The 69,590-nt window shown below is 42.5% G+C and overlaps 7 protein-coding genes across 8 annotated transcripts; 3 read left to right on the top strand and 4 right to left on the bottom strand.

The window, feature by feature from the left end:
* Positions 1 to 8,970: 8,970 nt before the first annotated feature.
* On the top strand, positions 8,971 to 13,831 carry mul1 (mitochondrial E3 ubiquitin protein ligase 1). Its single transcript, XM_070968535.1, has 5 exons — positions 8,971 to 9,069; positions 10,306 to 10,448; positions 10,544 to 10,631; positions 10,761 to 10,881; positions 11,634 to 13,831. The coding sequence occupies exons 2-5, from the start codon at positions 10,329 to 10,331 to the stop codon at positions 12,361 to 12,363; spliced, it is 1,059 nt and encodes a 352-aa protein (XP_070824636.1). The 5' UTR covers positions 8,971 to 9,069; positions 10,306 to 10,328; the 3' UTR covers positions 12,364 to 13,831.
* A 7,463-nt stretch (positions 13,832 to 21,294) lies between these two features.
* vwa5b1 (von Willebrand factor A domain containing 5B1) lies at positions 21,295 to 44,630 on the bottom strand. Its single transcript, XM_070968856.1, has 22 exons — positions 44,557 to 44,630; positions 41,693 to 41,849; positions 41,347 to 41,508; positions 39,738 to 39,957; positions 39,423 to 39,577; positions 38,322 to 38,453; positions 36,832 to 36,956; positions 35,400 to 35,576; positions 34,193 to 34,303; positions 33,837 to 34,039; positions 32,568 to 32,682; positions 32,162 to 32,347; positions 31,802 to 32,003; positions 31,229 to 31,428; positions 29,841 to 30,087; positions 28,528 to 28,821; positions 27,735 to 27,872; positions 26,829 to 26,963; positions 26,179 to 26,250; positions 25,679 to 25,748; positions 24,833 to 24,956; positions 21,295 to 24,043 (listed from the first exon to the last, which is right to left on the bottom strand). The coding sequence occupies exons 2-22, from the start codon at positions 41,829 to 41,831 to the stop codon at positions 23,387 to 23,389; spliced, it is 3,864 nt and encodes a 1,287-aa protein (XP_070824957.1). The 5' UTR covers positions 41,832 to 41,849; positions 44,557 to 44,630; the 3' UTR covers positions 21,295 to 23,386.
* Positions 44,631 to 47,073: 2,443 nt separating this feature from the next.
* Positions 47,074 to 51,776, top strand: ddx19a (DEAD-box helicase 19a). Of its 2 annotated transcripts, XM_070968463.1 has the most exons (11): positions 47,074 to 47,278; positions 47,452 to 47,515; positions 47,627 to 47,819; positions 47,904 to 47,996; positions 48,603 to 48,705; positions 48,795 to 48,909; positions 49,029 to 49,206; positions 49,305 to 49,542; positions 50,789 to 50,951; positions 51,044 to 51,235; positions 51,325 to 51,776. In XM_070968463.1, exons 1-11 carry the CDS (start codon positions 47,216 to 47,218, stop codon positions 51,384 to 51,386), a joined length of 1,464 nt encoding a protein of 487 aa, XP_070824564.1. In that variant the 5' UTR covers positions 47,074 to 47,215; the 3' UTR covers positions 51,387 to 51,776. The 2 variants fall into 2 exon arrangements, with proteins under 2 accessions (XP_070824564.1, XP_070824563.1); XM_070968462.1 differs by lacking the exon at positions 47,074 to 47,278 and having other exon boundaries at positions 47,310 to 47,515; positions 51,325 to 51,488.
* Positions 51,777 to 52,802: 1,026 nt separating this feature from the next.
* Positions 52,803 to 53,549, bottom strand: ubxn10 (UBX domain protein 10). Its single transcript, XM_070968784.1, has one exon. The coding sequence runs from the start codon at positions 53,544 to 53,546 to the stop codon at positions 52,803 to 52,805; it is 744 nt and encodes a 247-aa protein (XP_070824885.1). The 5' UTR covers positions 53,547 to 53,549.
* Positions 53,550 to 54,787: 1,238 nt separating this feature from the next.
* On the bottom strand, positions 54,788 to 56,675 carry cptp (ceramide-1-phosphate transfer protein). The gene is made up of 3 exons (XM_070968655.1): positions 56,573 to 56,675; positions 56,299 to 56,451; positions 54,788 to 56,171 (listed from the first exon to the last, which is right to left on the bottom strand). The coding sequence occupies exons 2-3, from the start codon at positions 56,430 to 56,432 to the stop codon at positions 55,649 to 55,651; spliced, it is 657 nt and encodes a 218-aa protein (XP_070824756.1). The 5' UTR covers positions 56,433 to 56,451; positions 56,573 to 56,675; the 3' UTR covers positions 54,788 to 55,648.
* Positions 56,676 to 56,811: 136 nt separating this feature from the next.
* On the top strand, positions 56,812 to 66,225 carry ints11 (integrator complex subunit 11). Its single transcript, XM_070968857.1, has 17 exons — positions 56,812 to 57,024; positions 57,296 to 57,393; positions 58,115 to 58,188; positions 58,287 to 58,515; positions 58,618 to 58,716; positions 58,799 to 58,833; positions 58,911 to 59,049; positions 59,154 to 59,218; positions 59,556 to 59,745; positions 59,837 to 59,920; positions 60,003 to 60,092; positions 60,761 to 60,923; positions 61,081 to 61,191; positions 61,675 to 61,736; positions 61,821 to 61,963; positions 62,227 to 62,356; positions 65,876 to 66,225. The coding sequence occupies exons 1-17, from the start codon at positions 56,997 to 56,999 to the stop codon at positions 65,939 to 65,941; spliced, it is 1,806 nt and encodes a 601-aa protein (XP_070824958.1). The 5' UTR covers positions 56,812 to 56,996; the 3' UTR covers positions 65,942 to 66,225.
* LOC139335311 (lysophosphatidic acid receptor 4) lies at positions 66,171 to 67,816 on the bottom strand. Its single transcript, XM_070968858.1, has 2 exons — positions 67,785 to 67,816; positions 66,171 to 67,394 (listed from the first exon to the last, which is right to left on the bottom strand). The coding sequence occupies exon 2, from the start codon at positions 67,289 to 67,291 to the stop codon at positions 66,326 to 66,328; it is 966 nt and encodes a 321-aa protein (XP_070824959.1). The 5' UTR covers positions 67,292 to 67,394; positions 67,785 to 67,816; the 3' UTR covers positions 66,171 to 66,325.
* Positions 67,817 to 69,590: the final 1,774 nt, after the last annotated feature.

Below are 69,590 nucleotides of genomic sequence, written 5' to 3'. Positions count from 1 at the left end.
GTTAACATTGTCTGTGTGAGCACGTTAGCGCGCCGATGTTAGCATTTAGCTCAAAGCACAGCCTCACAGAGCTGCTGACAAGGCTGTTTTGTCTAAGATTAAGCAAATCCAACATTTTTCTCAAAACATTACCCCTGCTGCAAATATGGAAACATAACCATGAAGAAAAGTTAATCAAGCTTGATTTAATTGCAGATATTCTACAAAACAACATGAATACTGTATGGCAATAAATAAAACGCATTGAGTGAACAGTTTGCAGATAATTATCATCATTCATTAAAGGCTTATTATGCACATAAAAAAAAATCAGGGCGGCATTGTTTCCCCAAAAAACATGTCTGCTACTGCAAATTAGCAGCATAAATATTTCATTTCCAGCAGATTGTGTTGAAATTCAGCGCAAAGTAGGAGAGAGCATGGGTGAACATCTGTCCCATATTAATGCTGTGTGTCCAAACAGCTGGCTGACACTGTATAAAGAGGGCAGACACAAGGCGGCTGCTCTCTTAGTGGAGGGATTCTGGTGCAATGAATCACACGAAGAATCATCTGTGTCTGCGCCGGCCAGCGTGGACTGAGCTGTGTGCAGATGGTGGATGAAGTTCTCTGCTGAGAGGTTAGTTACTGTGGCAACACTGCAAAATGAATCTCTTTTTCTAACCCCAGCGTGCTGTGAATGAAATGAAAATGAAAAGAGAAGTAAAATTGCTTAAGAGACACTATCTCACACGTAGATGGGATTTATTCCAATTTTTAAAGGAGAGAGAAAATTTAAGCGCAGAACTGGCTTGAATTTCTTTTCTGTTCTTGTCTATTCACTTCTCTTTAAAACTCCCTGTTATTATCAGTGGCTGAGGATGAAAGCTGTAAAGAGCTTCTTTGTAAACCACACGCGTCGCCAGAGGGCATTTGGCCAAATTTAAAACTGTTTGGAAATGGTGAAAACTGATTTAATGTTTTGAAATACTCCGGGCAGTCTCCAGAAAGAAGCCACTACCCCGTAGGAATGATTAAGGGACTTTTGCTCTCAGTCTACTTGGATGTTTAGTGAATAAAAAGTGGAACTAGGATCTGATCCAGGATGAGCTGGTACAGTATCTTCTTGAGCCTCCAAAGACACTGAGATTGAGAGGCTTTATACAAACAGCTGTGGTCCCATAAATCACCTCTGTGATGCCAGATAGCTCATCTCTAACCACAGAAGATTAACGCAGACCCCAATATGCTAAATTGAAAAAATCCATCATGGTTTGGCCTTTACAGAAATGGATGCAAGTATTCAGTATTGACTTATCTGCCACCCGAGTTAGCATCCTGTATGAGAGCGTTGTTTAGTGAAAACAGGAAATGTCTCCACTCTTTTGTGCGTCGCGTGGCCGGGCTTTTAATCTCCTGGCCGATACTGGTTTGTACGACATGCTGCAAGAGAAAGCAACATAATATAAAGATTCATGCATGAATTCAATTAAACACTGTGAACACTGTGTGCTGAGCAAAGACAAGCTGTGTGAATGGAGTACATTTTAATAAAACCCCAAACTATTTCTTATGTATGCGAATGAGCATGTTTAGAATGTTAGCATGCTAACCTTTGCTAATTAGCTCTGATCAGGAAGTACAGCTGGGGCTGATGTCATTAGTTTTACTGGATGAATTGCAGTTATAGCCTGATGGTGGCGCTAAATGCATCACTCAAGTACGCCACTGTCATCACTGCTAATACATGTTGAGATATTTTACTGTAAGTGAAAACTATGATTGCTGGAGTCACTGGGAAAGGTCATCATCCTCTGGCCGCCATGAATATCTGTATTAAGTTGAATTCTAATACATCCAACAACTGGAGAGATTTCAGTAAAACACAGAAATGTCACCCTCATGGTGGCACTAGAGGAAAAATCAGGGGATTGCCAGAGTCAGTAGGCTTCATCCTCTGGGGAGCATGAACGTCTGCACAAAACATCACAGCATTTAGATATTAACACACTGACATCGCCGTCTGTGGAGCCATGTGGTTATCGTGGCTAAAAACTGCACATTTCAGAGAGAATACAAACCGATGTGCCGCTCGGCCCTTTGCTCCAGAGTCGTCCTCGTTTCCTGTAACTCTTCCTTCATCCCTCTCTCCTCCAGTTGAACACACACATCCTTTATCAACTCACACAAGCGACTCTGGGTGCAGAATGCTATCATCGCGATCCAATTAGTTTTATCGGAGTGACACCCCTGCCTCACCTCCCAGATTCTCCTTTCTTAGCCTTAGTTTCTTCTCATTGCTCTACAAGACCTCCTTTTATCCAGGGCAGTGTATGCTCCATATTTCTGTCTAGCAAGGCAGCCTAATTGAATTGGGCTCTCTCTTCATCACGCTACACTTACCGAGCCGGTGTAATCAATGAGAGGGGCCTTGCGGAGAAGGTCTCGGCTCTTAGATGGTTGATTTATGTCTGTACGTGACGGCGGCGGCGAGGCAGCCCAGCGCACAGAAGGAAAGATGACAGAAAGGACTACTGTGCTCTTCATATATCAGACTGCGACGCCAACACCCAATCAAAAAAACAGATACTGTACACATCTCACAAAAAAATGATAAGAAAATGTCACAAACACTCGACCTGAAGTCATTTCAATGTTGACAAAAAAAGGAGTATGAGCCTCTAGCGATGGAAATCGGAATAATTTCATTCCCCCGCTACAGATTCCCATGAGCTTCACTGAATACATAACGCCGTCCGAGTGACTCATAGTTTAATGAGGAGGGAGAGTACTGGACGTTACATACAGGAGGCTCCTTTAATCAGGAGAACAACACAGCACCAGGAGACCCACAGGTCAACTCCTCCTCATTTACCCCTGGACTATACCTTAGGGAGTAAGTGGTTTGTTAGTTTGCATGTAAGGTCAAGGAAAGAAGAAGAGCCAATTAGCCAAGAGCTAATTAGTGCAAGTTAAGATGAATGATACATGGCTTCAGTTTTTGAGTGTTTAAGGATTAATACCACTCTCGTAGCCGTGTGGTAAATATGAAGATAGAGCCAGCAGGCGGTTCAGTCAGGTATAAAGAATTTTAAACGAATACAAACTCAAATTTTGGGAAATTTGCTTATTTCTCGCCAAGAGTTAAATGAGAAGATTGATGCCACTCTCATATCACTCATATCACTCAGGGTGGAACAGTGGTAACACTGTTGCCTCACAGCTAGAATGTTCCAGGTTCAATTCCCTTCGGTGCCTTTGGCGCCTGCTGCCCTTTATCTCGAGGAAAGGGGCCTTTCTACCCACTAGATCACCACCTGACCGAATGGTGACAAAAAGGAACTGGGTCCCCGGGCGCCGCTGTCGGCTGGCAGCCCACCGCTCCTGGACTGCCACGGTCATGTGCATGTTGTCGTTGTGTTCACCAAAGCATGGTATGTGCATGTTGTGTGCTGTGATTAATTAAGTATGTCTTCTACTTCTGTCTATCAAGCTAGAGCCAGCAGACGCTTAGCTTAGCTTAGCTTAGCTTAGCTTAGCTTAGCTTAGCATGAAGTCTGAAAACACAGGATTCCAGCTAACCCGGCTGATTACAAAACAAATTCCTCAAAATATCAAAGTATTCTTTCTAAAGCTCTACAGTCTCAGTTTCCGCTGTTTAAAAGCACCTTTTGTATCCATACGTAAACGTACAAGATTAAATCTATACTTTCATAGAAATGCAGCAGTTTCTATCATTCCTTATGCACACTGTGATAACTGGACGTGACTGATTTCCCCATTTTGCATATCGTTAACATCGTTAGTGTGTTGCAGGTAAATGCGTTCCCTTTTTAAAGCTTTGGAGGACAGAATATAAAGCACAATAAAGTGTGTGCCAGATAGCTTAATTATACATTCAGTGCTTTTGTTGGGTAATCATCAGAGGCAATCCTCCAGGCACAGAATGCCAGCTGATTTAAATATCTCGACAAACTGGGACTTTTCCAAAGAATGTGCTTTTCAGCAGGAGAATAAACAGATCATGTGCCAGGATAAAGCTACTCCAAACAGGTTTTACTGAGGAGGCTCTGCTTTTGAAGTTTTTGTCCAAACACTTTTTCATCACATCCTTGATATCAAATGTTTGAGTCCATTAAAGGCACCTGAATGAAGTTTAAAAAGACCTGCGATGGATTCCATTAAAATATGTTTCACAATATCTGTCAAGTCAGAATGACATAAAAGTTAAGTGCGCTGAAACTTTGTGCCAGCCTCTGTTCAGCTTGGTATTCAAATCTGACATTTCAAAAGTTCAAAATTGGTTCTTTGGCTGCATAAAAATACAAATATTTTTTGTTTTCTGCACGTAATTACTCTGGCATTTTAAAGGGGATCTCACATTTTGTCATTGTGGCACCTTTCGGACACATTATTGCTGGATGTGTAGGTGAGAGTTTGGGTTTTTTGGAGTTTGTCTGATGTTGCACGAGCAGGAGAGGTGCAGATGCTTTATCTGAACCAATCACAGCTAATTCAACTGTCCTCCTTTCAACACTACAGCACCAAGAGGGCCCATAACAGGATCTTCTCGCCTCTCGTACTCCTCCCATAAAGCTGTTTCCCCCATCTGCTGTCGCTATTTCTGTCTGTCTGAAATCCATGTGAATGCGTGTCAGGCCGGCATTTGATCAGAAGTCGTTGCATGACAGACACAAAGGAAGTTAGGAGGTGGGAGGTTTACGTGGGCAGAGGGGCCACTGGGTCGGGAAGGTAGACTCTGTTCGCAAAACAAGGTGACTAATGCTGAACAGAAGCCTCGAGGACATTTCTGTTCTTTTGCTGTGGTTGAAACAAGGTTGCACCTTTTCCCGTCAGAAGCGAGACGCAAATTCTCGTAGGCTAATCATTCACATGTCAGGTTGATTATGTCAGACTCATTCAGCCAGAGGAGTCTTCTGTGGCAGCGATTCCTGTTACACTACTGGACCCCTGAAGTTTTTAAAAGGTAGTTCAGAGACGAGTCCATCGAAGGAAATGTTACACTAAAATTTCTCTTGGCATAAAAGAGTTTAGTTACCTCAGTGTTTTCCACCTTTTCACACATTAATCTGTGTCATCGCGTTAGCTTGATGTATGCTAACTGTACACTGGCTAAAGCAATGAATATATTGAAAATTTAATCACACCATTGTAAAATCACTAGTAATTAGTTGGGGCATATAACATTCAGTCTACGGGTTTTGGACAGTTCCACAGCAAAATTCAACCAATAGCAGCAGTTCAGATGTGTGTTTCATCTGAAAAATACCGCTAATATTGAGGCACAAGTCCTTTTAACCCAGAGCAGCTCTGCTTGCCATCAGTGACTGAAACTGGCTGCTGGTTATTTGGTCCGGAGTTTACTTTCCAGCTATTCGTGCAGAACATTGTGCACTCACAGTGTTTTAATGGGCTGCAGTGGGGCATTTTTGACAGCTGGAGAACCTGAAGTAAATCAAGAATCACAAGTGGTTCAGGAAATATATATTGCCAAAACAAAAACAAGAAAATCACTGAAGTTCATGTAGTTTCTCCACATCGATATTGCCCTTAACTCAAATGAGCTTTTTCATTTAATGGACCAGTTTGTAGGATTTAGTGGCGTCTAGTGGAGAGGTTGCAGATTGCAACCAACTGAACACACCTCGCCTCACCCTCCTTCTGCAGAAGAAACTATGGGGGACGTTAAACTTGTGAAAAACATGACAGGTGCTTTCTAGAGTCAGGTTTTAGTTTGTCCATTCTGGGCCACTGTAGGGACATGGTGGCCAAGTCTGTGGAGAAGGACCTGCTCCCTCTGTCAAACACAAAGATTCTTAAACTCAGGTGATAATACACTAATGAAATTACATTTATCAATATGATATTCAATATCTGCCAGCCTATCCAGTTAGAAATGACACATTGGAACTTTAAACATTCCTTATGTGTCCCATGAAAATACAGGTGAACTCACCACCTTTGAATGTTATAATGGCAGACTCTCTCAGTATTTTCAAAGGAATTAAAGAAATTAAATATCTTTTCATCTGGCTTTTACTTTGGAGTAATGTTATAACATTAGATTTAAGATTTCATAATTGATTTTTAGGTTATTTTTATCCCTGGTGATTGTTTTATTCTGTTTTGTTTTGGCTTTTTGTTGATCGATTTTTACACATTTTATTTTGTTATTTTCAGTCTTGCTGAACTGTAGTTACTGTTGTTTTTATTTTTCATATCATTGCTACAGTATGTGAGGCGCTTTGGGCTGCATGTTTGTATGACAGGTGGTGTATAAATAAACCTGAGTTATGGTTTTTGTTTCTTTAAAATGTTTTCTTTTGCAGTGATTGCACTGCATGGATTTTGGAGCAGAAGGACATCTTCGTTCAGAGCAGCGTTTCCCTGTTGAGAACTCTGAAGAAGTTCGGCACACACATGATGCAACGAGAATGTGCAAAGAGGCAACATATAAAAAGGCAAATTCACTTATTCTGAAATACGGTTCCTGTCAGAGACGACAGAGACGAGGCGCAATCCCTCAAAGCAAAAGGCTCATGCATTCCACTGAGCTCATTGTTATAAATCTACTGACTCATACTTTGCCTTGTGTTGCCTGACAACATCACATCTATTCCTAGGATTTTTGCTTTTGTTATCAAAATCTAACTGTGTGCATGTGTGCACAATGGTGGGAATTATAAGCAGAGCCAGACTCATGGTTAATTTGGAGTTGAAAGCATCATTTGTATGCAGCCCAGGATGAACCACTAGCTGAGCGGGTCAACTCAGGGCAAGACAGCCTTCATACCCTCCAGGTGGCCTGTGGGTGCACCATCACATTTTTATGGGCTGGAATCTATGTTAATTTCATTGTGGCACAGACTTTATGTCCTCTGCAGTGACACAAGAAGAATGTGGAAATGGTGCAAGAGACAAAGAGAATGTGAGCTGGAAATGAGTGGAAATACACTAACAACTATGAAGGTGCATAACCAGAAGACTGATAATAACAGTACAAATGTGCAAATGCAAATGTGTATGTGCCAAAAGGGTAAATGCAAATGTGCAAATGAGTAAAGTGCAAAAGAGAAAAGATGAAAAACGCAACGATATAGTAAAAATTATTCTTAGACACATTAATGACATTTAATTGTTGAACTGATACACAATTCACCAATTTCTTAATTACTTTCTAAATGGCTTGATGAATTATGTTATCTATTAATTAATAAACAATAATTGGAATATCCAATTATATTTCTTTGGGCACAGAGAGGCAAAGAGGTGAGAGGCCTGGCTTGCACAGGTGTAACTAATAACATTAATAATGAGTGCATGGCTGAATGGCCCTCCTAAAGGCAGCAGAGCGACCATTAAGGTTAGTCGTTTCACCATTTTCCTGCTACAGCGCCTGTAAAAAGCTCAGTGTCCACATGCTCTTCTCTCCTACATCTCTCTGTAGCTGTCAGTGCATGAAAAGGGTGAAATTCAGAGTGAGAAACATCAACCTACACCAAAAACAAGTGGGACATGTTGGCACCATCACCCAGACATATGTTCATCCTGGCACACCTGTGAAGATTTGAGAGTCTGCAGAACGATTATAGATGATTTCCAGCTGTGTAACAGCGCTCAACTAGATGTGCGCTCAGTTACACTGCAGTTAAGCCAGACTGAAGAGTATGTATCACAACTTATACTGCACCATTATGCACAATGTTTGAGACCTAGTCCGACAATTTCCCTGCAGCCAGTGGCAATGCACAGTTAGTCTTTATCCAAGGGGGGCACCAGCTGCATTTAATGTACAATTAACCAGAAAGAGAGGGTGATGATCTTCCTGCTGTGAATCTTTGTGAATCTGCGAGCTTTAGTGTTAGTATTGGTTCGAGACTAAGCATTCAGAAGCACTGCAATGTATGGGGAGGAGACCTCCTGATTAAATGAAGGTTAGAATAATAAGTGCAAATGATTACCACCAAATATCTATCATCAGACCTTCACACAGACTGAGGACGTTAAGCCTCAGTGCATTGCTGAACCTAAGGTTTAGATCGCGTGTGTAAATGTAAATTTTGTGGACAGCTGTGCAATCACCATTGTTTAGTTTTTTTTGTCTTTCACACATCACTGATTTCTACACAAAGCCCACAAAGGTGACATTACCCTCGTCTCACTGCCGCTTGCATTTTGTTATTATGTATTTACAGCTGTGGGTCATTCCTCCATTCCCTTTGTGAACTGCACTGAGAAACATCAGTGTACAAAAACAGTACACACAAAAATGTAGCATTTTTTGGTGTGTACACTGGCTTTGTGAGTAACTTTGTTCCTTTTCACACAGCTCAAAACCTTCATTGAATCACTGTATATGTGGTACAGTCAGTACATTTACTCAAGTTATGTACTTCAGTACAATTCTGGGCTACTTTGAGTGTTTTTTATGCTACTTTATAGTTCAACCTACATTTGAAAGAGATATATTGTACTTTTTTCTCCACTACATTTATTAGGTAGGCCACTTGTTATTTTGAAGATAGAAAAAAAAAACCATAATAAGCATCTAAAATACAAATGCATTGTTTTATAGTAAACTAAACCATCAAACAGGACAATTACAATAGTATAATAGTATAATACATAACCTAACAAGCACATTTTCTTGATACTACTTAAAAACTTTTACTTCAGTGAAATTTTGAATGCAGGAGTTTTACTTTATGGAGTATTTTACATTATTAGATTTTGAATACATTATATATAAATTGTCATTATTAAATTATAGCAGAGGATCTTAATATTTCTTGCACCACTGGTAGGACACACTGTGTTCAGGATGGGGGGGTCATCCATAGACTTTTATCACAGCAGAGAATTTCACGTGCCATAGTGGGAAGAGCACAGGTGTTACTGATAACACTCATGATGCCTCTGTTAATGAAGTCTCTCTGTACCATAAATGACTGTATGGCGCCATCTGCTGGCAGGGAGGAAAACGACATGTGAGGACCATCATTGACATTTGAACGGAGTCCCGCAGCTGATGCTAAAGCCCTGCTGCTAGTGGTACCACTTGAAATACAGGTTTGTCAGCAAACCCCTTTACAGCTGTTTATAGACATTATTACAGAATCCAATGCTTCGTAACATGACGTCTACAATATAAACGGGTCGCTCAAGCATGTTAACAGAAGCGACGCTAGCTAGCAAACTGCTACTTTAGCTAGCTAGCAAACTGCTAATTTAGCTAGCTAGCTAGTAAGCCCAATGAAGAAAGTGTGTGACACTGTCGATGTTAATGTTACGTTTAAGGGGTTTGAATAACAGGATAAAAACAACAAAAACATATTGTAATAAAGAGGAATGTCATCATCAAGGCTGTGATTTAAGTAGCGTTCGCATTAAGTCATCTTCTGTTAACTTTAGCTGTTAGCGTCCAATAGAGACACTTCCTGGACTCAATTAATCAGTGCTTGTCAATATAGAATCGAAGGGGGGCATAGAGAAGACATAGCCAGCGACATGATGGATGCTTTAGCTCAGTGTTAATGTCCTCTAACTGCAGTCTCTGAAGACTATAATCAAGACAGTCAGGTCAGAGTTTCCTCTTAATGTAACAGACAGCTCAGTCCCCCTGGGCTTATTTACAGTCTGTCCACAGTCTTCTTGTGTTGTCATGAATTATAGTCATACACTTTATTTAACTGAAAGTACAAATACCACAAAGAAAAAACACCATGATTCAATATGACACTTCAAAGCAGAGAAATTTAGCAAAATGTACTTAAGTATTGAAAGCCAAAGTAATCATCATGCAGAACTGCCAATTTGAGAGCACTATATGATCTATGATAGGATTATTATTATTATTATTATTATTTATTGCAGCTTTGAGAGAGTGGTAATTTTAAGGGGTTTTATCTTCAACAGTGCATCATATTTTACAAAATAACTAGCTGTCAGATTAATAGTACAATGTACAATTTTTCCCTCTGAAAACATTTGTTTCAGTCATTTTCTGCAAAAGAAAATGTGAAAGAAATGCCAAATATTTTCTGCTTCCAGCTTCTCAAATGTGAGAATTTGTTCATTTTATCAGTTTTAAATCATTGTAAACTGATTACCTTTTGTGTTTTGAACTTTTTGGACATTTAAAGATGTCGTCCTGGGCTGTGGGAGGTTATGATAGACATTTCATAAAAACATTACCTGCAGATCTATGTTCAATGATAATATTTCAGCTTTGTGAAACGACAACAGACATGTATTTGACACACTTTTAAATGAAAGACCGCTTCTTCTTAACGTCTGTCTGAACAGCGCTGAATGCTGCAGCTCACAGGATGGACTCCAGTGGGAAACCCTCAACGGCACAGATGGTGGTTTTAGCCACCAGCTCTGCCCTGACGGCTCTCTTCTACTCCATTTACAAGAGCAGAGCCACAACAGTTGCCAGATTAAAGGTCAGCCACATTTCTTTGTCACGTGAATGCCAGTAACGTGTGAATTTATTGCCTGTTATGTTCCATTTGTTAATCTGACATGTTTGTTTCCACAGGAAGCCAAGAAAGTCTCCATTGACCAGGATTTGAAGAACATGCTGTCTGAAACTCCTGGAAGATGCGTCCCATATGCTGTCATAGAAGGTGTGTCTGGCTACCGTGAAAGTCTCTGTTTTCACTTACCCTTAATTAAATTCTAATTCATACTATTTAACTCAAGTTTCCATTCATAATTCTGAGAATGGTTTTACTCTCTTTTATCGCACGCTGCAGGTGTAGTGAGATCCGTGAAGGAAACTCTGAACAGCCAGTTTGTTGACAACTGCAAAGGCGTGATTGAAAGACTGACCCTGAAGGAGGAAAAGATGGTGTGGAATCGCACCACTCATCTCTGGTGAGTCACTGAATAAAATATAAACAGTCAGAAGGCCTCAAGAAGCATCTGTACCTGCTCTGTAAATCATCGCTCCACCACACAAGAGCTTTGGACAAACACCCACATTAGCTGTCCTGCTTCATATCTAATTTACTGACGTCTCGTCCTCCACCTTTAGCGTGTTGAAGGAGCACCAAACAAACGTCCACTGTCCAAAGTGCACTGCTACAGTAGCTTCATCCCTTGGTGGGCTAGATAGCGAACTAGCTGCTGAGCTGCAGCACATTAAACAGCATATAAACGTACTTGCAAATGTCACTTTGGTTCAGTTAAACAGACACACCTCCAGCAGCTGAGAGGATGCTGTATTTCCCCTCTTGTTTTCCTTTTGATAATAAAAAAGACCCCTAACAAAACATTTAAAGATATGTTTACATTATTTTTTAAAGCAAAAAGGGATTATTTCAGAAAGACTTAAAGGTGATAGAGCTAAAACTCTAAGTTGATTTAAAAGAATGCCAAAAATGTGCAGGATTTTCAGTTTTCTGCATTTTTTTTCAATTGCATACTGAATATAATAATATTTTGGACCGTCTATCGGACAAAAAAAGATATTTGAAGATGCTGTCTTCTACTCTTGGAGACTGTGATCGCCATTTTGCAGACCAAGCAACTGACAGAAGTAGAAAATAATTGGCAGATTTATGAATAATGTAAATAATTATTTGCAGCCCTACACAAAACGCTAAAACTGTGATGTTTCTAAACAGGAACAACACGGAGAAAGTCATCCACCAGCGCACCAACACAGTCCCATTTGCTCTCGGGTCTCTTGATGACGATATAGCTGCCACAGTTCGGGTCATACGTCCACTAGACGCTGCGGAGTTGGACCTGGAGACCACCTACGAGAACTTCCACCCCACAGTCCAGTCCTTGTCCAACGTTATTGGCCACTTCATCAGCGGGGAACGACCCAAAGGCATCCACGAAGCTGAGGAGATGCTGCGGCTGGGAGACAGCGTCACAGGCGTGGGAGAGCTGGTCCTCGATAACAACCTGATCAAGCTCCAGCCCCCAAAACAGGGCTTCCGTTACTTCCTCACTCGGCTGGACTACGAGTCTCTTCTCAAGAAGCAGGGGAACAGCGTCAGACTGTGGCGGATTCTGACCGTGGTCTTCGGCGTCGCCGCTTGCTCTGTGCTCCTCTTCATCCTGTGGAAGCAATACGTGCACCGGCGGCAAATACAGAAGGACAGGAGCGTGCTGGAGGAGTTCAAGGAGCAGCAGAAGAAACGCATGCGTGAACTGAACCTGGAGGAGGGCAGCGTGTCGCCCACCAGCTGCACCGTCTGCCTGAGTCGCGAGCGCTCGTGCGTGTTTCTAGAGTGTGGTCACGTGTGTGCCTGTGCTCAGTGCTACGACGCCCTGCCAGCGCCAAAGAAATGCCCCATCTGCAGGGCGACCATAGACAGGGTGGTGCCTCTTTACAACAGCTAACGAGGGTATCACACAGGACGCCTACTGAACATTTTACTGCCGCAGTCACACTGGAAATATGACAAACCGCTGCCTCTTCGTTGCACTTTCTTGCTCTCACTCACTCTCATACATGAATAGCAGGTATCAGTGCTCAGGCATGGTGCAGCATAATTTCCTATCAAATGTTCAAATCAAATTTGGACCTTGTAAAAACAGAGAAAATGAAATTCCTTCTTTCAGCTCTGCAGAGAACATTAGATTTGTTCTAACTTAAACAAGGACAAATATTGGTCCTGTATCCTGACATCGATCGATCTTCAGAGTTTACTGAGAATGTTTCTTCACTTTTTACACCTGTTTCCCAAAGCAGCATTCAAGGGCGAGTGCACACAGTTTCTGAATACGCTTAAAGTAAAATTAAATAAATTAAAATTACAGTATATCAACCACAAAGCCTTTGAGTAACCTTGAAATCAATCATTATAAAGACTGAGCTTCATGTGCAGTCGACAGCTTTTATCTTTAAGATTCTTGTTACTGGATGGAAGTAAGTTCAGAAAGTTAATTTTTCAATTTGTTCCTCCGACGTTTGTATTAAACTTGAAATCAGACAGTGACTGTCATAGTTGCTATATATATAAAAACCTGTGGTAAACAACATATGTGAGATAATTATAAAGAAAACAGGATGAAAACATCTGAAAACTTAATTTGGAATAGAAATATTGAGGACAATAAAGTTCAATGTCAAGAACAGTTTCCTGAGCACTCATCGTGCATCAAATGTCACTGAAGAAATGACATTTATTTGTCAGAGGCCATATATAAAAAATACAAATATACACAAAAACCATTCATCTCATAGAGACAGAAGAGAAGCATTGAGTCTTTATCTTCCGCTGTAGCTGCTTTCCATTAAAAACGCCAATGAAACATGTCTTTCCAGTCCTTCCTGCAACTTGTGGAGCCTCCAGTAAGACGCTCTCAGCCTTCACTCTTTAACATACACAGCAGTGCTTTTGGGAAACTCCTCGTGAGCTTAAATTTTAGCCAAGGTGCTTTTGGGGAACAGGCCCGTCTCGTTCTCAGTCTTAACGTTTGATTTGGAAGCGTGTACAGACTGTTCAGTCCCTGTTAATGTCTTAAATTGGGATTTAGCTTTGGTGGTTCAGCATAAATGAGGCAGAGGAAAGGTGGTGATTCATGCTGAAAATGTCCATGTAAGAGTGTGCGGAGTGAGGTTCTGTGCTGGAGGGGATGATTGTACAAGCTCCTGTCAGGTTGCTCTGGAGAGAGGGAGCAGGCCTGTCCTGTCCTGTCCTGCCCTGTCCACTAATGAAGAAGCTTGTGCTCAGACTTTACAAGAAGAGGCAACACAATGTAAAGCCTGTAAAAGAGTTCGTACAGTGGCGACCTCTTGCCAAAAATATCATCTGATTGTCTGTTTGCAACTGAAACCTCATTAAAGGCAAATGCAATGCAGATCAAATGCTGTCGCAGTCATTGTGTGAAGTACAGACACGAGGAGGAAGCTGTGTGAAGAAGATGCACGGTTCTGCCATGAGAGGGAGACATCTGCCTGAGGAAGACCAGGAGTGCAGGATTTGGACTCAGAGAGCAGGCTACATGCTTTCCCAACCACACGAACAGGTGGTTTCAGCTCCTGCTGTTCAGCCTGCCTGTATATTGAAATAGTGAATTGCTTGGCTCTGTGCAAAATACTCAGTTTGGCTTCATTTTGGTGCCGTGAAATGAATCAATTTATGATCTTAAGTGGCTGCTTCACTGTGATCCAGCCATGTTGTTTTCATTTTAAGGCACTGAGCACAGAATAAAGCCTTTCTTTATTTATTATTTTTAGAAAATAGATGGAGCACTTTTTAGTCAGACGAGTGAAAGGAAGGAGACGGCTGGAGAAAACGCCTCTGCACCAATCAGTCTGAGGCCGGCAGGGATCCAGATCTGGCTCCAGAGCAGGGAGACTTCAGGCAGTTTGAGCACACAAGAGTCAAATAATTCTGTATTATTCAAAAAAAAACATCCCATTTTTTCAACCCACATTATGCCAAGAAACCTCACATGTATTATTTAACATTACACCGGGACTGGCATTATCATTACATTAGCATTCAGTGGCCGGCCCACAGATATCTGTTTTCCAGTAGTGAGCTGTTGCCCGTGGCTCTCTGAAGGAACCTGGGCTAAATGTCAGATATACAGTCTGATCAACCATGAAGAGTATTATGCACTCCTTTCTGTTGGGAGTGCTGAGCCAATAAAAGCAGAAAAGCATCGCTGTGGCCACTTTACCATCAGGCTCACAGCAAAGCCTGAACTACACAGCGATCGCTCATTCACAGAAAAATGAAGCATGGTCATGTGGTCCTTTCAAGTTAAGGACACAGAAAAAACCACAAACACAGCAGTATGGGTCATTATAACATCATAACGCTCTCAGCTAGTCATTTTTTTAATCTTCAAGCTGGAATCTCTGCAGTCTAGAAACTTATCTGAACTAGCCGCGACCCCTCGACCTGCCTCAAACAAACGTCCAAGCCTCATGGGACACGATGCCTGTCGAAGGTGGCTGCAGCAATATCAGCTCATTAAAAACTAAATAAATACTGACCACATCTAAATATGTGAAGCAAGCCACTCCGCATGCTGTGAGAGAGGCTCTGTTCCAAGGCTGGATCTGCAGCTTAGTACTCAGCATGTGTAGGAATATGGAAGGTCTATGGGAGAAAAAAATGTAGCTGTTTTTACATTTTCGACCAGATGTGTTTGTGTGTAAAACGTCAGAAGCTCTCACGGACGAGTCGTAGTATCATCTTTCAAACCTTTGTTGCCAGATGTTTACCGCGTCCTCTGCCCTTCACTCATGAAAACATCACTAGTCACACATTGACAAACTACTCTTTCTCATCGTGCTGCAAACATGAAAGCAGCAGCTCTGGTCCGACTCCATGGAAACCCTTCAGTCTGGCCCTGCAGCGCTTTTATCAGCGGGAGCTGTCACTGTGCTGACGCTGAGCGAACCATCAAAGACATTCCCTCTTTTATTCCCCACTTGAGAGTTTTGAATTTCAATGCCGCACAAGGACAGCGCAAGAACTGCATGATAAGAGCTACACAGGCTGAATGACGGAGGTGAGATGTTCACCGGATGGGATTTACTCTCCGGCGAGAGATCACGATTTCCTGCATGTGTTCAAGTCCAGACTGTATTTGGTTGGAGGTGGGGACACTATGCACTGTATGCTAAGTTATCAGCGAATGCTAGCACTGGCTAGCTTGCGGTGAGATTAATTGGGATGCTAACTTTAGCTCGCGAAAAAGAGGCTCCTTTGAGTGTTTTTTTTTTTTTAGTAAAACTGAACGTTGGACAAGAATGTTAGAGTTAACTTTCAAGAACTGAAAACTGTGAAAGGGTCCAAGCCTAAAACAGAAAACAAATTCACAGCCTTATGAATGTACACAGTGACATGGATGTGCATTTCTATGTCTGTGAGGACCATCATTTACCATCTGAGCATCCTGCTGTGTTGAAGAAGACCCGAAACTCATCATCATTCGAGACCATGAACTCATTAGTTATCTGTTTACTGAAGTAATAAATGAAGTGAGAAGTAAGGTCATTTTCACATAGGCCTCTATCCAATCTGACTTTTGGTTTTTTTTGCAACCAGTGGAGTTGCCCCCTGCTGGCCATTAGAAAGAATGCAGGTTGAAGGCACTTCCAGATGGTCTGGTCTGATGGCCTGGTCTGAGGCCTCAGACAGTGAGATTAGTCAGATCAGTCAAATAACACCTCAGGAAGGACACTGATCTGAATAGCTGTGAAATCCTACGAAATCTGCTCCGACAAAGCATGGAGACGCTGCTGAATCCTCAAATTAATGACGATAATGTTTTGCTCTGTAATTTAATTCTGATAAGAATGGCATCAGATCAGTTTATACGCATTAAGGTCCTAATCCTGACTAATTCGTTGGTATTGTATTTCATTTTTCACTGCACTCAGGGCTCATGAAAGTTCTTTTATGCTGCAGGATAACTGGAAGTGGTACCATTCTCTGAAAGGCGCCTTTGGTATGGTACCCTTGAATCATTTCAGTTATTCTCCTCTTTTATCTGAAAAGTCATTTTAGCTGTCAAGGCGGCAGATTGATTTTTCAATTCAATTAGGCTCCAGTCACAGCGGCACCCTGTGCAAATGAAATGTTTGACTGTCTCTCAATAAAAGAATATGGTTCTTAACCTTATTTTCAGCACACAGCGGTGTTACAGTAAAGAAACTGTGACTTTAAATGCCACACGGTTAATTAATCGCACTTCCACATGAAAGGCATGTATTCATGTGAAGTCCTATTATTATTTTGTGTTAAAACCTCCTATTCATAGTTTAAAATAGAGTACAAAAATGTCCTGCATCCAAACCTTTCTTGAGTAAAAGTGTGTTAGTAATATAAAATAGAAACACTCAAGCATGTACAGGACTTCAGCAGGTTGCATGTAAAGTGTTAGCTTTAAGGCTAACGGGTTATAATTAATGTCGTTTATTTACATGGGAGTAATTTACCAGTATAGCTAAAAGGTTCAGTCTCTCCTTGATGCCTCTCTTTTTAATTAGACTTTTTTCATGTCTCTCCTGACTGCAGTTACGTTGTCACAAATGTGCAACCATTAAAATAGCTGATCACAGTTATTAAAGCGTGCTTTCCGCTCAAAAACACTCCAACACTCGTTCATCTACAGTGTCTGTTGCATCAAGAATGAGGGATTTCTATTGCATTTCTAATTGCGTCTTAACATTACAGCTCAGAAGACTGATGATTCTGCTTGCCTCTGTCTGCAGACAGATTTTGTGACCTGATAGAAGAGTGGTTGTGAAGTCAAAGTCCACCTGTGACATAGAGGTTTCATAGCTGAAGAGGTAAAACTGAGCTTCATTCTTGACCTCGGAAGAAACAAGCTCGCCTCCTTTTTCCCAGAGCTTTGATCATATCACGTGACGTTCATCAGCTGATGCAGTGAGCCCAGTTGTCATAGAATTATTGATTTCGAGCAGCAGAAATGCTTGCCCTCTTTCTTTTATCAATAATCACCTCGGCCCAGATCAATGCTATAAGGAACCTCAGGGCAAAAACGATGTTTAATCAATGTGCAATGCATTGCCTCATTGTTGGCATCATGTCATTATAACTATGCGTTTGGCTACAAGTCAAATATTTGTGTCTTTTTACTTACACACTTTGCTGTTAAGGATTTCTTATTGTCTTATTGTCTTAACACTGTTTCAAGACTCCTTCTGTGTCAAAGTGTTCTTGAATGAAACTCTCCCTCCAACCGGCCCTCAGTGGTATAATTTGGCAGCTGATTGTTTGTTATTACCGCTGTGGGCATCTGAGATCGGGCAAGAGAAAAGAGTTTCCCCTCTTTGGTGTGGCTTACGGTCAGTTTTTGTAAAATATGAAAGAAAGCCTGAACTGTTGCTTTACTCCTGCTTTCGTTTAAACAGACAAATCTTTGCCTTGAGATAGATGCATTACAGTTTAAAGAAACATCATCGTTTACAGATCATTTAACCTTGATTTACCCAGCTCACACTCACAGTTACATGCACTCGCTGGAAGCGGTCCAGAACAAACTCATGAAAGGTCAAAATGATTAAAAAGTCAAAGTAAAAAGAGATGAGAACGCAGTAGCATAGACAGCTGGGAGTCATCCTAACTACTTAGGATCTTGGTCAGTGACAGTGGAGTATACCTGATACATATTCCTGAAAATAATGAAGGAAACATGATGATGACGAGCATCCCGGTCCTGCTACATCCAAATGGTCCCTCTCTCCTGTTCTGTATAAAAATAACAAGAACCCGGTTTGTAATCCAGCCATGATGATGATTATGATCATTTTGATTGCTGACACACACCTCAAGATAAATAAAGCAACAGTTTCTCCCCATGCTGCCCCACAAAGTGTCAAGTTACTGTATCACTCCCATTACAGTCACTGAAAGAAACAGGATGCTCCATGGCTGAAACACTGTGGCAGGAGGTGGCGAAGGTACGTTTTTTCAGGGGTCGTCCTCATGGAAATGTAAGTACCCAAAGCAAATATCATGTCAGTCTGGCCAGTGGTTGTTAGTTACCTCAAAGTGTCAACTGGTCTGAGCGACACGCTTCAGCCTACGTTCAGGCGGCGAGACGTGACACAGACTTCATTTCATATTCAAGTGCCTCGAGAGAAACCACCAAGTACCCATGAAAAAGCCAGTATAAACCAGTGAATACAGTCAGTCAATAAACAAGACATATTTGGGAAAAAGCAAAGTAAATATCATTGCTGAGATCATTTTCCTTGCAGCACTCCAGATACACCATGTCAGAAGAAACGCTAATGGTTTTCCATGGCAACCACTCATCATCTTGCACCCCAAAATTGAGACAAGATTCATTTATTGTACCCCACGACACCCCTCCAGATGAGCTTTCAGCCAGACAGTGCAATCACTTATGTGTGTTCTCTGCGCTATTTATGTGCACATTAAACAGCAGTGATATAGTGGCCTGGATTAAATGAGACACCGGCCGCCGCGCTGCAGCCCGAGGAGCTTAAGTAGCTATAAAATAAGAGAATAATTGGAGCTGAAAATTCATAGTTGGACACACCTGCGTGAAAAGAAAAGATGGTGACAGCTGTTTGAGAAGAGCTAAATGAGAGATTTGATGTCTTTTAACCCAAATCTATATTAAAATACTGCTTCTTTCAGAAGAAACGTGGGTTAATCACAAATTACCCTTTACTAAACATAGCATATGCAGATGATATGCTGTCACTGAAATTACATTAGTTTTAAAAAAAAATTTCATGCCTACAGTAATTTCATAGTCTGTAGCTTAGCAACAGTATAAGATTCAAAGATGTAATAAGGCCATTTTCCTTTGTGTTTTGAGAAAATGAAGAGGCATGCTACGTTTGCTGTATCCACATACATGCACCTGAATAAATTTCATGTGTCTTTGTATGTGCGTGTGCTCTTCAAAGCACTTTACGCCGTCAGGAACTGTTTGAGTCTTGTTTGATCTATGAAGCAGGGGTGGAGGTGGCTATTAGCTCCACAGTAATGAGCTATGGCTTTTCTGAGACCGCAGCCTGTTTTCTGTCCGTCTCTCCCTCCCTTCCTCCTTCACTCACCCTTTTCAAATCTCTCACGCTGCGCATGTTTTACCTTGTAAAAGGCTGGTTGGTGTAAATGATGTCTTGTCATCCTAATTACTATTGCCCTCTTTGATTATGAAGGAGCTTTTGTTGTTAATGAGGCATGTGTTTTATCACTCTGGGAAGAAATGCAACCGGAACCGTAGATGTCGCCATGGCATCACATCACCTACTGAGCCACATGGAATCACACAGTATGTCTTTCACTTACGCTCCTAGTAGAGATGACGTGCATTGCGAATTATAATAAGCACACATGGAATGCAGTGTGTGTGTGTGTGTGTTCTGCGGAGCAAAAAGTGCTTCTTAATCACTGGTTATTTCCACACTGACACTTCCACACCAGAGCGATGCAGAAATGAGGCGCAGTCCAAGCTGCAGTGGATCAAAGCGAAGTCTTTGAGAGCTCTCAGTCTCAGGTTGCACACGGTGCCACAGGGTTACAGGTACATGCAGCGAGGCATGAAGTGTGTAGGAAGTGAGATGGAGACAAGGTATAGGTGAACAGGTACTGAGGGACTTCAGGCAGGTGGGTGTCATGCTAGTGGCAGGGTCGGCACAACTGATGAAGAGCAGCCACAGGGAGCCATTGGAGAGTTGTAAAAGCACGCTGAAGTGCTGTTTTTGGCTCATTGACGAACAAGCTGCTGCATTTTGGACCTTTTGCAGCAGTTTTACCGTTCATGCTGGCAACCCTGCCAGCAAAGTAGTCAAGGCACGAGACAACCAATGCCTGTACAGGGAGCTGACTGGCATACTCAGGCCTTAACCTGATCTCTGTGAGGCAACATTCGACTGACAGATGCTGGATGCATAGTGAAAGTTAGCTGCTTCATGAATCACAATGCTCGCTTTTCCTGCAGATGTTGTTGGAGAGCAGGAGAAGCTGACCTGGATACTGATGAAGAGTTCAGTCTTTAAGCCTCGTCACACCTGAAAGTGTTAAAGCAAAATATTATATCAAAATAGGTGATTCTGTAAGCAGAACTAGCTGGTAGTCTGTAGCTGCTGAGCTAACTGCTAACACAGTAACCAGCTGAGTCAGCGCGAGTCAGTCGCAGTATCTATCCTTTCCATTTTTTCTGCACTTTCTCCTCTGACATTTTGTTCTACAGGTTGTAAATAATTTATGTCATTAAAGAGTAATTAAAGGGTCACAAAAAGCTCTCCAGGCCAATAAGCTTGCTAACTCATTAGCTTAAACTGTGTGGCTCCCAGCGGCTGCTGATTCATTAGCCTGGTCGTTAACAGGACAATAAGGTCACACAGCTTATTTAAAATACGTATTTGTACCATAGACACATGTCTCGGGGGCGGCTGTGGCTCAGGAGGTAGATCGGTCGTCTGCTGATCAGGAGGCCAGTGGTTCGATCCCTGGCCTCGGCAGTCCACATGCCGAAGGATCCTTGGGCAAGATACTGAACCCTAAACCTGCCCCCGATGCTGCGCCATGGGTGTGTGAATTCATATGTACGTCACTTTGGATAAAAGCGTCTGCCAAATGACTAACTGTAATGTCTCATAACTGTCTGCAAATCATTTCACTTCAACAGAGGCCAGTGATGCAGCTAATAAGCTACAACAGCTTCCTCCATCTTGGACTCAACCAAATCTGAATTTGGCACAAACATTCGCGTTTACTTCACAATGTCAATGTTTTAAATGCTGGTGTGAGCAGGCCTTCAGAGAGATTGAGTTAAAGGTGCCACTCCATCCTCTATTTTGAGAGTTTGACTTATTTTATTACATGCACCTGCAGGGCAGATCATAGCATCAACAATTATAAAGACACTACAGAAGCTTTGAACAGCCTCAAACAGTGAACAATCATTAGAAAGGCACACACAGCAAGTTGAAAGATACTGCACTATATAATTGACCCAGTACATAAAAATACAACAGTTACAGTTGCACCTACTACTACAATTACAGCACAAAAATATTACAATATGACATCTACTGAAGTTCTCATTTCAGAGAGCGAAATACTGCGCTACTGGCTCCAGTGTGGCACTTCAGCCATCAAACATCATAAAATAAACACCTGTGTTCATGCAGAAAGATTTATGCAGCTCAGCCTGAGTGAAAAAATGAATAAATACCTGAGTAAAGCAACAACTGTAATGGAATAAGAAGAAAATAAATACCGAAAGATGCCTCCACAGGCCACACAAACAAAGAAGGAAGGTCCTGTATATTTAAGAAAAGAAAGAATCGTTACTCACGCTGGTTAAACTGCAGTGAACAGATGTACATTTGCTGCGGACTTTAAACCTTGGTTAGGCACTTGTGGTAAATGAGCTGTGATCATGACAGAACTTGCAGGGCTCTTTCCTCTCTGAATCCCAGAGAAAGGACTGTTGGTCGTTGCCCACATTCTTCAGGAAAGGGTCGCACCAGCTGTGTGTAAATCCATTACTAAGATTGTGTCGTTCTCCCAAAGTTCTCAACTACTAGCTGCTTTCAAGCTAATTTATTAAATTGGGTTGCACCGTTAACAGTGAGGAATGCCTTAAAGTCTTCAGTGTGAATCAGTTGCAAGGACACGTCTTTAGCGTTGTGCAAAAAAAGCAACCAGCTAACGATAGCATCCGAGCAAACATAGCGTTTAATGACACTGAAAGCCTGCAGAAAGCTGGACTGTTCAGTGATTTTGGTGTACATGTACTGAGGCACGGCAGTGTTTGGAGCCATTCTGCTAGCATGGCTAAACCTCCAATGTTTTCTAAACGTAGCTATGAGTTATGTCAGTCCATTTCAGTCTGAATGGGTAATATATTAACACGCTAACATTACCTTTATCATTTGGTTTAGTTAGCTATGCAGCAATTACACCAGGCAGCTACAGGGTGTAAATATTTGGTAACAGCTTTTCTCTTTGTAGGAACTAGTTTGTATGGTGCAACCCCTTGCACTTATGGTACAACTAGGCCAATTTTGAACTTGCAAACAGATGGTGCAACCGACTCCAGATCTGTTACTGTCTCTGAATCGGGAAACTAATGCATGATCGAAACCTAGACATGTATACTCAGATAAGTGGAAAAAATGTAAACTGTATGTAAATAATAAACCATAAATAACATGCTAGTGGGATACACATTCACAGATTCCCACCAAAGCCACATTTTTTTTAACCAAATTTGAACATATCTTTTGTATTTTCTTGAGCTATTTGCATATTTTTTCTGTCTCTGCTATAACCAAATAGCAAAAATGGCAAATATTACTGACACTGTAATGGCAAAGACAGGCATTAGAAAAGACAGGCAGTCCCGCTAGCAAGTACTCAAATGTCTCTGTTGTCCTGTGACATTTCTGCACAATACAATCAATTCAGGAAATGCAGTAAAGATGCAAAAACAGTGTGTGTCAATCGATGGAACAGTTTTCTCTTACAAGCGCTTTGCAGCATTCTCCTTATAACATCAATATGATGACAGTAAGAGCTTTTCTCAGATGTTGATGGTCAGTGATTCAGCATGCTACTAATTAAACAATCATGTTCTTCTCCGTGAAACTCAAATCTGTCACATAGCTCTGATTGGATCCCTTGCTAACAGGGATCCAGCTACAGTATATGGCACCAGCGAGGTAATAGCTTGCACACAGTGCCTCTGAAGAGCCTGTGATATGTTATATGTTATATGTACAGCACACGAACAGAAGAAAATACACATCGCTCACGACTGCACGGCAATATCAGACTCCAGAGGACATACTGCTGAACAGAGAATAGTACAGCCTCAGTTAGCATAGTATCATATGAAATTGAGTACTTTCAGCGGTCTGTTTTCAGTCCTGGACTAGCAGCCCTCAGACACTGTTCGGGTTGTAACAGAGCATGTTCAATTGCAGATTTTCATCCCAGTGTCTGAGGATGATGAAGAGCTGGTTGGCAGCAGCCTTGATGGAGGCTAAGTCTCGGCCTTCTGGGATGTCCTGCGCACTCAGCCACATGCTGGCCTTGGCGGCTACCATTTCCCACTCTATGAAATAACTGGCAGAGCTGTGCTCCAGCCAAGCGAGGGCCACAGCTGTGGCCCACACCATGCTCTCTGGATCCAGCATCCTCTTTAGTGCCCAGCTGGGAGATGCTGTTTCCAAGCCCCCTGACCCAGAACCCCGTCCACTGTCCACCGAAGAGTGTGGGGACAGCTGAGGCTCAGCGGCGGTGGATGGACTGCCTAATGATGAAGGACCAGCGTCCACCATCCAGGCACTCCTGGACAGATGTGAGGGGCTGTGGTTGCCTACGGTGTGCTCAGCTGGCCGCTGATTTGTTTCTGTCTCGTTTCTGCGTCCATCATCGGCACTCTCAGCGCGGCGGCTGCTGGAGTGAGACAGGTGGCCCAGGCTGGTGCGGTGGCTGTTGAAGGGGGACGTCCACTTTAGCTTGTCCATGGGCACGTTAATGGCATCGCACAGAGCTATGTCCAGGGGAAACGCACCACTAGCCAACTGCAACAGCACCTGTGGAGAAGGACATACTTTACAGTTTCACATGAAGTACATCTTCTTTTATTTTTTTACAAACTCTAATCAGTAGTGGTACATGTCAAGTGGGGGGTGGGGTGCATTTAGAGCACTGAAATTTCAGGGGTTTTATTAATGACAAACTCTGATCAACTGATATGAGTGCATGCTGTTGTCTGCACTGCGCTGTATATTGTGACAACAGTCATCTATGGGTTCATTACGTCCTCCTCCGGTCGTCAGCTGGGCGTAAGGTGCCTTCCAATAGGATATCTCTTGGTATTATTAAAGGAAGGGAAAATTATTTGGGGGGCAGCTATTCTTATAATTTTCTATTGGATTTGAAAAGAGATGAATAATACATGAACAGGGTGGCTTGCACAGTATAATTAGAGCCTACTTCAAGGTCTTGGTGGTTTCAGGGAGGGGCAGAGTATGGGCTCACAATATTACATTAAGCCTGGACACTGCTTTAGGCCCCCAGGCAAAGATTTGAATAACAGAGAATTTTCTTGCTTTGCTTGGCAGAAAAACAATGACAGTGCTCACAAAAAACATGGTGTGTAGTTTGCACAAGTTTTTAGTTTTTTAAGTTGCACCATGCTGCACTCTGGACTATTCAGAGCAGCTTAAAGAGGCCACTGCTCGTTGCTCCCATGCACTCTCTGTGGCTCGACAGATTGGGACACATTTGTCTCTTTAGACAAACCTGCAGCCGTTCAAATTGTGTCCATCCAAAAACATGCAGGTAGACAGAGCATTGGCATGTGCAGATCTGCTACCCACCAGAGGGATGTAGTCTTTGTTTTCATTGTCACTCTCTCCAATTGAATCACCGGACTTGCTGTGAGATCGACACATGAATCCTTTGGCAGCCCGAGTCAGGAGACGAGTCCTGGTGAGGGCCAACCTGACAGAGGAGGGGGAGTGGACAGTGTGTGAAGCAAATGACATTCCCATCAGCCTCAGCTGTGCTTTGTGCTTAGCGCTAATTAGCTAATTATGCTTAGACGCTAACTAAGATGATGATACAAAACACCAGCATGTTAGCAGTGTGAGCATGTTAGCATGCTGATGTTCGCACTCCGGGCTGAAAGCGCTGCTGCGCGTAAAGGGGTCATTATACTCCATCAGACCCTTCTGACACCTGAATTGTGTCAAACAATTTCTGTAATTTTCTGAAATTGACAGTCCAACATTCACATTCACTTCATGCAGCAATCGTCCTGCATGATGTGTGGAGGTGAGGAAGGAGCCGGGCTTTGAACTCATTTCTCCAACTCTCCTTATGTAACAGCTATTTTGTCACTTTTGTCTGAAGGCGCTGAGTTCTACTTGATGAATGCCTTCCAAACGTGTTCCATTATGGACGTGCATTATGGCGCCTCACCTCTTTCTTTAAAAAAAAAAAAAAAAGTTGGCTTTTCACTCATGACAAGATGACATGACAAGACAGCATGTTCTAAAAGTCAAAATCAGCAAACAGAAATGAATAAAGATATTAAAAAAATTCTCAGACGAATGTCAGGCAGTGTTAAAAACAATTATCGGGCTAAAGTCCCTGTGTTTGCGTATGCGGTGGTACCACAGTTACAGAGCATTTATGTAGCCAGACAGTCTCCAAACACCCACCTGGCAGAAAATAGGCTCTCCACCGATTTCTGTGATTGATCAGAGGTCACAGATGGACTCCTCTGGAAGACTTGGAGACCAGAGAGGTAGAGTTAGACAAAGGGAGGCGAGAGAGAGAGAGAGAGAAGCAGTGGCATTTTCTGTCACTTTTCTACTCAGTTCTGAACATGAGTCGCACATAATATGGAAGAAAAACACACCCGCTGAGATGTAACAGTGACAGCGGAGGACAAACTGTATATTCCAGCAGCTGTGTCTCGCTTCCTCTTGTGTGTATTTGTACCTTCAGTGGGTGCTCATTGTGTTTTTGAAAAAGTCCAGACAGAATTTGTCAATACAACCCACCAAACTGCCTCTTCTTGTGTCATATTTGGACTAATACTGTTGCCCAGAAAATAACAAGAGACCACCAGACAGACAGTTTATGTCAAAGGTCATTGTGGGGGAAATGGATGAGATACAGCGAGCTGGTGACTGGCTGATGTGTTGCACTTACTTACCCTCTGCGAAGCCACATTTCTCCCAGCCGGAGGAGGAAGGGGTGCTGCAAGGGGAGACACCATCCTCTGCATCTACAAAAATGATCAGAAAGAGCAGTTTTCAGAAAAAACAGATTAGATTAGATTAGATTAAAAAAAAAAGAAAAAAAAGAGGCAACGCTGATGCAGCTCATGTGCATCTGTGCCCACTGTGCACGGCTTTTAAGCGGCAGTGCCAAACAGATGCCGAGCAGTGTGCTAGTCTTGGCTCCTGCTGTTGCTATGCCACCACTGAAAACCAATTTAAAACGTTGTGCCCTTTTTACTGAAGTCCAAGTGTTTTAATGTAAAGCAGCACACAGCTTTCTGCGTGCTCAATATCTCACAGCTCCTGTTGCAGGAGATGCAACTTTTCCATTTCCTGTAAAGACAGATTTGAATAAATATGAATATATAAACATAAATCTTGAAAAATCTCATATCACCTTCTCTCCAAAGAAAGAAGGACTTTCCATTTCCTGTCTACTCACAACGTCCACTCTCAATAAAAGATGCCCTCCATCTCTCTCTGCAGCTCTGTGGCTGTAGCTTTCTTGCTGGTTAGTGATCTGATAATTAAAGCGCTCTCTGCTGTTTATCAAGTTGAGATGAATATAGAAAATGCGGTCTACTGTTGGGCGACAGGACTTCTTCAGCTTCCTCAGACACGCCGCCAGACTGCGAGCGACCCAGTCCGATGGAGTACCCTTTGTTCTTCCTGCTCCCTGAACGAGACCTGGAATGTGAGCCTTTCTTCAGACCTTCACCTGCACACAAAAGTATTATTATTAATATTATTTTAAGGAGGCAGACATGTACATTTTGAAAGTGTTTGGAGATTAATCCAGTTTTGGATTTGGGCATGCAGTAAACTGAACCTAAATCAGTTAATCTCAGTTGAGTGTTGTGAGAAATTTGCAGGCTGCAACATTGAAATGTGAAGGAGTAGCCGAGCATTTTGGGAAATATGCGTGTTTGCTTTCTTTTTGGAGTCTCCACTGGTTGCCTGGCAAAACTCAAGGAAGTAATTGTTCCCAGCCAAGACATGGGATTCCCTAAAAACTTGCCATTTGAGTCAGATGGAGGTGGTCCTGCAGGTCGTAGCAGAGCTTCAACGAGCTCCATGACTGTCTCAGCCCGTCCTCATGTTGATGAGTTTTCCACCATGGAGCCATTTGAATGTCACATGTGACAACATGCTTCAAATCCTGAATTATTTTGGTTTAAGTGGCAAATTATGAGTTTGTTTTATTCCTAAAGCTTGGAAATTTAAGCAAACTAGACTGAATAATACACCCATACAGTATGAAATCAGTTTATTTGAGGTATGCAAAGTATGAAGACATACAGAATAGATTATTCTTGGATTTCCCATACATTGAATATTTGGTCTCACACCTCCACTATATGTACATGGAAACTGATTTCATACTTTTTACAGACTCAGTCGAGCTATTTTGGTTACCTTTTGTCAAGAAAGGCATTAAACATATTTCCCAAAATGTCCGACTCTTTCACACTGAATCCATATGACTTACTGGGGTTTATGTATTCAATACATGTCTGCAAATACTCATTAGTGTCCAAGTCGATGGGGATAAACGCTGTGTATTTGCTCAGTATATTGCAGGCCTTGCTGGTGTGAATAGCGTAGAGCTGGTACTTCCTCCCAGAGCCTGTGAATTACAATTACCATGAAATCATTACGTAACATATAATAGCATTACATAATATTATACTGTGTGACATAACACTGAATGACATTATTCCAAATGTACATGATTACACGAATCATACATCACATATATATGAAACACAGCGTAAAGGAATAGTTTGACTTTTTTTTTTTTTTAGATGTGCTTCATCACCTTCTTGCAGTTGAAGTTGTAGCCAGTACACAGTTAGCTCAGGAGGAAACAGCGAGCCTGACTCTGTCCAAAGGGAGAAAAAGCCACCTAGCCTGTCCCTTTGTTTCCTTTAGACAGAGCCAGGCTAGATGTTTTCTCATATTTCCAGTCTTAATGCTAAGCTAAGCTAACTCTCCTCTGGCTATAGCTTCAAAAGGACAATTGTGAGAGAAGTATCAACCTTCTCGTGTCTCTCAAATGAGCGTATTTCCCCAAAATGTTGAACTGCTCCTTTAAAGTTGTATCTCTAAAACATCAACACCTCTGTGAAGTAAGCTGCAAAGAGACACAGGAGCTTATAATCAAATCGAAACCGTCAGAAGTGTCGGCCTATACTCCTGCTCTGTCTTTATAATCTTAAAATCCTCAAGATTCACTCATCTCCAAATCTTTCTGAAAACCCTTGAATCACCGCAGAGCTCACCGTGCTCGATCTCGCACTCCTTGTCCGCCATGTGCTCAAAGTCGTGTATGATGGAGCGTCCAGCCAGGTGGTGGAAGGTCTCGTTCCACAGCTCCTCGTGAACCTTTTCCTCGCGTTCACGGCCGCTCAGGAAGGGCTCGACATCGAAGACCACCTCCCACCTCGCCGGTTTGCCACACAGCAGCCCGGACACCACTGCCTTGCAGTCACCTTTGAGCTGGTTGGCTGCACCCAGATCTGATGTTTGGGGCTCTTGTGGGGTTTCTGCTTGACATAACTGGTGTCCATAACCATCTGAAATATCACAGCAGCCTGGTTTGATTCATGAACGTGTTATTATTCTGCTTTTTCACGTCACCTGCTTCTGCTCACTTGCGACTGGATTTGTGTTAAATTGATTCATCTCCTGTGTTTCCGAAGCTGTCTGTTCATTCTGTTTGAATGGACGTCCAGTAATTGTTTTCTGAAGTGCTGCCTCATTTGTTCCTTATTCATATCCTGATTCATTTTCTCTTTTGTTCCCAAATTTAGAAAAAACATTTCCTGTCCTCCTCAGGAGTCACCTCTGTGCTTGATCTGCCAAGAATGAAGACACAGCCTTCCTCATCTCAGATTCAGGATGGATGTCACTCAAATCAATATTTCACATGCTTTAAGATACATCAGACTGAACACCCACTGTGCTTTTGGCTTGAGATTTGTTTTAGATTTGGGATTAGGATTTTATGTTCCATCACGTTAAAGGAAGTAATTGCTTTCTTGCCAGTTGTCATATCTCAAAGACTTGAAACAGGGGAAATTACTAGCATGGCTGTGGCTAGATGTCTTTCTCGTCTTTCTCGAGTCTTTGCTGGTCTTGCAACCTTGTGCTAACACCACAATCGATACCACTCTCGTATCCCTCTGATCAGTGTAAAACCAGGCGACAGCTATCTTACCTCAGCATAAAGATGTGATAGCAGGACAGACAGCGAGCCTGGCTCTGTTCACAGGTACACAAATCCAGCAGCACCTCAATAGCTCAGTAATGAACATGAAACATCTCGTTTGGTTAATCCATACAGACTCCAGGAGGTTACGGTCTTAGCCAAGAAACGGTGTCACATGTAAGCTATTCCATGTCAAACTATTCCTAAATTAATAATCCTAATATCTGTGTGATTTGGGTAAAAGATGATGATAAAACTTTTATTCTATCACAAAACAGCTTACACATAACACACTTGCAGACAGATTCATCCAAGAAAAACAAACAAACATCACCCATAAGCACTGGAACCAGTGGCACAGGAGGGCTGGGCTTGTGCTCTCACCGGTATCTCCGCTGCTGCCTACAGATGGGCTGTCAGTGGATGATCTGGATCCATCCTCCCCGGCGGCGTTGCGAGATGCAGGCGGCGTGCCGACGCCGCTGAGCTGAGGGTTGTCCTGAGGCTGGGGATGGAGCTGAGGCTCCGAGTCGGCTTCCTGATGCAGCAGCGGCTCCTGCTGAGGGAGCAGCTTGTGACAGCTGGCGGGACGCCCTCTGGAAGATGAGGCACACAGACTCGCCAGCTGTGGCTGAAAGCAAATGAAAGTTGTTGTTTTTTTAGTTCAAATACCCTGGTGCAGTCAAGTTTCCTAAGTTCTGGAAGCTCATGTTTTTAATTGTATTTCGGGGCACTGCTGCGTGTTCACTGAAGCTCATATTAAACAGTGCTGTCTGGCGATGGGGACATACAGACTCTTGACTACGTGTTCAAAAGGAATATCACACTCACACTCTGCACACTGAAGCTGTTTGTTGTTTGATGAAACTAAATAAATAATCTATGCTGCAACTGCAAGTAACAGTTGTTTTCATTAAGAATTATTGTGGTGATTTTCATATTCAAGTCTGTCTTTGGTTTATAAAACATGACCAAAACTCAAAGACATTCAGCGTATTATCACACTGGGTGAAGATGCACGCAATTGAGAAGCCAGTGTAATTGTTTAGGATATATCGGGTGTCAATGAAACACTGACTGGGTATTTATATCTAAGAGGAGGGTTAGGGGTTAACAACTTTATGTGTTAGAGGGAGAAATCAAGTCAAATGAATGAAGCAGAAGGATTGTTTCCCCTGTCTGGAGGTTCATCACCTTGCATATTTCATATTTCTTTAATTTATGTGACAATACCCAAACAAATGAATGGAAAATTACAATATTTGCTTGTAACTATTAAATATAGATTAATCATGGTATGAATGCAATGGAGAGAAGAAACAATTTCTTCACAGGCCAGTGAATTCTGTTTAGATGCTCCCAGAGGAATATTCAAAACTAATTACCAGTCATACATTTTGCCCCTCATTACTGAGAAGAGCACATTAGTCTGTTCTTGATTATACTGCAGTCCAGACACGGGTCGGATGGCTGTTTAATTTGCTAACACAGACTGAATACAAATATACATTTTCCACACAATGACAATTGAAGATTGTCCTGCCTCTACAACCATGACTGACTGTGGCTTACTTAATGTGCATATGTGTGCTTAAGCATGTAAAATGTGCATAATTTTTACTTAAGAAAATCATGTTGGAAGCACTGGCTTGAGATCTGTGAGCTACAAATTCAATGAGAGCTAACTGCTGACCCATTGTTCAACCAAAGTCACTGCTGGTCATCTTCACAGCAATCATGCATATGTTACTCTCCACAGCGTGGGACCACACCTGATAGTCATTCCTCCACTGCGTCTCGTGCTCGGGGCTCATCTGGCCTATCAGCTCCTGGACTTTGGCTCTCCTCAGCGGATTCTTTGCCGCCACAGAGCTGGGATCACTGGGAGTGAAGACCTTCTTTGTCGGGTTGTAGTCTATTATCTGGTTGGTGCTGTACGCACGCCTTCTTGGAGATGTCTTACAATCCAACCCTGATGTTTTGTTGACAACATGTTATGTTAATGTTAACAATAACGATCCAACACACTGTCATACATTGGTATGGTGGCATGTTTCTAAATTAGTTCAACCATACTTTGCCATTTCTGCACTGCATTTTTTTTTATATATATCTGTAATATGCTAATATCAGCCAACCAGTTTATTGATTTAGCAGTAATATCTAAGTTGTGTCTGATGTGATTAACTGCATTAAGTGGCCCCTTTTGGCTTGATAAGCAGTTTCATCTGAATGCTGTCAATGCTCCAGCTGCCATCAATGTGAGACTAGATGAACTGGCAATAAGAACACACCAATTAACACTAAGGACTGCAGTAAAAACTGCGTGTACTGTTGGTTCTTACCCACAGCGTCTTGCTCTGTGGTGGCAGGGCTGCTGTCTATCATGGAGTCCTGGTAGGAGTCACACAGAGGGCCTGACAGCGCCTCCCTGTAGGACCCCTGGCTGTCGACGCCTGTCTTCACTGGGTCCTCTTCTTGAGAGTGGTAAAACACAGAGCTGGCGGACTCAACGGAGCGCATCATGCTGTATCGCCTCCTTTTATCCTGTTGATATTTTGAGTAGTTGACATATCTGAGACAAGGTTTGATTAAAAATCTTCATAATTAGCTTTGCCCTTTTTTTTTCAATGGATACACAATTTAAATTAAGCACATTACTTATCTAAAAAAACAACTATTCACAAAACCAATCTTGCACTTACAGATCTTGGGTTGGCATGGTAGCGGGTGGTGTCACAAACCACAGTGTAGCCAATCAGACTGTCCCCTGGAAACAGGAAGGTGCTGCCCACCGGGGAGAGCAGCACTTCTTTGGTCTCAGGAAAGAGCCATTCGATGGAAATGTCACTGAGCACTGGAGACATGGTTTTCTTCAGGGACTTGATCATCTGTGAGGTAAAAATAAGCCACTAAAATAGACTTTCAGACACAAAACTCAGCTTCTCCTTGACCAGTGCATAAAGCTAATAGCATCTCTATGATACGATTTCCTAACTGATAAGAGTGGTAGACACTCAGCGCTTAGAAACCACCGCATAATGGCTCTCCAGTGCCCCTAAGAATAGCTGGCTGTCGTGAGGAGTGATACACAAAGCTGGAAATGAGTACCTTAGGCTGCAGCCTCTCTCCTTCAGCCAGGAACTCTGCTGTTCCTTTGGAAACTGTCGCCAGTCCCTGCACCAGCCTCCTGCAAGCATTCTGTCCTATGCCGAACGTAAAACATCTGCACAAACACATTAAACACTGCTGATAGATGACAGATATATGTGCACGGTAACAGATGTCTACTCAGGATGTGACCTAAAGGGACAGTCTGGAGATCTATAGGTCAGCTTGGTAGGTTGGCTGATGCTTTTTTTCTTTTTCTTTTTTTTGTCCATTTTTATCCCATTTTTCACCGAGGGATGATCAGACAAATTTTATTGCATCCATGTCCCTTTGCACTTTTAATGATATCAAAGAGCGCAGATTAAATGTCACCTTTTACAGAGCTAAAAACCTCAGACGGATTTTCAGAGCAGAGATTCCTTGTTGTTTGGTCTCTGACTGACTCCACTGATTTGTAAACATACTACGATAATGACCCAGGAAGTGTAGATGAATTGGCCAAGCTCTGTGAACCTAATGCAATCATCTGGGGGCATTCATCAAAAGTCAATTATTTCCACAGTGACTCAGGAGAGGGATTCACAGTGTGAGACTTAGATGCAAGCTGCAAAATGAAATGATTTCCCTGTGTACCGCAGATTTGTTGAGCCACCGGCGCGCACTCTCCGTTCACAGTTGGTGTTTGTAGCCTTTAGGGAGCATTTGTATTTCCATACTCTGACTGCAGCTTCAAAACAATCTTTAAATCTACTATCAAGGCTGCACAAATCTGACAGATTCTTTGTGGCGATATACATCACGTTTGATGTCGACGTTCAATGCATTCATATTCCCAGGTTTCATTTTGAGGGGATTATAGCTCCATACCCAGGTGTTCATTTAAGCCTCTGACAATCTCTGGATATGAATTTTTAGTATCCGTGAGCTGTGCGTTTTGCTATTTGCACAATGGACATACACAAAAGATGAAATTTGCTTTGACAGAACACACAATAGCTTGTCACCCAGAGCTGTTAATTCTACAGTGGCTGCTGATACGCTTGCCCTTAAAGAAGAGCCACAATCAAACATACATTCATGTCACGAATCACATTTAGCAACAAATGGGTCATTTTGTAATGTGTTTAGACACGACGGCTGTGACAACAAAGGCTCCCATTAAACAACCATGACTGTATCTGTCACTCATTATTGATCTTCTTTCCTTATTGGAGAGATGACATTGAACATTGAGAGCAGAGCTCAGAGTGCGTTCACAGTCACACTTGCCTGACGTAGCGCGCATGGCTGCGGACCAGCTCGATAACTTTGCCCGTGTTGCTGACGGCCCCATCAGTGAGTAGGAAGAGCAGGCGGGGGTGTCCGCTGGACATCGGCTGCCTCAGGATCCAGTTGAGCGGTGCCAGGATGTTGGTCCCTCCCATGTCTGCTCTGATCTTTCTAACATACTCACAAGCCAAGGCCAGGGCTTCCTGAGTTTTGGAGATAAGGAGGAGAAAAGATAAACTGTGCTTTCTTGAGCTACAGTAGCTCAAATTCTACACTCACATAGCGCAAAAAATGTACCTTACCTGCATCACAATGGGTACAACATTATGCAGTAATGTATTGCAGGCCTACTTTACCTCCTCATATGTCTGGCTGGTTGTAAAAAGCGATTTGAACGTAGAGCCGAAGCCTATGATGTTAAAAAGGCAGCCTGGCACAAGGCTCTTGAGAATCACCACCATGGCATCCTGAGAGAGAGAGAGAGACCGAGAGCAGACTAAGTTCATGTCTGGAAAATAGAACAGAACAAAAACTCTTCTCCTTGTGAAGTGCTTAATGTCCTGTTGAGCTATTTGCTCATTTCGACTGTAATACAGCTACGTCTGCTGGTGTCTGGTTGAATTGAAGCGCAGTGCTCGACACAGCTGTCATCTCTGCACAGCTCAGGGACAGGAGTGAGCGGAGAGAGGCATCACGCAGTGTCATTGCATCCATCACTGCCCCCTCTACAGCAGAGGAGCAGTTACTGGAGAAATACCACTTATCTCAACCTTCATTCAGGTGAAGAGCACAAAAGCCACACTGGACTGACACGTCTGCTCAGGTGCATTAACAAAGACAAAAATTCAATATGTACTGTTCTAGTTTTAAGAGGTATTTTTAAAGGTAATCTGCAGGATTTCTTGAAAGATCAGTGGTAAATAGTCATTACATCACTGCCCTGGCCTTCAGGCCAGACTCTGTACTATCAGACACATCCAATAAAAGCCTGAGTCTGAGGTAAACAGCAGTCAGCCTCACATCGCGGGTCGGTATCAGTGCATAAGCAGCCAAATAACATACAAACACATTCAAAAAAAACATACCTGCTCTGTAGGTATTGAAGAAACATCACATGATGTCTGATAAGGTCTCAAAGACTGGCTGTCTAAAACCTAGCAACTGGGAGACATTTTGTGAATAGTAAATGATTTGCCTGATCAATATCCTCGTGTATTTGCCCTTCACACAGTTGGCTAACCACATCTATAATCTCCAAAGACTGCAGAATCAGTATGGCTGTGAGCCTAGAAAGGAATTACACAGCCTCCAGTGACATATCAGGTTTGTCGGGTGTTTTCATGCAATAGTTTAATCTCCTTAAAAATGTGCATACTTTCATGTGCTTGGTGTCGACTGTAACACTATTCAACAAATTCATTCAAATATGATTTAAAAAACCCATCTTTAAACTGGTGATGATGTGTGATATGTTACAATTTAATTTACATGTTATCAGTTTATGTTTGCAGCAGCATCTATGCAAGAAATACAACACCATGCACCAGACTGAGATTAAAGTACCTTCACACGGTTGATGTTAACCCCGCTCATGCTGCCGCTGCGGTCAATGAGGAAGATAAACTCGCCGTGAACCTTCCTCAGGTCTGAGCTGATAGACTTGAGATCTGGGCAAAAGTTCAACATGACCACAGGGTTGTGGAGGATGTCCTTATGGAGACGCCGGTGAATGATATCTACCTGTAAAGACAGATGGATCAAATCCAAACCATAGATTATGGGGGATTTGGCACCATGATGTGACTGGACTTTCTATGAATTTGTACAGGCTCTAATTTGACACTTAAAGAAGGCATAAAAGAGAGTCAAGTGGCCGGGTTCATAGACAGAGGACGTCAATTATCGTGGACGTGCAGGAAGTTCCAGGCAGAATGTGACGAGCCTTGGAGTGTTTCCATAGTAACACATTTTTGATGTATGGCTAAGCGCTCTCCCTACCACCGCCATTTCAGTCTGCTGGTCACTTAACAACCTCATCATGGCATAGCAGAACGTGTAAGGACATACAGGACTCTCAAAAGTGAAAAACCGCCATGTTCAGCTCGGCAGACTGAAAAACATGTTAATATTGACTGAATGGTAGAAACGTTAGCTTGAAACCCACAGAAGGCTTCTCCAATTAGTCAAAATTGAATATGTTTCAGTATGTTAAAAATATGTTTGAAATACATAATTTCCTTACGTGTAGAATTTGTTGGTTAGTGAAAACTAGCTAGCTGGTGAGATAGCCACAGCTAGCCTTAGCTAAAGCTAAACTAGATTTAGATTTATGATCTCCAGCTGTCATCTAAAATATCCATTTTGCCATTTGGTAGCTTGTTATTCCACATAGTTAATTTAGGTACTAGCCTACTAAGTCTAACCATGATACAGAAAAATATTAATTAAGCAGTAGCAGTAAGCTAACTGCATCTGAGCTTTTAACTAGTAGGTTTCATGTGAACTTTTGTAGTTTAGATAGATAGATAGATAGATAGATAGATAGATAGATAGATAGATAGATAGATAGATAGATAGATAGATAGATAGATAGATAGATAGATAGATAGATAGATAGATTCATGAACCTATGGACTGGTCATAGTCTCATAAACACCTGCAAGTTGTTTCAATCCAATTCGATAAAACTGCAGAAATACTACCCTTGTGTGCATCATAATGCTCAGTATTTGTTGAGACTGTGTCAGACAGGAGTTGATCCGGCCTTCTAGTAATTTAAAACCATCGTGTGTACTATCATAGTGTTGGATTTCATTATATTGTTAGATATGACAAGATAATGAGATACAATCTCTGCAGCTTCACAGAAGCAGTTTGTTTTAGGGCATTGTTCGTGATATTGCGCTGCTGTTGACCAAACTCCTCAAAATGATATTGTTATGACGGCGTTGCCCTCAGTTCAGGTACACGGTGCTGATGGCGAGGTCACACTCACTTTCCTCTCGTTGCTGGAGTCCTTCTTGGTGGCCTTAATGAAATCGCTCCGGCCGTGAAGATACTCGTCGTACTCCTCCTGCGTCATGTCTCCATTCTCAATGAGCACATGTGGCACGTGAGGCTCTAAAGCGACACAGATAGTCAGGACCAAGACATGACTGCAAATATCACAGACAGATTATAAAGCAGATGGACAGCGCCTGCAATTGAGACAATGGGGGAGCGTGGTAATCTGTAGTGCAGAATTAGCAATGTGTTGATGTGAGAATCAAGAGGTGATTGCAAATAAAGATGCTGTACCACAGCTGGGTCTCAAGACAACAAAAATGAGCTGAGGGGATTGAACGAATCCTGGGAGCTGTTATTTCCCTTCAATGCAGGGTATCTGCAGGCCTCGAAAAGCATTGATTTCTGTTTTCTCATAAAAATGCCTGAGATTAAGAGGCTTACATTTTATATACAAAGGTCCTCTACTCGACTTCTGGCCTGCTGCAGGCAGTAACATTACCTATTAAATATTTTTGTATGTGATTGTCCCAAAAACTGCCAGTACTATTGTTCTAAACCACTGATCTTATTTTAAATCCACTTATGGGTCTTAAATTAATCAGTTACTTTTTAATTGGTTAATCCATCCTTCCATTTTCTGCTGCTTATCCACGTCCAGGTCATGTATTAATGTGACATGTGGAATGATAAATTAATGCTAATATTGGGAGCTGGGAAATACTGTCAAAAATGTGTTACAAAAATGAATACATTAATTAATTCACCCTTATCATCCCTACTGGTTTCAGGCTTTCTCTGCTTTGAAGAGGAATATTAAATTGAACTCTGTGTGTTCTAGCTTAGTCTAACTTAGTGAACCCTGCAGAAATCCTGTAGTAATCAATCTGACATACAGCCTGTGTTTGTGGCCATTAAGTAATCAAGCTGATGATGCGTGATAACACCTACACACGTGTGCTTATAATGCAGCTCAATTTCCTCCATGTCTCTGCTTGAGCTGAGCATCCATGTTATGATTGAAACTGCAGCAACAGTCTGAGCTGAATTAAATCGCCCCGCACTGGCAGCAGGTCTGTTTGTGAACAAAACCTTCATAAGAAGCCAATTGGATCTGCGAGGCCGTGGCTCATTCCTGCCTCTGGGAGACAACTGGCCCACACATACTATAGGTCAAGACGGCAGTGAGCACAGGGAGGAAAAACCTGACGCTGCACACCCACACAATGGAGTCTGAATCTGCTGGCATGTCATAAATTAACAACAGGACGACCTGTTTATTCTGATGAGGCACTCACACACACACACACACACACACACACACACACACACACACACACACACACACACACGAAGTGGAGCACTGAATCACCTCGCAACTGGTGTGATTTCAAGCTTCAAACAAAAAATGCTGTATGAGAAGGGGAGGAAAGACTAGCTGGGGCGCCATGCTGCGAGTGAGTTTTCAAGCTGTGGACCTACCACTGGGGTAGATGAGGATTTTGACAGGACAGTCATAAGTGTACTTGTCAGCCAGAGTGATGACAACGCTGGTGGCAGAGCGAGCCAGAGGGTCTGCATCAGCTCGGATAGCATGAGAGGGGCTTTCTACACCTACACAGACAGCAAACACAGCAGATCAAATAAACAGTGGCTCCACTTCCAGTAATAAAAGTATAACAAAGCAGCAGGTCCCACTCAAATGAGTCACATTTAGAAAGGCACAAATTTCCAAAAGATTAAAAAAGCAAGATAACATATGTACAGGTGGCTTCAAGCAATGTTGCAGTTTGAGAAAACATGAAGAATAAACAACCAGCAACTATGAGTTATAAGGTGAGAACATCCACGATATACAAATCACAAAGTTGTCAATTTTAAATCAACTTTTTGACAATTACATTTAGCTAAAATGCTTTCTTGTCACAACTATGATGAGAAGATAAATATAAATATATAATATAAATATCGATAAATATGAAGCTACTTAGCTTATCTTAGCTTAGCTTAGCTTAGCATAAAACATGGGAACAGGGGGAAACAACTAGCCTGGTTCTGGCTAAAGGTATAAAAATCCACCTTTAAAGCTCTCTAATTAACACACAGAGTTATGTGCTCTGCTATTCTTGGCTGGCCCAGCTTGACATTGGTGACAACAAGACTCCTGGCCAAGAAATTCCAACTCACAAACCTTCAAATTGAAGTTTTCACTCGTCCACTTTTTTGTGAAGATGTTTGTAGAGATTTACAATTGTAAAAGAGTTTTGTTTCAACCTGTTTTTATGCTAAGCTAAGATATATATAAAGCAGTTTGTGGCATTGCAAAACACACATACACACACCTTTTTTCCTTCTCTGCACTTTACTGGAGGATGCGTCACAATTACAGCTTTTTTTCTGGGAGCACTGAAATGCTGCACTTGATAACAGGATATCTCATGTGATCAGGCCTGATACCATTATACACACTGGCAAACCCAGTATTATTTCCAGATAGCTCATGGGTGCAATGCCACATCTGACAAGTGGATTTGCTAAGAGTATATATCTATCAATTATAGCAGTAGTAGTTATTTCTCTGACCCGCGAGGAGATATGGAGCCCGTATCTCCAGCTGGAAGTTAAACTCGTAGTCCATTGAGTTGATGACCTCCTCCTCCAGTAGTGAAGCCAACCACAGCTGAGGGGAGCTGGGAGTTTGATCATGAGGACTTGAGGCACAAGTATGCCTGTCCCGCCTAAATGCAGCAAAGCACAACTCTCATCAAAATGAAGCCATCTTGAATGAGTGCATGAAATATCAGTACTATCAGTTTTCATCCATACAAAGACTCCAAATTTTGGCCCAACAAGACAGTGACTTTTATATTGTTTTCATGAATTTATGTATTTTCTTACGTTCTGGAGAAGTTTGGGGATAGTCCCTGCTCCTCATTGATGGTCCTCTGTACCCGTGGTGTACACACCGTTGGAGATGAGACCCTGATGCCTCCGTTGGGCAGGGTGGAGAGCTCGGAGGAGGTACTAACCAGAATATGGACTGTCTCCATAGGAGGGATGATGCCAAGGTAAACCACTAACACTGTCCTCTCTAAATCCTCATCCATCACTATGTGTCCTGTAACACCAGACCAGATTAGTAAAAGTAAAATTCAGCTCAAATTACATGCCTCTTATGGCATCCAAGGTAATTAAAAGGCAATCCAGAAACTGCAGACTTATCTCTGATGCCTAAAAAATCTGATTATTCAGTGTTGATTCATCTAAGCAATCATGATTTTTTCAAAAGTCTTGACAAAATTCTTCTCTGTAATGTAAAAGAGACTTCTGCTCCTCTAATTAGGAGCTTAGTACAGAACCCAGATGCACCTTGAGAAAGACCATGGGCTCGCATTACGCTGTCTTTTAAAGGATCGTCCTCAAACTTAATTATACAAGGGGTATTTCCACCTCTTTAGGTGAAGTAGTAAGTGAAGAAGCATACTATGATATTATTAACACACTCATCTTAAACCATTGTACTGCATTACTTCGCTTGTATCTACCTACTGTAAACCTAACCAAAATTATGTCTGTAGACATGGTCCATCTGATAAAAATGTGTTCCCATGTAACAGACTTAAAGGGGTCCTCCGGCATCTTATTGTTGTACTTCCATAAAGTTGGGGGACTCGGTGAAGCAGCAAGGGCAGATTTTTGGCCTTTAGTATGACTCAATCTCCAAAAACACCCCATATCTCCAAATACAACTCTATGGTGTCTTTCCTTAGACCCTGTATGCCATGAAAATGTCCTTTAAAGCCCACATTATCAGTTTGTACCGTTCAAATTTTCCTGATCCGAGATAATCCTGACGACATGCTGTACGGTAATCTTGGATAATTTCCCAGACGTTAGAAAGCTCTTTCTTACACACAGAAGGCATTAAAGAACTGATTTCACAGCGTTACCCCCCATGTGACAAGTATACTGATCTTAATGCGCAAAGTGGAGTGCAGCTTTAAACTTGAATCCTTTTTTTTTGGCCACTTGGGGGCAGCAGAACAAGCTTTAAACATGACAGCTGCACATGTACACATCCAGCAGATATGAAGTAACATTAACAATCATTTTGACTTGTGTTTTAGTGTAAGTAATTGCAAAAGTCAGTCTCCTTTTAGCACTCTTTTGGTCTCCACCAACTCCTGAGGAAAAATAAAGGGCTCTTATTGCTAAATTTTCCACCAGCTTGTCAACAATATTGTCTGTCTGTCTTGAGCAGGTAGTGTGCAGTGGGTTTATCTGAGTTTTTCACTGACAGTGAGAGTGGTGAGATTGAACCAACACAGTAAATTTACAGGACATAAAACCAAAACAATGAGCTGAAAGACACTAAAACACTACATTGAGAGTTGAAGGGGAAGAGCGAAGAGTGAGGTGATAATTCTCAGTACATTTACACATTATACATGATAATTTGTAAAAATTGCTAAAGTGACAAACTTGATTAGATCAGCTTCAACCTTACCACTGCCACTTTGCGGGGCTCCATTAGATGTGTTGCAGCAATCCAGACAACAGTCGTCAATTTTTGCCTTGTCTTTGATTTGCAGTGTTATAATCTGACTGGATATCATTGACTCGAACCCCACAACAATGGAATTTTCCTCCAGTGGATAAATGAAGATCCCTAACAGGCAACGGAAATAAGGCCATCAATGAGAGGCAGCAAACAAGCAAATACACATACTCATTGGACAATGGTGAATCTCACAACGGTGTGTTTCAGAGCATAAACTGAGTCTAAATTAGGTGAAAGTAGGTAGCATTCACACAGGCCTAGCTAAAGTGAATAAAACAGAGTACACACTCACCCTCAATGGCATGATCCTCGATGTTTTCGTAGGTCATAGAGGCTGTCATGGCTAGAGAATAACCCCTGACACAGGAAGTGATGTCAGATACACTGAGAGGCAGAGCGCTCCGGGTCTCCTTGTTAATGAGTCCAGGCATGGTGCTGGTTTTAGGATTCTGGTTTGTCGCCAAATGTCCAAAAATTAAATAAATGGAAAGGACATAATTAAATAACATACTGAAACAAAGATTTGTGAAATACTGTAGCTGAAGAGATTATTAAAAGTAATTATTATGAAATAGTATTTCATTATTCTATTCTAATAATAACAGATGTATTTTCTTTATTTCATCATAGAAATACCCTTATTCATTCTTAAGCTAGCAAGCTCAACAACGGCTAACAAGTTTAGCCAGTTAAGCTACAGCTAGCGCCTGTTAGCTAGAGAAAAGTCAATGCCAACATTATTCAATCAAAGATAAACAGTTGTTCTGACATACTCTACACAGACACACCATCTGACTTCATTCATGACACAACAAAGCTGCTCATACTACCTGGCTAGTCGGCTAACTAGCTAGGCCGGCTTGTGAGCTTGGATTATTACTCATCATGGAAGTGAAGAGCTGCTGTTAGCATTGTTAGCTAGCTCCTGTTGGCTTGTGCAAAAACAGAAAAATACTCTTTCTGATCTTCACAGAGTTGTGTGTCTTTTTTGTGAGAATTATCTTTGAGAATCAAACCAGATTCAAGGTAACTTGAACTAATTAGCTAATGTTAGCTGCTACTGTTAACACTGCTCCTTCGCTTCGAATTTGAGTAAAAAAGGTCACAATCCTGCAATGCTAATAATCCAGGAATGTAGCATGTGCAGTGTTTTTAAACTTAATTTTTACAAGGTGGTATTAGCTTCTACTTACAGCAGCAGCTACATAGTTGATTCAGAATAAATTAAGCATTGTTGTTGCTCTAGCTAACATATGCTAAATGGCTAAATCTGGTAGCAGTTGCTAAGTTTGCGGGAAGTGGGGGACATGTGACCACTGTCATGAAAAGTGATAATATGAAATAAAAAGTGTAATGAAATGAAAGTTTTATTGGGAAAATGCCATTATGAAATAAAAACAGACTTGAAAAGAAGGATTTTGAACATAAAATTCTGTAATAAAAATGAACCCTTATAAACCAAAACATTTCGTAATAATAACAGTGATTCATTTCAGAAAATTATTTCACAAAACATTGTTTCATTTAGATATTCTACAGATTTTTTTTATGTGATTTTATATTATGTTGCATATGGCTTATCGTTTTAACACTTTGGGGCTTGATAGCAGCCTAGAGCCTTTCTTTTTTCCTCTCTTTTACCACTTTTGTTGTCCAGCAATAACATCAAACACACAGCAGGGTTTCATTGCAATCTCCAAAATTAGATGAAAGCATATCAAGATGTCAGGTCAGTACAGCCAGTTTTATAGATACTGCAACCTCAATAATCTTCAACGATATGGTGTGAAACCAAAGAGCCTTGGGATAGGTGACACAGGTACTTTGACCATTAGAGATAAAGGTCACAACAATAAAAAAAAAAAAATTAGAGTGGTATCATCATTACAACAGACCAACAATGTAACATTAGAGAGAAAAAAACAGTATTCAGCGCCATGTGAGGTGAAAAACAGAAGCTTAAGATACAGAAGGATGAAATCTCTGGGAGGAGGGCAGCGCTGTTAATTATGTAAATTAAACAATAAAATGATCCGTTGCCTCGGGGCGGTGTTTAATTTTTAATGTTGTCTCCTCCACCAGCAATCTCAGTTGTGTGCTGTCAAGGGTCTGTGTCTGCTGCACGACCAGAGCCCCAGCACAGGCTCGATAGGAAGTGTTATGACGAAAGCAATTTCCATAGAGACAGCTCTGCTTGCTTGCTTGCCTGCTTGCCTGGTGACTGACCAGTAACATCTCTCAAGTGTGCCTTTATTTTTGATACTGTGACTGATTGCAATTAAAACACCAGGCGATCTCTTTCCTTCACGCAGACCACAAAATCATAATGTCAATTAGAGCATTCAAATAGGTTGTGCTGGTCTGAACAGACACAACTTTCACACCTCCTGGCAGTATAAGAAGTCCTTCATAATCAATAACAAATCTGGTCAGTCTTTCTAATAGGTTTTAGGCACATACGGTTATTAATGGCGAGGAAAAGGTCATACAGATGTAATTAGACTATTCAGTTGTCCATCTCAACAGTGCCATCATGTGTCCAGTCAGCCACAGAAGCAAACAGTGATACATCCCTTTATCTATTTATGATATAGAGATGATATCCTCATACAAGTGGATACAAATTAGTGCGAAATTAAAGACGTACCTCATACGAAAGGTGACATGAATTCAAATTTTAAGTAAGTTAACATAACACTTTAAAAAAAAAATAAAAAATTTCCATGAGCTGCATGCCATCCTTCCCTTTACCATCTTCCTTCTGTTAGTAATTGGTGTTAAAAGTGGCAGTCCCAGGATGATTCTCTCCTCATTGGCTCAGTCACATGTATCTCTCTGCTTACCTCCAGGGTTTGTTGAAAAACCACCAAACCATCAACTCTTAACATTTTCTATCAGCACTGCCACACTCGTCTGCACTCATTAGAGTCAAAACAGTGAGCAGATGCTGTGGTAACCACCTGTTGGGACAGAGCATCTGAATATCTGTTTGCAGTGTAAATCAAGATGCATCACAGGTAGTTTCATATGACTGGTCGACCTTTTCTTCATTTCAAACAAATGACGGGGATGTTTATTTATGCATCATCAAAATGACACACTATACAGCCTTAAAATGCATCTGACGTGACCACGGTATCAGCCTCATTATCTTACCTTTCATTTGTGTCAGCTGGCTATGCAGTGAGGATCTCTCTGAGTCAGAAGTCCACTTATCATGAAAGATATCCTCCTCCTCTCCGACCTCTCTCAGCTCCCCTTTTTTGTTCTGCCTCTGTGGCGTAGAGGGAATAGGAGTGCTGCCACAGGTGGCAGAAGCTACAGATGCAGCGGCCACATCGTTAGTTAGCCGTACAATGCAAAGAAAGGGAAGGTAGGTAGGAGCTGCTGCAGCAGCTTAATCAAGCATTGCAACATGTGGTTGCAAAAACTGTTTCATTTATTCTCCTCCCCTTCTTCCTCTTTCATCCCTGTGGATGCTGGAGTTGGAGGGCTTTGAGAGAGAGAGAGAGAGAGACAGAGGGGCTGAGACAGAGGGTCCACTCCTTCCAATAAACATACCCCTTCCTCTCAGATGCGCATTCACAGCATCAGCACCACCCACTCACTACAGCCCTCCCTGACATCGATGAGATCAGGAACCATTCAGGTATCCTTTTTAATAGCTATGGATGAGGGGTAAATGACATATACTGTGAAAAAAAGGCTTTGAGGAATAGATTGGTGGGTGAGGGAGCACTACACGCCCCCCCCCTCGTACCACCTATAATCTCTGTCTCTTCCTCCCTCCGGGTGATTGCAGAGCTCTCAGCGTTTTAAATTTGCTGTGGGTGTTTGGCTGTCTCTGTGTTTTGTGATCACTCGGTTTGATCCATCTGTTTTCTTGCGAGGTTACCATGACAATTAATGTGTGTTTATAGTCATTTTGGTAGTGACGAAAATGTAGATGGTGTGTGTGTGTGTGTATGTGTGGGGGGTGGGTTGGCTGAAACCCAACATCCGCCTCCAAATTGAATCAACCTGCAGCCAATAACACTCTGTACACCCCCCCCCCCACTCCTTTCCCCTTGCTTGTGTTTTTCAACCTTTCAAATGCACACACATACACACACACCCACACACACACACACACACACACACACACACACACACACACACACACACACACGCTCACTCCATAGTAAGGTGAAAGTCAAGACATGGTTTTGCTTAAGTGACTTTGAAGTATAGGGCAGCAACTAAAGGTTATTTTCATTATCCACTCATTTGTAGATTGTTTTCTTTTGGTCTGTGAAATGTCAGAAAACAGAGACAATTACCCTAAAAAAAATTCCAAAGCTCTAGGACATCCAGTTTCTTGTTTTGTCTGACAAACAGCCCAAGAAGCAAATCAGTCACATGGGACAATTAGTGGAATAACTGTCTCAGAAATATAAAGTATGTTTGTTCCCATTGTCAAGCACTGAGTTTGTGTGCTGTGTAATTGAAGCAATAAGTCAATTCCACCATAGACAGAACATCAATCTGCAACTATTTTTGTTATTTTTACAGGCAAAAATGTCAAACATTCCTCAGCTTAAGCTCCTCAAATGTTAGAATCTGAAAATTTGCTGAAAGTTGAGCATTTTCATATATATAAAAAATAAGAATATGTTTAGGTTTTGGTGGTCAACAAAACAAGCAATTTGAAGATGTCACCTTAAGCTCTTGGAAATTGTGATGGACACTTCTGATTATTTTTGGACTTTTCATAGACAATAATTAATCAGTCAATTAAAAAAAGACCTAGTTCAACACATCTAATTATCAGCATCTAAATGTAAGTGGAATTTGGCTTGAACCCTCTAACTATACAGAAAAATTGTAACCAATCAATCAAAAAGAAAAACCAACAACAGAAAAATCAATAATCATCAGTCGCAGCCATACTGTGAAAAAGAGTGATAAAAAGAATGAAAGTAATGATGACAAAATGACAATAGGCCTATAAATAGACATTTCACATGAATTTGAAAATACTTCAACTCATACAGATTAATACACATCAGAATTACAACAATGAGTATTATAAGGGAACTAAATACCGGAACACATCAGGTGATCAGTGATGATCAATAGTCAGATTTATGAAATACTAAGCAAATTTGGAAATAGAAAAATATCTGTTCTAATCATAAAATTGATTTTCGTAAAATTGGGATTCGTATATTTCATGCAGTTGGTAAAATACCGATCATGCACCAGTTTTGTGCAGATGACGCGTGATGGGTGTGTCAGCAGGTTCAGTGCACAGGGTGGGAATACTGCGGTGCCTTCACGTGTTCCTCATTAACCTCGCTAAAAGGAAAAACAATGAAGTGTGTATGTTCCTGGTAAAAACAAACAGACAGAAGATCGTCAAACAATTAGGAAAACATTTAGCAGCCAACATCATACAAATTGAGAGCCTACTAGGTTTTTATAAATATCAATCAGTGGGTTGAATCAGCTGTGAATAGGAGTTTTCTGCGACTTTTCCTTCAACTTTCACCACAAGTTCTGCCACATGATTATGGCTAACATTAGCTGACATTAGAAATGAACTACTAGCCTTCTATCATCTGGCAATTCACCACTTTGATTGGTTCAGGCTCCTCGGAGGGCGATGTTTCCGATTGACTTGAAGGCAGCATCAGTGGTGTGGTCCAGCGGGTTGCGGTTGGTCCAGGTCGGGACAGCGGCACGTCGTCACGTCGGCACATCATTCACGCTGACATCAAACTTTTTGATGAAAGTGTCGTTTGTGTCGAAAGAAACGCGCAGTTAATGTGTGAAAATGTCTGAAGACTCGTGGGCGGTTGCAGTCGATGTTCAAGAAGCGACAACTCCATCCATACAGGTGAGTTTTAAAGGTGACAAACTGCCCTAAAAGTTCCGTCTAACCGTCGTACTCACCGTCCGTTAGTAGGTTAGCTGAACATGCTACCTAGCTGCTGCGCCGTCCGTCTCCAACATGGCTTGCTAACTTACACACGCAGTTTGGTGCTCATAAACTGTGTTTTCACTGACCAGTTGGACTTCTCAAAGAAAGTGGATCGACTGCGATGTCCACGCAACATGAGAGGAGACATAAATGGTAACCTCATTAATTTTTTTTATTATTATTATTAACATCTCAGCTTTACCGATTTTACCGCTCAGTCCTGATGGTGTTTGACGGACGTTGGTGCTGTTTCCACCTGTGCAGGGAACATCGTGCCGGAGAAGGCTAAAAATGGAGGCTGGACAAGAGAAGAGGACAAAGTGGACCTGGCTGAGCAGTCCCTGTTGACTAAACTGATCCGCCGGTCTCTGGTGCGGAACAGAAACCAGGTGGAGGTTCTGCAGCGGGACCCCAGCTCTCCTCTGTACTCCGTGAAGACGTTTGAGGAGCTGAGACTGTGAGCTTTGACGTTTGCAAACAGGTGTCCCTTTTTCCCTCCACAAACGCTTTATTCTTGTCATTTTGTCCTGATGACCAACAGGAAACCTGAGCTGCTGAGGGGTGTGTACAACATGGGTTTCAACAGACCATCCAGAATCCAGGAGAACGCTCTGCCCATGATGTTGGCACAGCCGTGAGTCCGTTTCACCTGTTTGAAATGATCACAAAGATCAGTTCGTCAGTGGAGGGCTGAAGATTTGTTGCTCTCCTCTTCTTTATGGCATTTAAATCGAATATCTTTGCATTTTGAGCTTTTGGCTTATGAGTCGGCAACTTAACTACACACCACCTTGAACAATTTTGATAATTGATTAATTATTCTAGATGTTTCCCAGGGGAAAAAAAATTAAAATGTTGTCTTGTCATAGTTTGTCAAATGTGAGGATTTGCTGCTCTTCTCTCTTTTCTAACGTTATAAATTTAACATCTCTGCATTTTGCACTGTTGGTTTTACATTGGTAACTCGACAGCATCACTGCAGACCAAACCATTGTTCAATTAATTAAAAGAAATCAATTACAGAATATGAAATCGGTCCATTAACATTAATCTTATTTCAGCATTTGTCTAATTTTGTCCATCAGTCCTCACACAGAAGTAGTCAGTTTAATATCATTTAAGATCAGGAAAAGCAACACGTCCTCATATTATCTTAGATGTTAATCAGTGATTAAAGTCGTTACTGATTATTGTTCTGCTGATTTATTCGCTTCTTTGTGTGTATTTTCTCGGAGTCCAGACCTCAGAATCTGATTGCGCAGTCACAGTCTGGCACAGGTAAAACTGCTGCTTTTTCTCTGGCCATGCTCAGCCACGTAAACCCAGCCAATAAGTGGACTCAGGTAAGCGCAGCATCTAATCTGCAAAGCCACGCAGTGTCCACATCCAGTGGTAGACGCTGAAGCCATTTAGTTTGTTTTGTTTTTTTCAGTGCCTTTGCATCTCGCCAACATACGAGCTTGCTCTGCAGATTGGTCAAGTAATCGAGCAAATGGGGAAATTCTGTCCCGACGTGAAGCTCTCCTATGCAATTCGGGGCAACAGAGGTAAGAATCTGGTCTTAGTTGTAATTACATCTGATGGATTTAGTGTTGAAGTTGTGTTTAAATTCATCAAGGAGCCAACGTTGGATATGTCACTGCATGAATTTCCGTGTTGTGTTCAGTGGAGCGAGGCATCCAGTTGCAGGAGCAGATTGTCATTGGGACACCAGGCACAGTCCTCGACTGGTGCACCAAATACAAGCTCATCGACCCCAAGAAGATAAGTATGTTTGTGCTGGACGAGGCAGATGTGATGATGGCCACACAGGGCCATCGAGACCAGAGCATACGCATCCAGAGGTGGACTCCTTTCAGAAAATCAAAGGTTCCTTTGTCCTATCAGTCAGCAAAGCTTCTGTTGTCACAGCGTTTTCCTCCTTTTGTTCATGCCGATGCAGACAGCTGGCGAAGGACTGTCAGATGCTCCTCTTCTCCGCGACCTTCGAAGACTCAGTGTGGACGTTTGCCGAGCGGGTGGTTCCTGATCCCAACATCATCCGGCTGAAGCGCGAAGAGGAGTCACTGGACACCATCAAGCAGTTCTATGTGCTCTGTAAGGAGAAGGAGGACAAGTTCACAGCACTCTGTAATCTGTATGGCAGCCTTACCATCGCACAGGCCATCATCTTCTGCCATGTAAGTCAGCTGATTTAACCCTGCTTAGCACACACGTCATTGTGATGAGAAATGACTACCCTTCTTTCATTGTTGGACCAGATTTACACCTGGTGGTCTGTAAGTGGACACACAATCTGGATAATGGCCTCCGTATTGGTAATTGTTCCTGTTGTCTTCGCTCTGCTTGCATTGTCATCAGGTCTAAATATGCAGATTCATCAGTCAGCAAATGTGTTGCGTGCCACGTGAAGGGAAGCAGCGCTGCCCTGTGGGCTCTGCTTCTTCTTCCTTTGCAAAGGAAAAGTCAGGAATTCATTTTTAAACCACTTTCTGCGCAGGAAGGCGTGCTGGCTACTGTGGCGTTTGCTGGCTAGCAGGGCGAGGCGGAGTTAGGCAGTGGCTCTCTGTGCCCAGGTGTGATGTGAAGACACACATTGGATGTTAATGCCAGGTGTGAACGTGGTGTAGAAATGTTAGAAATTGGCCGATGATAAAGAGTGTTTTAATCACTAAAGCTTTGTTCAGACTGCAGGGAAATCAGATCTGTAAGACAGACTGTCTGCGCTGTTATTACAGATGATCAGATCAGATTTATGTGTCCAGATGTCGCCGGTCTCACTGCATATGTTGCTATGGTAACTATGTAGGCATCAGTAACTACCTGTGCTGGTGATGCGGCTTCATTACATGGGAGCATGAGAAATGGAGAACCTTCATCTCACCCTCCAAACAATCACACTGTCCAGTCTCTGAGTTTGTCTGATGTGACGGAGGACGACGGGGACACATCGGTTCTGTTCAGCTGCTCTGATGCTCTTCATCACGCTGGACTTCACATGGCTGTTAATGCGAAGGACACTTTGAAACGCGTCAAGTTTGGACTGAGAGGCGTCTGCAGAAACCTGATTGGCAGCGCCTGTCAAACTGTCTCCAAACACAGCTTGAATCCAATTTGCAAAAATTGAATTTCATGTGTTTTATTTGCTGTCCAGCATTTTAAAAATCAGTCTGACAACAATCTGGAGATGCCACGAAAGCGAACAAAGCTGAATATATTCTGCAAGCCAAAAGTATGATCTCATCTCCCCGTCCTGGAAGTCACACCTGAACAACCTTGTTGCTTTAAGACTTCCCTTTATGATGTGATACAAATTAGAAATATCTCTAATTTATGGAAAATAACAATTATTTTCCATTTCCAGGAAAATGGCCCCTGACAGGATGTTATATGAGCAATTCAGTTTAGCTGACACTTTCTCTTCAGACTCGCAAGATTGCTGCTTGGCTGACTGCAAACCTGACCGAAGAGGGCCACCAGGTGGCACTGCTGAGTGGGGAATTGACAGTGGAGCAGAGAGCTGCCATCATCGAACGTTTCAGGAACGGCAAGGAGAAAGTGCTCGTGACCACGAACGTGTGCTCCAGAGGTGAGCCGAGTCCCGTTTTAACAGTGAAACGTCTTTATGTGGGTAGGTGAGGAGAAGCATCTCAAACCCATTTGTGGCTCTGTTGATCACAGGTATTGATGTGGAACAAGTGTCCCTCGTGGTCAACTTCGACCTCCCGGTGGACTTGGATGGGAATGCTGACAACGAGACGTACCTTCACCGGATTGGCCGCACAGGACGCTTTGGCAGAAGAGGATTTGCCATCAACATGGTCGACAGCAAACACAGCATGGACATCATCAACCAAATTGAGGCGCATTTCAGTACGTTCCTGTCTCCTTCAGTTTGATCATGCAAAACAAAAATATCAGGATCCGAATGCGACGTTTATCTCTCTGTCTCCCTCCCACAGACAGGAGAATCACAAAACTCGACCCCAGCGACATTGACGAAATGGAAAGCCTGTTGAGCTGAACGCTTCCCCTGACGCACGGCGCAGAGCCGAAGCAGTCAGATGTTTTACCTCAGATGTGACTCGACTTCTTCTGAGGCTTTATTGTTTGCATTTTATTGTTTACAGAAGAGAGACGCATACTAATGTTCACTATGCAAACTTGTTTCATGGCAGCAGTTTGTGCCAAAGTTTTCACTTGAATTTCATTTGATGTGTTCGACTTTTGATTCATCACTGAAGTCACCTTAAGCCTTTCAGATGTCTCCCAGAGACTATAAACCAGCCACCGGCTGTTAAAACAGCACTTAAGAAGGGTGGCCTTAATACTACAGTTAATGGTTTGCAGTGTTGTGTTTTGATTATCTTATCCAAAAATTTTGTGGACAAAAAAATAAATATACTGTTGCATGTAAAGCCCGTTCAGTTCCTGGCAGTTGAAATTCTGTTTTTGCACGACGACTTCAGGCATCCGATCCAGTCAGAGCCCTGTTGGGTGAGTCTAGACGAACAATTCACTCCATGTGAACCTTTTGTTTGACGGGATATACAATGAAAATATTTTAAAGTGACTGGACAAGATGTGCAGAATGTGAGAAGCCTGTAACCTCCTCATGCTCTGCATGTTAGCGTGTGAGGGTTTTAATACATTTTCCACAGCGAGCAGGGTTCGCATGTGTTAAATTTCCGCTGGAAGACATTTGCTTCGTTACAGCGGGGTGTTCTGTGAAACGAGCCTCTGTCACAGCCGTCGCTCTGACTCGGAGATGAAAGCACGACTGTTTACACCTGTGCCTTTCCTGCTGTGACGTGTCGGAGTGTCTGCTGTGAAACAGGCCTGCTGTTTTCCGCTTTGGTTGGCATTAAATAGATTCCTTTTCTCAACTTCAAATCAGTAAAGCAGTTACGAGATAAGTTTTATGTATTTCTGTTTACACGCTTTGAAAGCAGGGCAGCAGTTGAAGTATAAAGAGTAAAATGGGAAGGATTCCTCATATGTTGGCAACCCAGTAATGTAATTCTGTACCTCTGCACCCTATTTGGCATAAAAGAACCAAAAATGCAGAAGCATATAGATAAACCAGATATTCTACTCTGTCACTGAGCAGATTGAAGTTCTTAATGAGTTAATTACCTGCTATTCGGATAAAATCATAAGTAGTATGAAAAAGAATTTGTAATTTTGAATCCTCCTTGGCCAGATATGTTGGAGCCATACAGGATCTGTTACAGTGAATCTGCCTACTGGCCCACGATTGGCTCTGGGCTGGTTGTGGTGTCACAAAATGCTGAACTTTGGATCGAAGGTGAGCACTGCGAAGCTTCTCTCCTTCGGTGTGAGCAGCCTTCTGAATGAAACTCTCGTCACTGCACGCAGTGAAGCTCAAACGTTTATGTGAAGCAACAATGAGCAAAATGCATTTTTAAGCTGAGAGACTTCAGCCGTACGCTCGCTCCACCGCACTGTCACTGTCAGAGATGCACAGCAACGATGCGTTCAAGACGTCACACTGCTCCAAGGTCATGTCCATGTCTGTGAAGTTCCTGCATATCACATCTATGTTCTGGATGGACGTGTCTCCATACTTGGCTCCAAACCTGGCCTCTGCGCTGGCTCTCACCATCAGCAGAGTGTCTGCAGGGTCAAAGCGCTGCTGAAACCTTCTGCCACATGGCGCTTGGACAGCTAGGAGCAAGCTGCCAGAGGCTCCAGCTTCTTTGGTCATTACTGGTCTTGGGTCAGGGGGTTTAGGCCAGACCCTGAGGTGCACTTTGGCCCTCATGTTTACCTCAGACCTGCTAATCTGGGTCACTGTTTGGAGATCTGGGTCCTCATGTCTGTGCCTTTGCTGCAGGACAGCATCATCAGTCAGGCTGAGCTTGGACATCTGTCTGTCCAGGCTTCTCTGGGAACTCACCTCTGACTGCCTCCTCTTTATGGGGGGGAGGACCTTGTTCTTGTTTAAGGAGTGTGGTGGAACAGGAGGGATTTCTTGCAGCATCTGCAGGACCCGATCCTGGCTCAGCTGTCTGGCCTGCCACATTATGGGCTGGGACTGGGAGCGGAGGTGTCCGTCCGGCCTGCTGTACTCAGGAGAGTCTGGAGGCACAGGTGGCCTCTGGATGCTGTTCACAGCGGCTCTCCTTTGCCCTCTGGAGGTCTTTGGCCTTGTTAAATCCATCAATAGCCATATGTTTTTGTGGAAGATGAAGATCCCCAGATGTGTCTTGGCTTCAGTCCTTGGCTTAAAGTGTAAAGAAAGTCAGAAACAACAAAACAACAAAACATAAACAGTTTAAACAATTTCCCCTCGGGAATAAATAAAGGATTTCTGATTTCTGATTTCTAAAAGTGAATATAGGTCCCGTCTGCTGCTGTTAAGATTGTTTGAGAAGCTGTTTCACGACACAGAGGAACAATTTCCTACTACTGACGCTAAAATGCAGCTAAAAACATTAAAATGCCGTTAGTAGCATTACTTTTGAGTCGCTGCCCGCCCTCTTAACCAGGTCCAGCAGGATGCCGCTCTCCAGGTTGTCATGACAGTCCGTTTGCCTTGACGACGACTACACGTGGTCGGCGGCGGGAGCCCCCTGGTGTCGGAAGTACGAAACTGCAGCTAAATTCAGCCGTTTTCACCTGAACGATGCGCGACGCTCCGGCTCCAAAAGCACACTTAAAATCGTTATATCGCATTAATACTTCGTGAATGCTTCTTCCACCGCTGCTTTTACAGCTGGAGCCTGTAAAAGATCCCAAACAGAGGTCATGAGTTGTTTTCTGTGGCGGATTTATCACGTGGATTAGAATTACTGATTGCATGAAGCTGTTTATGTTGTAGCTGGTAAGCGGTGTAATTTCAATTATTTTATTGCTTTTACAGCCAGACAGCATGTGAATTCCCTCCTCTCGGAGATCAATACAGTTTTATCTGAAACTCTAACAATACATCCTGAGTTACTGATTATATTTTGTATTAATAATATGAATGTGTGAAAGAACTGGCAGTTATCTAATGAATCTAGTGGAAGAGAAGAAAAAAAAGTAGCAGAAAATGGAAATACTGAAGTACAGGTACTGCACTTCAATACTTTTTTACACATTAGGTTGTGATAATGTCAGAATGTAAATAAAATATTTAAAGGGAAAACATTTGTTGATTTTAAAGTATTTTTATAAATAACAGCTGGGACTGTGGAACTGCAAACAACAGGAAACATATGGGTGAAAGACCAAAGCAGTGTTCAGGTCTCACTACGCTCACTGCCATTAGCAGAGAGTTATAAAAGATGACACAATCAAATCATGACTGTGTACTTTGGACAGCAAGTAAGAAAACTACCTGAGGAAACTCTCAGGTAAAAATACCCATCAACAAAATGTTTCTCACATGAATAAAATCTAACACAAATTCACAACCATCAACCGAGTGGATTTTTTTTATTAAGCTACTGTTTATAAATTCTGTTGAATTAATGGTTATATATATATATAATATATATAATACAGTGCATTCCTGTAAAACAATACACCAATCACCTCAAATGAAGAATAACAGCATATTTCATCATTTATAAATTAAATGAAAAATCACATTGAGATCATTTACAGAGGATTTAACAGCTCTGAGTCCACCACTAAAAACCTTTGTTTCATTAGTTCCCAAAAACATTTCTGAAGTATTATTCCAGCACCTCTGCTGCTTAGGTTTTCCTCCCAGATAAATGTAGTACTGTTGGCATGTTTACTTTTTCCTTCCTGAAGAAGATGTGTGAAAACTGCTTCTGTCCCATGAAGGCTGCAGTTTGCCTATAGTCCATTATAAATATGTCAATGTCAAAAACATTCAGTTCACTATGATGCAAGACTAAGAATTTTGGTCAATCAGTTTGGTCCTTTTCCTTTGATAAACAATAGAAACAAACCGCTGTTAGCAGTGAGCAAAGACTTCTGGACCCCTCTGTCGTTCCCTTCACTGATTTAAATTAAAAACAAATTGATCTACAATCAAAAACTGGATTAAAAAAGATCATTCGGAGGTATATTATAACAATTAAACATGCAACATTATAATTAACAGTAGTTTTATGTAGATTAAACCCTGGGAATGCAGTGGGTAAAGACTACGGTCAGTGAAATGATAGCTAACGCTGTACAGAGAATAATAACACTTAACTTCACCAAACAGCAGTAGTGGCTAGCTGACAGCCCTTCAACGGGGACATGCTGTAGATATTCAATCATGTAATGCATAAAGTGGCAAAAAGCAGCACTTGTTGCTCTCTAAGGTAAGTCGAGCAGGTTGTGTTGTGCGTAAAGATCCTCTGTGGTCTGGTACACCTCAGAGATCAGAGGCAGAGCTTCCCCCAGCATGGCCACGACCTGCTCTGGGGAGCCCACGTTCATCACTTCAAAGAAAGCCGGACGCCCCGGGAGCATGCAGAAGGCCATGCCTGCAGTCTTACGGATCACCCAGGGGTGGTGCTGGGCGAGAGACTCATTGTAGGCCTCTGCGCACATGACTGATGTCTTGCTGTCCTCGCTGCTGGTGCGGAGGCGCTCCAGGAAGAGCTCCAGCCACCTCAGCGCACGGTGGAGCCTCAGCAGAGTGCGGCAGCCCGACTCTGGGTGGCTGCCTCTCTTGGTCAGGTCCACCAGTTCCTGCTCCAGCTCATACTGAACCATTGACTGGATGGTGACATACTGAGACCCGTTCTCACCCTCCAGGTGGGACACCAGGACCTTGATTTTGTTGACAGCATCCTTGGAAATGAAGCCAAAGACACTCCCCAAGCTGTTCAGGAATCTATTAGAGGCGCAAACAAAGCAGCATGTTAACACTTAAATGGCTCCTTGTGGACTGTGACAGCTGAGTGTAGTGTGGACAGGAAACGTCCAACAAATGCCAAAAGACTTCACTTTAAACCACTTACTTTACAAGACCACGCCACCCAGCGACGTAGTGTTCAAGATAGACGTCTTTACTGTCCGACAAACACAGCTTGAAAGTATCGAGGACCTCCTGTAAGCTGAATTTCTGCTCTTCTGAAGCCACAGGAGCAGCCATGGTTTTCTAGACGTTAGCGCTGTCGACACGAGCGGAAAAGCAATAAAATGAATGAGCAAATGCTGCTAAAGCTGCTAACAACCTGGAGGTGGCGACGAGTGTGCGTCCCAAGGTGAACAGTCAAATCCTGAGCACATTACCTGCGAGGAAGCCGAGAATCGAAACGAAAATTTAGCATCTCTCCTCGTCTCTGGAGAGCGAGAGATCGTTCCTCGGTTAATCCGCTCCTACTGCGCAAACTCGAGCCGGAAAACACAGGAAATTGGCAAACTTGCCTTCAAAATAAAAGCATTGGCGTCGGGGGTCAGGGAGACATTCTGCCAGTCTTGATGGCGCCTGAATTTGGCTTATTATTTTGAAAACGCTTCCCGGATGTTTTAATGTTTTGCTGATTGTAGCTTGAAACAGGCTACAAACCGTAGCGATTCGACCCACATGTATACAAGTTAGACAATAATCATTTCTTCCTAAAGGAGGGGGTATTCATCGGTAGCAGACAGGTCACCCGAGTCAGCGAGTTGTCCTTCCCCTATCTTCAAAACTAGGCCGACCTGATGAGACAGCATGCCTGAAATAAAAGTCACACCACTGGGTGAGCAGCGTTACAGCGGCTAGCTAAGTTAGCAAGTCAATGCTAGTTCCGTCAACAATAAATGTGTAAAAGAAAAAAAAAATAACTAAACTATCTTTTCGTTAAACGTCGGGCTCTCTTTGAACAGTAATAACATGTTCATTTTCTGTAATGGTGGTCAAAACCGGCTTGTAAGGTCTCACCCGTTAATGATAGTAGCCGTTGTTAGCTGGAAAAGCTAACTTAGTGGTTTGATTGTGTGTGTTGAAGCTTTCTCTCGACCCTCTCCAAGGTGCTGGACAGGATGTCGGCCGCAGCTGCATCCTGGTTTCCATTGGAGGCAAAAACATAATGCTGGACTGTGGGATGCACATGGGATACAATGATGATGTGAGTCAGGCAGCTTATTATTCAGCAGAAAAACAACAAGAGGAGTTTGCTTCTTTGGTTTCATTCTGTCATAAACAATCTACATATGACACACCTCCAAAATACTTGAAGACATTGGACCCAGATCACGATGACGACAAAGACTGCTGTGTCTTCATCAAAACACAGACTTAAATCAAAGTTGTGACATGAAGATTTTAGCATAACAGACTATTAAACATTGCACAGGCTGTACTTACACCAACCTCACCTCCTGCCTTGTTGTTCAATAAAACGTTTTTTTTTTTTTTTTACATTGGCAGTTTCATGACCAGCTGTTGGTCAACCAGACCAGTTAACCATCACTTTGAAATTAGAGCTGAAGATTACATGATTAATTGATTAGTCAGGCTGCAGGGGAAAAAAATCATAAGTAAGCAAGCAATAACACTTGTTTTAGATAAATGTTCACTTAATGTGCACATTTGTTATTATTTTATCAGATGGAGTAAAACAACAACATGATATCAGCATTATAAATGGCCCATCAGCCGATCTGTTCTCTAAATATTCCCATCAGCCATGGGAAAACTCATATTAGTTGACCACTAGTACCCACAACAGTGTTGTTACAAAAGGGGCTTTATTTGTGAAGAATGTGTTCCACTCAAAAACTGCATTTAAAAACCTCAAACTGTGAGTTTTGTACATTTTGGACTTTAATCCTGTTGTTTCATTGCAGAGACGTTTCCCAGACTTTTCTTATATCACCCAGAATGGACGTCTGACAGACTTTTTGGACTGTGTGATCATCAGGTCCGTTAATGTTTACAGTACACTGCCGCTTCTCTCTCTCATGGATATGTGTGGAGTAAATGAAACAGTCTGATGTGTTACGCCTGTTCCTCTCTCAGCCACTTCCACTTGGACCACTGCGGCGCTCTGCCCTTCATGAGTGAGATGGTGGGCTACGATGGACCCATCTACATGACCCATCCCACCAAGGCTATCTGTCCCATCTTGCTGGAAGACTTCCGGAAGATCACCGTCGACAAAAAGGGAGAAACCAACTTCTTCACCTCGCAGATGATCAAGGACTGCATGAAGAAAGTGATACCTTTGAACCTCCACCAAACTGTCCAGGTGCAGTGCCGATGCCCACACATCCACCTGTTTCTCATTTCTGCACCAGCTGCTCGTCCTTTTTGATGGCATATCAAGCTGTTTCTGCTGTGCTGCCGGCAGGTGGATGATGAGCTGGAGATCAAGGCGTACTATGCAGGTCATGTCCTGGGAGCTGCTATGGTGCACATCAAAGTGGGATCCGAGTCTGTGGTCTACACTGTGAGTGTAAACAAGCTCGCGCTGTGTCAGAGTCAGTGAGTTTAACAACCAAGATCACTGAATAACATCTTTTTCATTTCAGGGAGACTATAACATGACACCTGACAGACATTTAGGGTGAGTGCTTTAATGGTTATATGAGTTTATCCATACGCACTGTGCACCCTCTTCACCCTCGTGTTGTGTGTTTGCAGAGCTGCATGGATCGATAAGTGCCGTCCGGATATCCTCATCTCAGAGTCGACGTATGCCACCACCATCCGCGACTCCAAGAGATGCAGAGAGAGAGACTTTTTGAAGAAAGTGCATGAAACCATAGAGAGAGGAGGGAAGGTCAGAGTCACAGTTAGTTGAATGGATTTAGCGATGGAGGTTTTTTGTTGTCATAAATCAGATGTTAGTTTTCTAAAATCTTTGGTTTCTTGTCACCTTCTCAGGTTCTCATTCCGGTTTTTGCGCTCGGACGAGCACAAGAGCTCTGCATCCTGTTGGAAACGTTTTGGTAGGTTTTAAAACAAACCTCAGATACAGCTCATGAATTTCCACTGTGATGACTGATCCCTCCCTGAGTGATGTTAGATAGAGGCCTTTTTTCTTCTTTGTAATTGTTGGTGTTCAAATCAATGTAATAATGTATGATAATAATAATAATAATTATGTGGTGTAATTGCAATGATCACAATACACAAAGGCCACAAATTGGACTGAAACCTGACAGCTTCCTCAATAGCTATATTCATTTTCTGAAGCTTGATAGAATAATGGTGGTGTATGAACGTCTTCATATTAAGTGGCGGCTCATTGGGCGGACACGCTAATTAGCTTTTCTCCCGAACCAGGGAGAGAATGAACCTAAAGGCCCCAATCTACTTCTCCACTGGGCTGACGGAGAAAGCTAATCATTATTACAAGCTCTTCATAACGTGGACCAACCAGAAGATTCGAAAAACCTTCGTACAGAGAAACATGTTTGAATTCAAGCACATCAAGGCCTTTGATCGCTCCTACGCTGATAACCCCGGACCGATGGTGAGCATGGTTCTTCCTCCAAAGTGTGCAAGTGTTTAAAAAGATTCGGGATAAAAATTCAAGTGAATTACAGCAACATGTTCACCTCCAGGTGGTGTTCGCTACACCAGGTATGCTGCATGCCGGGCAGTCTTTGCAGATCTTCAAGAAATGGGCTGGAAATGAGAAGAACATGGTGAGTGTGGAAGATGGAAGGAAATGGAAGATGAAAAATAAATAAATAAACTTAATAAACAACTAGTTCTGCTTGATTTCAGGTAATCATGCCTGGGTATTGTGTCCAAGGAACAATCGGTTACAAGATCCTAAATGGGCAGAGGAAACTGGAGATGGAAGGGAGAGCAACAGTAAGAGGATTTTAAATGATTTCTCTCATCTCTCAGCTTCTGTCTGTTAATGCAAGGAATAGTTAGCTTAGCATAAGGACTGAAAGCGGCTAAACGGCTAGCCCGGCTCTGTCCATTTGTAAGGAAAATTACAATTACAATTAGTCATTTGACAGACGTACATATGAATTCACACACTGATGGCACATCATCGGGGTTCAGTATCTTGCTCAAGGATACTACAGCACGTGGATTGCCGAGGCCAGAGATCGAACCACCGACCTCCTGATTGGCTCTAACACCTGAGCCACAGCCGCCCTCTGCCAGGTGGCGCCTCTAAAGTTCACTAACTAACATGGTTCTGTGTGCAACTGCTTCTTATGCAGTGAAATAGTCCATTACTCCCAGTAAAGCCACAGCATGTCACCTTCACACTTTGATTTGCGCACAAATTAAACAGGTTATAACATGTAAATTATATGTCATGCTAAGCTAAGCTAATGTCTCCTGGCTGGAGCATTATATTAAAAAATGAATATGAGAGATTTAGATCTTCTAACTTTGAGAGCTGTTTGCACCTTATTGTTCTCTAAACATCAAACTATTCCTTAGAAATAACTTCCCAATAATGAAACTGTGAAAAACAACACTGCTGTGACGTTTGACTCATTTTTCTGTGATTGCTGCAGCTGGATGTGAAGCTACAGGTGGAGTACATGTCCTTCAGTGCTCATGCAGATGCCAAAGGCATCATGCAGCTCATTCGTATGGCGGAGCCGCGAAACATGCTGCTGGTACACGGGGAGGCGGTGAAAATGGAGTTCCTGAAGGGAAAGATCGAACAGGAGTTCAGTAAGTGTCTCAATCCGCACTGGTTAGCAGAGTAGACCTGTGCAGCACACACCAGTGATGTCAGGCTCATTGTGAGTAAGTGGTGAAAGTGTGTGTGCTCACAGTCGGAGAACAAGGTGTTTTCAGTCTTGTTAACGTTTCTGTTTTTAAATGGCAGGCATAGACTGCCACATGCCAGCTAACGGAGAGACAGCGACCGTGTCAACGAACCCCAGCGTGCCTGTGGACATCTCACTCAACCTGCTGAAGAGGGAGATGGCTCTCGGAGGTCTGTTTCGTTGATGGTTTGGACACCTTTGGAATTTGTTTAATTGACACAGCAAGGAGAGAAGAAGCGGCACAAAGTTTGACTGCGGTCACGATGGTTTCGGGGCAGAGTACCAACAGAGTTTCAGTTCAGGTTCAGCTCATCGGGCGTAACACTTTGATTTCTTTGTTTGCATGCTGTCTAGCCCCTAAATGTCACAGATGGCATGTATGTGAGGTGGTAGGACTCTGAAGGTAAGAAGAGAGAAATGAAGCTAAAAGCTCATTTTCTTCTGTGGTTCCTGGGAGGAGGCCACTGGTGATGCATAGGTCGACGTGGTAAAATGTTTAACAGACAGTCGTGAATTATTGTGACACACACATGCAAAACAAACACACATCAGTGTGTGTTTGCTCTTAGCATCTCTATTTGAGATGAGGGCCAACTCTACGAGCCCTCACCTGTGCTTTAATGTAATTATTTATTTATTTTCCTGTGTTGAAGGGCCTCTTCCTGACCCGAAAAAGCCTCGCACCATGCATGGAACCCTGATCATGAAAGAAAATGTAAGTTCGCCGTCATCGCACGCACACAGGCGCGGCTGTGGTGGTCGACAGATGATGACCCCTCCTGTGTTTCCCTGAATGCAGAGTCTGAAGCTGGTGTCGTCGGAGCAGGCCCTGAAGGAGCTGGGCCTCAACGAACATCAGCTACGCTTCACCTGCCGAGTGCAGCTCCAGGACCCGCACAGCGACGCCGACACGCTTCACAGAATCTACACACACCTGAAGAGGTGAGAAGAGGAGGCCCCTCCTGCATCTGCTTATTAATCTGCATTATTTCATTGTTCGTCTCCACCTTCCTCCTGTGAACCACATCACTGTTTTTCTGCCTTCTCTTCTGCTTGTATCATGCTATCATTCTGCTCGATTCTTTTAGTTTATTTGTGATATACTTGAGCACGCTGTGTGCAGTGTCGTTTCCGTTGGAGAATTCATTTCGGACCTTATCAAGATGTTAAACTTGACGCTTAACCTTTGCCTGTCTGTGCTTCAGCGTGTTAAAAGGCTACACCATCCAGCACCTCCCCGACGGCACAGTCATGGTGGAGTCTATCGTCATCAAAGTCTCCTCCTCCGCTGAAGACACCAGCACCAAGGTCCTTCTGCTTTCCTGGAGTTATCAGGTAAAACCTCCATTGTCTGTGCTTCACTGATTTATTGTTACAGTGGCAGCTAAATGGTCTTTTAAGGGTCCAGTGAGCGGGGTTTAGTGGCATCAGGCGGAGATGTTGCAGATTGCAACCAACTGACACCCCTCATCTCACCTTCCTGACGCTGTTTTGACTTCAGTTCAGATATTTATTGTTCCACGAGTGGGAATTCTTGTGACAGAGAGGCAGCATAAAAACAAACACAGTGAAGTCTGTTTTACAGGTAATGAAGGCGTGTACGGGCCTCTCCAGGTAGACAGGCAGCCTCTTGTTTTTGAGATATTTTGCATGCAGTGAAAAGCAGATTTCGAAACACTGCTTGTACATTTGTTTGTGGAAACCAACCAAAGTTTATCACTTCATGGTCATATTATTTAAGACAAGGAATCAAAAGGAGACCTAATTCTCTTTGTCTTACCTCTGAAAATGTAGCCCCACAGCACTTTAGCACATCAGTTTTATCTTCATTAAGAAGTCAAATCCACTGTTTTTTTCTTCAGTACATTGTATAAGCTTTGTGATTGGCTGAAGTCATTCATGGACATACAGTATACAGTATTAAAGGAGATTCACTGAGATGTCTTACCCCAGTGTGACCTAGTTGACGCGCTTTGCTTGGTTAATTACCGTAACTGTGTGTTGCTTCCTCCAAGAATCTACAGCAGTTTGTTGCAGTTTAACAGTTTCTTTATTACTTTAATGTGCTCAACGTGAGCAACAACCATTTCTTCCCTTACCAATAGACCAAACACTCAGCTTCCCAGTAATCGTCTTAGCACCACAGCGGTCAAAAACCGTTTGCCATTCCGGGGTTAAACACCAGACATCAACAGGACCTTAATACCTGAGCCCATAGACTTACAGCAACACCAGTGAATAGCCCACACAAACCTCATGATGTATTTAACCCATATTTGGCTCCTACACATAGTATAGGAATATATAGAGGAAATATATAGTTGTGTATCATCCACATAATTATGGTGATGAACATTGTGTTTATGCATTAGTGTCTGATGGGTAGCATACAAAGGTTCAACAGAAAGGGGCCCTGAATTGATCCAGATGCAGATCTGACTAAAACCAGTGTCGCATATAAACAATAGCGGGACATGACACAACCCTGTGGGGATGATTAATGAGCTTGCATGAGAGCTCCTGTCTTGGCAAAAAAATGTAGGTAACTAGTCAGCAAGATGCTAAAAGGTTAGTGTTTAAAATGCAGCTCCATACAAAAAGTATTTTACAGTACATAAACACACCCCACATCCTGCAGGAACTGTGCAGTGTTGCACAAGCAGCAATAATGTTAAAACCCTCTGTGGGCTGTGGTCACACCTCCTTGAAGAGCATGAAATCTTCTCGTTCATGTTGCCTGCAGGTGGTGGACAGTTAAGTTCTGCATTATCAGCAGTCCTGGGAAATAAACCGTAACAGTACGAAGACATCTGTCAAATAGATTAGCTCTGCTATAAATAGAATAATCTATCTATAATAGATTTGAATAGCTGTAAATAAGTTGAGATATCCTTCATGACAGTTAAGCAGGTGAAATTCAGCCAAGGCTGCAGGATTGTGTTCAGTTGTCTGCATTATTTTTATCAGGCGCTGTAAGAGTGATCAAAGCTTCATTTATTTCTGCAGAAATTGTTGCAGCTCACAGAATCACAGCTGACGCAAAACTGACTTCACCCTTTTCAGAAAAAGCATAAAGTTGAAAGGACGCTGGTTTCTGCAGAGACAGCTTGTGTCCTCAGCTGCAGCTCCTGCAAAGTCAGTCATGAAATTTACTCAGTTTTCCTCAAAACTGCACCTTAAATACAGAGGATGAGTGCAGAAACTCTTCCCTCCAGCTGGGAGAACATTGCTGTTTGGTGAAATCCAAAATTCTTCGCCACAGTAGCCCAAAACGGACGCGCTAGCTATCACTTTCTTAACATCTCGAGATCGCAAGTGAATCCTTCCGTTATCTTGAGAAAAAGAGCTTTGCTAGCTGGAAATAACGAGATGCTCAAGTTGATGTTGATCAGACATCAGAGCGCTGTGCCAGCGTGAGTAGATGGCATCTCGACAACTGCTCGCTTCTCAACATTTAAGGAGCTGACTCGCCCGGCTGCATCTTCACAGGGGAGCGCACTTCAGTGATCCTGCTGATCATTGATGTGCATGGAACCGCACCATTCAGCTTCGACTCCACCCCAGCAGCCACGACAGTGATGCTGAAGGTTGAAATCAGATGCCATCAGATGAACATGACGCTCATTTTCCAGTTGTCCATAATTCTCCTGTAATCATGAGAAAACAAAAGTCCCTCTCTTGTCATAAATGACCTCATTATCCCGAGAAATCAGCCTTTAGTTTTCTGGAGATTAGGAGACAAATCAACCCCTTATGTTGAACTTGTGATCTCAAGTTAAGGGTGTTAAAAAAATAACTGCAAGTATGGCCGGGCTGAGTTTCCACAGACCGCACTGCAGGAGGGGTATCAGTCAAACCATCTTTACATGCCCACACAGTGTTGTGGAAAGGTTTGAGATGTGAAGACACTGTGGGTGGACAGTGTGAGAGCAGAGGCTTTGAAAGTGAGAATAAGATTAAAGTGGAGGGTGGGGAAACCTGTCTGTTAAAGTCAGTCACTGCGCAATGGAAAGAGGGTGGGTTATGTGGCTTCATGTGTTCCGCGCAAAGCACAAAGGCCGAGATAAGAAACGATGTGGTGTGTGTTTGTGCCTCTCCGCGCTTCTTTTTCTACCTGAAGTTGTCTCCGAAAGGTCCTCTGATCGCTGCAGAAGTTCACTCATGTTGTTTTCGAGGGGAATCAGGAAAAACATGGAACCCGTTTGATTATTGATCGTCAACAACGGTAAAGAAATGTGTAGAGGATAAAAATACAAGGTACAAAACAGATTCATGTGAAAACTGAAACCTAAATGTCACAAGTGGAAATATAAGTCATTTTTCTGGAGCAACTGGTTTCAGCCTTCAAAAGTAAGAATTTTCTGTTTTCAGACATTTAGAAAGCACACAGTTAATCAAGAACATGTTCTGTAGATTAATAATAATAAATAATAAATAATTGATAGTTGTAGCTGCAGTTGACTGTAATATGCAGCAGATCAGTGGTTACCAGCCCGGGTCAGGGGGGTCACAGTTTGATGAAAATTCTGAAATGCCACCACAGAATTTCTGACCTTTCATTAATATTTGCATGTTTCTGTCATGTGTAATATCAGATTGTTTTACATCTGCAGAGGTTATTCAGGTGAAACCATCATTCTCACACATGCAAAAACGAGGGCTCGAAAGTAGCAGCTGCTCCATTTTTAAAAAATTGGGGAACTATTGTACAAGAAGTTACTTCTGAACACTGCTTTCATTTCCCTGAAATCCTTTGATGTACTGACAACACGCCGAGGTATCAGTGATTAAAGTGAAAATGTGTAATTTCCTACAATGCTTCTTTTTTGACATCGTGCTGGTTTTCTCTGTCAGGACGAGGATCTGGGGAGCTTCCTCTCATCTCTGCTGAAGAAGGGGCTTCCATCTGGACTCTGCTGAGGGGACTTTTGTCCCGAAACTACGGACATTTGAAGGGAATCCGACCCTCAGAACCTGTATCATGGAGGATGGTGAAGTCTGCTTCCCAGTGCGGAAATCTTCAAAACATCAACATTTGTCTCCCTAAATGCGTCCAGGCCGCTGCCCCTGATTGGCCCATGATTCTTTTTGGCGACTCTTTCGTGGACTCATTTATAAACTGCACAAGAAAAATAAGAAACTCAAATTTAGATTTTTCCCTTTATTTTGATGTACAAAGCCAACTTGAATAAACAGTTTTATAGAAAAGTAGAGTCTTTGTGATGCTGAAGTTACGCATGCAGACACAGTGAAGCATATACAGAGCTGTATTTACAGTGGACACGTGCCGTTACCCCCCTTTGTTCACTCCACTGTGATGATATAAATCCCCCGGTTCTTCCTGATTCGTCCCCACAGCCACGTCATCTTTAAGCTCTTCCATTTGAAGTGGCTGGTGGTGACGTAATAAAGCACGGGGTCCAGGCAGGTGTTGAGGATGACGAGCGCCATGGTGACCCGCCTGGCGTGGTAGATGGCGTTGGCAGCAGAGCAGCTCTGGATGATGTCCATGCGTCGCAGGAGGTGCAGCAGGTAGACCAGGTGGTTGGGCAGGAAGCAGAGCAGCATTATAGCCAGGATGGTGTAAATGACCCTCACGGCTTTTTGGGCCGCTTTAGTCCCGATCGCGGAAATGCGCCTTGCAGCCAGCGGGTAGCACACCAGGGTGATCAGGGAGGGCAGCAGGGAGCCAAAGGTCAGGCACAGGAAGCTGTACCCCGCCAAACGCGAGCTCCACTCATTCTTGGCGAAGTTCTCAAAGCATCTGTGGTTTCCAGATTTGTCTGCGTTGGTTTCCAGAGGTCCCATGAGGACAAAGACCAGCATAGCCACTCCAACTGCACACCAGAGCAACGCGCTCACAACCAGGGACCACCAGGGGCTCCGCAGCCTCAGGTAGATGAGCGGGTGCACAGTGGCCATGTAGCGGTCCACGCAGATACAAGTCATGAAGCAGATGCTCATGTAGATGTTGGCGTAGAACAGAATCCCGGTGATGCGGCAGGCGACGTCGCCAAAAACCCAGTTGTTGCTGTTGATGTGGTAGTGGATCTTGAAGGGCAGAGTGCAGAGGATGACGATGTCTGCCAGAGCCAGATTGCTGATGTACACACTGAAGGCTGTGCGGGACGCGGTCCTGAAGGTGAAGACGAAGAAGGCAGCCAGATTTCCTGGTAGGCCTACAACTAAGGCTACGATGTATACCACTGGGAACAGGTAGTACTGGTACTCTGCCGAAGGGACGCTGCAGTTGTTGTTGGTCGCGTTCATCGTTGCAGATGGAGTGTTTTGTCAGCGCAGTTGGATGAAAGTCAGGCGGCGTAGGCTGATTCTCATGAACGCTGCTGCATCGCTGGCTTCAGCTTTTCTGTGACTGTAGCAACACAAACATGTTTCCATTCAGTTTTTCCATGTTTACTCTCACAGCACATCGGAAACACATCCGTTAAAAACAGTTTTAAATGTTTCTATGCAGCGTTTAACACATTTCTTTTGCTGACAACATTACTCTGTATTGAGGTTTGTGGAAACAAAAAGCGAAAAGCTCAGGTGAATGTTTGGAGGTGTACTCGCACATGGAAGTATAACTTATCATTTATCTTAGAAAAAGAGGGTAAAACACTGACAACAAACAAAGTTATCACATGTATGAAGCTGAAGAGTTTTTACCACATTTTCAGGTTTTACAACTCTTCAGAAACATTAGATTTATGTTTTCTAAACTCATAACACAAACTATTTTTTATTTAAAAAAAACACTTACCAAGTTGTTCAGTGTCTCCTCTGTCTGATCTCTTCCTGCAGAAAGCTCCTCTGCATGCTGAACACTCATGAGATAAAAGCTGGTTTATTGCGCTTCGTTGGTGCGGCTCCTCTCAGAATACACTGAGTGTGATCATGCTGCTCCTCATCAAGCCTCTGAATTTCCTGTTTCAGTGGGTGCAGATTAGGGGAGGGACAGGAAACCCTAACCTGACACAAGTCGGGCCAAGTCTATTTTGTGTCGTCTATTTTTATGACCCACCCACTGATGTATATTAAGATGCTGTGTATGTGTGTGTTTTCTAATAATTCGCAGTTATTTTTTGGTTTTAATACATCAGTGCAAGAAATCCACCCAAATTACAACAATCTTCGAATACAAATATGAGAAATGTGGAAATCACTGTGTTTCCACCTCATCCTTTATGCATTTCTAGAAGAAAAATACCCCTGTGGAGGAAATGCTTTTCTGTCCTGTTACACATCCTGTATGACCTTCTTTTACATGCAGCAGCTCGTCCTGACTCTGTCACCCAGTCTTAAAAAAGAGGCTCGACAGTATCTTAGAATTATTCTGTCCAATGATGATTGATGCCTGGGTCCAGACCTGCAGCGATTGCAGAAAAAACAGCTAAAGTTTCCTCAAAATTCTGGAGAGAACACAACTCTAATCTGCAGCTTTGGGGGCATCCACAGTACCAGCATACCCTCATCTCCCCGGCATTTCCAGCAGGTCACATTATGTGTATTTTTATGTAAAGTATATTTAGAATTTGTTGTGGTAGTTTGTTAGAATTACACAAAATGCACATTCTCTTTTCTGTCAGGCCCTCAGTGTCTGAGGTTTTACCTTAACCAGGTTATCCAGTTTTTAATTCGTGCAGAGCTAAATGGAAAAAAGGAGTTCAACTTGGTTCTCAGGCCATTTTCATGCAAAGTAATGTGCACAGCATCCAAATACTGTGTATAACTTGTGTGCATAAAATTCATATCTTTTGTTTCTTAACTTGCTGTCTGGTAATTTAAACATTATGAGGTATTTTGAAAGGTGCACCATATATGAGCCAAGATGATGAAGGCCTTAAAGTTAGATTTTAATACAAGAGTCCTGGACCCTCTTCAAGACAAAGCCTCAAGATCAGATAATAAAGCAGAACCATATCATGTCAGTTAATATTGTGCTTTAGTAGAACATATTCTTAAATAAAATTACCCCTTTATCAAATTACCACAAACCAGTTACCACCCGTGAAACCAGGGACAGCTGCTCACCTTGCCTGGTTTGTAATCCACATTTAGTAGTTTCTGGTAACATTTTTAATCCTCTTCTCATAAATTCAGTCATTATGTAAAGTTTTGTGACTTGAATTATTTGTCACTACATTTCAGTATGTTTTGGCGCCGAAATAGTTTTTGTCCAATTTGATTTGATTTAATGCTTTTAATTTGAAAGATCACGACCGGAAGTTTATTGGTGTACTGCAGAATGGAAAGCGGAAATTGGCGCTCACAACCGGCATTGCTTTCAATAAAGTTCAGAGAGGAAAAAAAAAAAAACGGCATGAGACTAAAGGCTATGTGACAGTTAGCTAGCTGGTTTAAGTTCATATCGTAACTCCAAAACTGAGGAAAAAGTCGTTATATTCTTAGTTTAGATCGTCTTTCGCCCTCATTTAACCATGATTTAAACACACTAATATTTCAATAATGGACCAGTCCACTGTGCCAAAGGCAACAGGCGGAGAGGATTCACATTCAGATAAGTGCTATATCTGCCTGAGCCCCTTTGAGAGGCAAGCAGTGGCCT

This window comes from Chaetodon trifascialis, chromosome 8 (genome assembly GCF_039877785.1).
Source record: "Chaetodon trifascialis isolate fChaTrf1 chromosome 8, fChaTrf1.hap1, whole genome shotgun sequence".
Classification (NCBI taxonomy): domain Eukaryota; kingdom Metazoa; phylum Chordata; class Actinopteri; order Chaetodontiformes; family Chaetodontidae; genus Chaetodon; species Chaetodon trifascialis.
The sequence above is the reverse complement of the archived record's forward strand: the minus strand, read 5'-3'. Positions and strand labels throughout refer to the sequence as shown.

Bases quoted from the DNA above. Each gene is read 5' to 3' on its own strand.
- ints11 (XM_070968857.1), top strand. From the start codon at position 56,997: ATGCCTGAAATAAAAGTCACACCACTGG. The intron at 58,717-58,798 runs GTGAGTGTAAAC...TTTTCATTTCAG, and splicing joins CCGAGTCTGTGGTCTACACT to GGAGACTATAACATGACACC. The intron at 59,746-59,836 runs GTGAGCATGGTT...GTTCACCTCCAG, and splicing joins CTGATAACCCCGGACCGATG to GTGGTGTTCGCTACACCAGG.
- cptp (XM_070968655.1), bottom strand. From the start codon at position 56,432: ATGGCTGCTCCTGTGGCTTCAGAAGAGCAGAAATTCAGCTTACAGGAG. The intron at 56,172-56,298 runs GTAAGTGGTTTA...CGCCTCTAATAG, and splicing joins GGGTGGCGTGGTCTTGTAAA to ATTCCTGAACAGCTTGGGGA.
- LOC139335311 (XM_070968858.1), bottom strand. From the start codon at position 67,291: ATGAACGCGACCAACAACAACTGCAGCGTCCCTTCGGCAGAGTACCAG.
- vwa5b1 (XM_070968856.1), bottom strand. From the start codon at position 41,831: ATGCCTGGACTCATTAACAAGGAGACCCGGAGCGCTCTGCCTCTCAGT. The intron at 32,683-33,836 runs GCAAGTGTGACT...GTGTTTGTGCAG, and splicing joins AGCCATGCGCGCTACGTCAG to ATGTTTTACGTTCGGCATAG. The intron at 30,088-31,228 runs GTGTGGTCCCAC...ATTTGCTTTCAG, and splicing joins AGTGGAGGAATGACTATCAG to CCACAGCTGGCGAGTCTGTG.
- mul1 (XM_070968535.1), top strand. From the start codon at position 10,329: ATGGACTCCAGTGGGAAACCCTCAACGGCACAGATGGTGGTTTTAGCC. The intron at 10,449-10,543 runs GTCAGCCACATT...TTGTTTCCACAG, and splicing joins CAACAGTTGCCAGATTAAAG to GAAGCCAAGAAAGTCTCCAT. The intron at 10,632-10,760 runs GTGTGTCTGGCT...CGCACGCTGCAG, and splicing joins CCCATATGCTGTCATAGAAG to GTGTAGTGAGATCCGTGAAG.
- ddx19a (XM_070968462.1), top strand. From the start codon at position 47,359: ATGCTACCTAGCTGCTGCGCCGTCCGTCTCCAACATGGCTTGCTAACT. The intron at 49,543-50,788 runs GTAAGTCAGCTG...CTTTCTCTTCAG, and splicing joins AGGCCATCATCTTCTGCCAT to ACTCGCAAGATTGCTGCTTG. The intron at 51,236-51,324 runs GTACGTTCCTGT...TCCCTCCCACAG, and splicing joins CCAAATTGAGGCGCATTTCA to ACAGGAGAATCACAAAACTC.
- ubxn10 (XM_070968784.1), bottom strand. From the start codon at position 53,546: ATGGATTTAACAAGGCCAAAGACCTCCAGAGGGCAAAGGAGAGCCGCT.